Source organism: Bufo gargarizans, chromosome 3 (assembly GCF_014858855.1).
Source record: "Bufo gargarizans isolate SCDJY-AF-19 chromosome 3, ASM1485885v1, whole genome shotgun sequence".
In the NCBI taxonomy this organism is placed as follows: domain Eukaryota; kingdom Metazoa; phylum Chordata; class Amphibia; order Anura; family Bufonidae; genus Bufo; species Bufo gargarizans.
Window position 1 is genome coordinate 286,298,266 of NC_058082.1, and position 72,089 is coordinate 286,370,354.

Genomic DNA, 72,089 nt, shown 5'->3' on the forward strand with positions numbered 1-72,089 from the left:
CTGAAATTGTCACTTTGCCAACCTTTGCTGCAACTAGCATTTTGATTAGTTAAACCGTGCTACATCTGTACTTACTCATACTGGACAGTCTACATTAGTGATGGCAAACATTTTAGAGACTGAGTACCCAAACTGCAACCCAAAACCCGCTTATTTATCGCAAAGTGCCAACATAGCACCGGGGGTCATTATACTGTATGGGGGGCACTTGGGGTCATTATATGTGTAAGGGGCCCTCACACAGTTTAATGACCCCCCCAGTGGCCCCCTTACATACCTGGAGTGCAGGACTGCATACCTCCCAGCTTTTGAAAAACACAAAGAGGGACAACACGTGTGGCAATGTTTTCATACTAGGCCACGCCTCGAGCTCTGCCCAAAAAATAATTATGCACACCCAGTCCCACCCAGTCCCCTTAATGCTTCCACATAATAATTCTTGCCCCTTTGTGACAGCACACAGAAGTAATATCCAGATTGTGCACCCTTCACATTAGCTATGGCCAGATATGTGCCCCATCACAATAGTTATGCCCAGATGTGCCCCCTTCTCAGAAGTTATGCCAGATTATGTGCCCCCTTACAGTAGTTATGCCAGGGGAGGTGAGCTGCAGTTGGTGAATGAAATGACCATCGCCTACTCTGCGCTCCAGCAATCAGCGCTTCCGTCTGTATTGATGGAAGTGCTCATAGCAGCTGGCCCTGTACGCGTGCCCAAAGAGAGGGCTCTCTGGCACACGTGCCATAGGTTCGCCACCACTGGTCTACATAGTACATATAGAAAATAAACAGGCATCTCACACACATAGCTCATATGCTGTATTCCCATATAAGAACATGCAGTTATTTAAAGGGAAAATTTCTACCTACAGTGTGAAACTGACTGAGCTGTTGCATGTTCAGTGTTTGGCAGCTGAAGGCATCTGTGTTGGTCCCGTGTTCATATGTGCCTGCATTGCTTAGAAAAATGAAGTGTTAATATATGCAACCTCTCCACTTTAATTGCCAGGGCCAGGCAGTGAAAACGTCATATTGTCTGGCCCTGTCAATCAAAGTGGAGAGGGCGCAACAATTGCAGAGAGACCAGAGCCTCTAGGTGTAATGGCAACACCCTCGTTGCACCTAGAGGCTCAATTGCATGTACTAAAACATAATTTTTCTCAACAATGCAGGCACATATGAGCATGGGAACATGGGATTACAAGCCTTCAGCTTCCAAGCGTACATGCAACAGATCAGCCAGTTTAACAGGTACAAATCTGCTGACAGATGCCCTTGAAAGATTGGTGTAGTATATTAGACAACAGGGAAGCCACAGAGAATTAGATTTATGTATTGTTTCCTAGTGCCACCTTTTGTAAGAAACTCTGATAATGGACTAAAATTTACCTTTAATTTGTGGAAAGAGATAGCTGGAGCTGCTTGCCTTGATGATGTTCTAGGTTCACTGCTGTAAAAAACGATTAATTAAACAGCGCAACATTGATAAAGAGAGTGAAAAGAAACTGCCCTCTCCACCATGGCTGCAACACCTATAAAAGCATTGTCTTACTAAGATAACCCTTTTGGGCATATGGACATCATAGAGGTGGGTCTCTTGAACACGATCCCTCTTCATGAGTCAGAGGAGAGATCCAGTATTCGAGGTTCTCACTCTGGTGGTCCCTGCTCATCTTTTTATAATATAGAAGGTCATTCATTCGAATGGCTGCCACGAGATTGTTCTGCAGTGGCTGCTACAGAGAAAGTGTGCTTGGTAACAAAATGTCTTCTCCGCAACATTAGAAGCTCATAACTGGGCATTTCAAAGGCCAGAAACACAATACCATCAAATGATTGCCAAGATGGGGGTCATTATGGTGAGACAACTGCTTTTAATATCAATAAATGAATGCTTCCCATAATGTATTGTCACTGACAATGACTATTGGTAATGAGCTTTAGCCCACTTTCCACATAGAACTGCCATATGAAACTGCTCTATCAGATCTCCCTACTGTCTGGGATATGGTGATCTAAGAGTTTGGGTCCTATCTGGCTTGTCACTTTCTCTATTTTGCCATGTCCTGAATTCCCCAGCAACTGGAGGATTTTTGAACATGGAAATCGTATCTACATTAAGTCTAGTAATGTGATTTAGATTGTTACCATTACCTGATATCTGCAGAATGGCAACATACGTATCTGGTATTTATTTTTCTCATTGCATCAAATTAGGGAGGGGTTTAGTCAATTAATTCTGAGAGCATCAGATTGTTTGTACTCAGCTGGTGCCCTTAAGGCTTGGGCAGCATCCTGGGCATTGGTTCATTGGAAAATGTTCCTGTAGGGTCTATGACCAGTCTGCCTCTGCACTAGGGGCAGCCTGGCTCACCATGAGTGCACTTGAGCTGATATTAAGGATACTGCAGTTTAAACAGGGAGAGCAGGTGAGACTTGATTGCACTGTGCCTTACAATAGGGACGTCACGGATATAATTAGAGATGAGCGAATCGAAGCTGACGAAGTGGAATTCGATTCGAATTTCAGGAAAAATTTGATTCGTACCAAAGCCAAATTTCCTCGCGCTATGTGGTAACGAATCACATTTTTCCTAAAATGGCTGAGGACACGGAGGAAGGAAATCTGGGAAGGCGGGATCACCCATAATGCCATGCATGCAGCCAATCAGCAGCCAGCCAGCCCTGTGATATCACAGCCCTATAAATAGCGTCAGACATCTTAGATTCTGCCGTTTACCAGTATACTGAGTGCAGGGAGAGACATCTGCAGGTGCTAGGGACAGTGTTAGAAAAAACGTAATTGTGCTAAAAATCGATTTACAAGTGCAGGGCAAGATTATTCAAGGTGTAGGGAAAGGATAGGGCGAATCATTCCACAGCATTTATGTTGAACAGGGTTCAGTAGGGGAGGTTACAGCCTGGGTAATAGGAACAATTCTATTACACCTTGCTGCACTGACAGCGGATCCAAATTGACATTATACAGCTCTGTAATTCCAGCAAACCATTCTTATTAGGGTGCAAATGCTGTTTGAACAGGGTTTATTACAAGGAAATATTTCTATGTCTTATTTGCCCTTGTGCGGTGCAGTTATATGTTCTAAAGCATTTTTTAGCTTGTATTAGTGTGAAGTGCTAAAATCAGCCGTTGTGTGGTGAAGTGCTAAATTTACAGCCCTTTTTGTCATGTATTAGTGGCAAAATTAAAATATATTTGCCGTTCAGCGTTGCACTTATATGTTAAAAAGCCTTGTGTAGTGTAAACATGGAAAAAAATTAGGGCCTAATTTCCATTCAGTGGTGCAGTTATATATTCTAAAGCCCTTTTTGCCCTGTATTAGTGGAAAAAGAAAAAACATATTTGCTGGTCAGCGGTGCAGTTATCTGTTCTAAAGCCTTTTGTGGCGTGTATTAGTGGAAAAAGAAAAAAGTATATTTGCCGGCCAGCGGTGCAGTTATACTGTATATTCTAGAGCTTTTTGTGGCGTGTATTTGTGGTAAAAAAAGGGGCTTATTAGCCGTTGTGTGTTAAAGTGAGAAACTTACAGAGTTTTTTTGGGTGTTTTAATTTCCTTTTTATTTATTTATTTGAACAGTATGTCAGACAGAGAAGTGACAGGCCCTGTACAGTGGAGTGGCAGAGGAATAAGTGTTTCAGGCGCAGGCACAGGTCGCAGCAGAGTAAGGGGGCGTGGCAGCAGGTTCGCAGCGAGAGGCCTGAGCTCCCAGTGTCATCTAGCGGTCGTGTCTTGACCAGCAACCCAGCGGTTCTTGAATGGTTGACTCGGTCATCCACTTCATCCCAAGTGACATCAGACACCCCCAGCCAAGAGTCGGTGGGTTCGTCTGACACAACCCTTAGTTGGCATGGCCCGGGAGCAGGCCCTGTGCCCTCACCTGTCCTCAACCTGCCTCTGTCCTTTTCTGTTGCCTCAGCCAGAGAAGTATTATATGCTGTGGGCTCAGCCCCACTATACAGCGAGGATGAGCTACTAGAGGACAGTCAGCAGCTACTGGCCAGCCAAGATGTGGAGGAGACATCCGCCGCTTCGATCACTAGGCGGGCAAGTCGTGATAAGGTGAGTGGCGTGGCAGCTGGTGTTGTGAGCGGTCAGGCTCCTGACCCAGAGACCATTGAGGAGGACATCAGTGACGTGCAGACAGTACTCGATGATGATGATGTAGCTGATCGCACTTGGGAGCCGGGTGACGAAGGGGCTTCATCATTGGGAGAGGAGGGTGGCTACTTGCCCGTGAGGCAGCGGCGGAACCAGCAAGTTGCTAGCATGGCCGGGACTCAGCAGGGTGGCAGCAGTGGGAGTTCGGTAGCCAAACATGCCTGGGGTAGACCACCCGCTTCGCAGGAGCATACCTGCCTGGAAAGTAGTGGTGCATGGGTTTACGGAAGCAGCGGCGGTAGCAGTCGCTCGGTGCTTAGTGTTGGGGGTAAAATCACCTACTCGGCGGTGTGGCATTTTTTTTTGTTAAGCCGCCAGAGGAGGTGAACATGGCAATATGTAGAATCTGTGGGCAGAAGGTGAAGCGTGGCCAGGGTGCCAATGTTGACACCACAGCCCTGCGTCAACATATGCATCCCCACAATAAAGTGGCCTGAGAGAACCGTGGCTCTGATGTGGTGGTCCACCCTGCCGCAGCAACCGCTGAATCACCCAGTGGCACGCATCCGATTTCAGGCAGTTAGGGCTCCACCACCTCAGCCGAAGGGAGCTGTCTGTCCTTCCCATCATCTGCTGGTCCTGATGCTCCTGCTCCTCCTTCTACTCCTCCTCGTCAGTCATTCCATCAACAATCTATCGCCAAAGCGATTGTCAAGAGACAACAGCATGCGTGCACTCATCCAACGGCGCAGAAGCTGAACTTGCTCCTGTCCAAGTTGCTGGTGCTGCAGTCCCTCCCTTTCCAAATGGTGGACTAGGCACCTTTCAGAGAACTGATGGCTTGTGCCGAGCTTAGGTGGAGAGTACCAGCCCTGCACACATGCGGTATGTAGAACAGAAGGTGGGCCAGTCCTTGAGCCTGTTGGTGTCTGCCAAAGTGCACGGCAGTGCTGAAGTGTGGAGCTGTAACTACGGTCAGGGACAATACATGTCCTTTACGGCCCACTGGGTGAATGCGGTTCCTGCACAGCCACACCAGCAACTTGGCCAGGTGACGCCGCTTCCGCCTCCACGTTGTCAGGCCGTTGGTCCTGCGACAATGTCCACTTCTGCCTCCTCGTCCTCCACCGTGTCCTCAGTCTCCACTGCAGGGACAAGTCACAGGGCCTCTCCAGCATACCACATTTGCAGGGCACTGCTGTGTCACGCTGTTCTGCACCTAGTTTGCCTGGGCAAACTGAGTCACACAGGGGAGAAACTGCTCTGTGTCCTTAATCAAGAAATCGAATCCTGGCTTTCTCTGCGACAACTGAAAATCGTAACTATGGTGACTAACAATGGGAAGAACATGGTGTCGGCGCTGCATCAAGGAGGGCTGAGCCATGGGTCCTGCATGACACACATGTTCAATCTGGTTGTCAAGCGGTTCCTGAAGTCTTCCACCCATCTGCAAGACATCCTAAAAAAGGCCAGGAAACTTTGCATGCACTTCAGCCACTCATACACCGCAAAGCACACCCTCCTTGAGCTGCAGCGGCAGAATGGCATCCCCCAACATAGGTTGATATGCAACATTTCCACCCATTGTAATTCCACCCTCTATATGTTGGACTGACTGTACGAACAGAGAAAGGCCATAAACTATTTCTTGATGATCCAAGCAGACAGGAGTACTCCCCTGTGTAACTTTAATATCAGCCAGGCCCTTTGAGGAGGCCATGTTTTTTTGTCAGTCGCCAGGACTACAGGATGAACAATGTAATTCCACTGCTTCATGTCCTGAAACAGATGCTGGTAAATCTGGCTGGTCAGGGGACTGGAGACATGGTGCCTAGATCTCACGGCCACATGAGCCCTGTGGGGGCTGAACTGGAGAAGGAGGAGAAGGACATTGGAGCACAAGCAATGTGTAGCGAAATGGGTGGTTTTCACACACAGGAGAGGAGGAGCAGGAGCAGCCATAGGAGCTACAGGGCCATGAGGAAGAGGAGGCAGAGGACCAAGACATACAGTGGCATTATGCAGTGGAGATGGAGGCAGGGTGTCCCTCTGAGTCATTTGAACAAATGGCCCGATGCATGCTTACTTGCTTGCGTAGTGACAGCCTAATTGTCACCATTCGGCAGAGGGAGGACTTCTGGTTCTCCACCTTGTTGGACCCTCGCTACCGGTCAAAAATGGGTTCCTTTTTTTACACCCTCTGAGAGGGAGGACAAACTGAACTACTACAGAGACATCCTATGTAGTCAGTTGGCCGCTGCCTATCTGCACCATCGTCCATCCTCTTGCAGGTATGACCGGTGGGGCCCTCTGCGCTTATGTTCCACTGCCATGGCTGCTAGGGAGGGGTGGGGTGGCAGGAGCAGTACCAGCTCCATCACCAGCAGCCTGAGTATAGAGTCGATGATGAGCAGCTTTCTTCACCCGCATAGTGAAGAAACTACTCACCAGCAGCAGCTAGACCTGGAGCAGGACCTGAACCAGCAGGTGGTGGCATACTTGGACAGCATCCTGCCACCGCACATTGAAGATCTGCTGGACTACTGGGCAGCCAAACTGGATTTGTGGCCGCAACTATCAGAGTTTGCCCTGGAAAAGCTGTCCAGAGGGGCCAGTAGTGTGGCATCAGATTGGGTGTTTAGTGTGGTGGGGGCTATAGTTACCACAAGAAGAACTCGCCTGTCCACGAGGCGAATGTAAAGAGACTGACCTTTGTCAAGATGATTCAGGCATGGATGAGCCAGGATTTTCACCCACCAATGCCTGATGCATCAGACTAGATCATCCATGGTGCCACACCGACACTTTGACAAAAGAGACCAGTTTCTTTTGGCTACCTGCCTCAGTTTTTATTCTGATGCGGTCACCCGCCTGATGCCACACATCTGATGCCAAGTACTCCATCTTTCACCCACCATCTTCAGCGGGTACTGGTATTGCCACCCACCTCCACACTATGTCACCTTGCCACTCTGTGGCCTCCTGATGCTGATGCCACCTCCACACTCTGTCATCTTGCCACTCTGTGGTCTCCTCATGCTGCTGCTACCTCCACACTATGTGACCTTGCCACTCTGTGGTCTTTCTGATGCTGCTTCCACTTCCACACTATGTCACCTTGCCACTATGTGGTCTCCTGATGCTGCTGCCACCTCCACACTATGTCACCTTGCCACTCTGTGGTCTCCTGATGCTGCTGCCACCTCAACACTCTGTCATTGTGCCACTTTGTGGCCTTTTCATGCTGCTGCCATCTCCACACTAAGTCACCTTGTCACTCTGTGGTCTCCTCATGCTGCTGCCACCTCCACACTATGTCACCGTGTAATTCTGTGGTCTCCTCATGCTGCTGCCACCTCCACACTATGTCACCTTGCCATTCTGTGGTCTCCTCATGCTGCTGCCACCTCCACACTGTCATTGTGCCACTCTGTGGCCTCCTCCTGATGCTGCTGCTGCCGCCACCTCCACACTGTCATTGTGCCACTCTGTGGCTTCGTCCTGATGCTGTCGCCACCTCCATACTCTGTCATTGGGCCACTCTGTGGCCTCCTCATGCTGCTTCCACCTCACCACTATGTAATAAGGCCACTCTGTGGACTTCTCATGCTGTTCCCACCCTCCCGACTTCATAACTGGGCCACTATTTTGCCTTTCGGCCTGTCTGACATCATCATTTATTTGACCCTTCTTCTGATCTGTCAGAAGGAAGGAAAAATGAGATGCACAACGGATCCTGTCTGTATAGCAGCTGTAAGGCCTTTATGGTCCCATCAGAATTGGCTTGTGATTTGGTAGCTAAAAGCAGGAGTTGGTACCAAACACAGAAGACATGCAAATATTCCATTCACGTGTTATCTCTGTTTTGGATCCACTCCTGTTTTTTTTGGCATGAGCAATATGGATGGATTACTGACCAAATGCTGACCGAGTGAAGGCGGATGCTCCACAGACAGGATTAGTTTTTAATCATTGACGTCAACTAGTGATGAGCGGCAGGGGAATAATTTGAATTCGCGATATTTCGCGAATATTTGGTAGAATATTCGTTGGTAATTATTTGCGAATTTGAGATTATTTTCTTGATCGTGAAAAATTGGCAATGTAATATTCACATAATGCACGTGAAATACAGGCGTGGGTCATTATAGCTACATTTTTCAAGCTGCTAGAAGTTTCTGAGAGAAAATGCTTGGCACGGCAGAACATTACAATAGCTTTATATGCAGATAGAGTGCTCCAATATATTTGCGATTGCGAAATCGGCACTAATGATGCAAATATTTTGGCGCAATACCTGCACCTTCACATTTTATCAGGTCTGACTACTTATTAGTGATTGGTGCACTAAGTATTGTTGTGAAATTGTGACATCACAGCACTATGTATATATGTATGTAGCATACATACATACAGCACTATGTATGTAGCATGTATGTATGGACAGCAGAACCTGCTGCACTATATCACTATCTAACCTACACTGACTATCTCCCACTAACTATCTGTATTATATATATAAGCTAACTAACTAACTAACTATCTAATGTAATGACACAGGAAAGCAGAGAGCACAGCAATAACACTGCTGTCTTTCTCAGATCTGCAAAATACTGCATACAAGGGCTGCTAGGCAGTTTCTTATATATGGTAAGGGGTAGGCAACTTCCCTATTGGTTGCTAGGGATGTTGCTAAGCAAAGATATTGCAGCCTTCTAATTGGCCCACAAGCAAGAAGGGAGGTTACTGATTTAAAAAAAAATCTAGAATATTTGAAATTACGAATATATATCACTATATTATAAATATTCGTGAATTCTCGAAGTGCCGATATTCACGATTAATATTCGCTATTCGACACGTCAACACAAACTTACTGTTGGCACCCTCTCCACTCTGTCGGGGGGGCTCTACTTGTATAAGCGTTTAATAGAACAGGTTCTGTAGACATCTATGTGACATCAGCTGTCGAGGGTGTAAAATGAGGGTGCTTTTTCTTGGCGCTAAGATCGACCTGTAAGGCTGAGTTCATACTTGAGTTATTTAGTCAGTTTTGGCCCTGTGACTGCCCAAATATGTAAAGTATGCAGTTTCTAAAAGCGACTACTGTCACCTACATGTCATATGGACTCACAGTATTAGTTCACTACCAAAGCAGACTCCGTATGCGTGTTACTGCAAGGCACAGTGTTCTACACCACTATAAAGGCTAACTGCAGCCAGGAAATAGCCATTTTCTAACGCGATTCGCTGTGAATATATTCGTATCGAACTGAATTCTTTGCAACTAAAATTCGGTAAACCAGCTAATCGAATTTTTGAAAAATTTGCTCATCTCTAGATATAACAATTCACAGGGTAATTAACCGACATTAAAACTTAACATTTAATGTATGCATTGTTAAAAATATGAGCCCAAAGTTGAAAGTATCAATAAAATACAAAAGATTCAGCCTTCCCGCATAAGATGTAACTTACAGTCAACCAAGTATACATGGGAGAATGCCGACTGTGACAAAAATATCACAATACACGATATGGCACAAGAAAACAACTAGAGAGCACCGGGGTATATTGGAATAGAAAAGAGGTATTGGAGAGACAAGGTACTGGGTCTATAACCCTATATCTCCTTCTCAAACCCCTCTCACTCAATATCCCTATCTTCCCCTACTCCAGACATGACAGTGATTGCCCAGCTTCATCAAGGTATATGAGGAAAGGGAAATGAGGAAAATATAAACAGCTATAACAAAGATGTCCCAACATGTTACCTTGGCTTGCGCCAAATCATCAAAGGACCAATATACCAAGTTATGTTACAAGGTTAAAGTCAGTGATATTATGATCAATATAGAACAATGATCAATTGCTTAACAAAACTTCTTAGCTGTCCAATGAGTTCCAAAGTGTAGGTCATTCAGTACAGGTCCTGCGTATGGCAGTCCATGAAAATGGCCTTACACGTGTGGCAGCAGCAATTTGAGCGCCGGACATGGTCGCTTTTAAATAGCGCGCCGGTCCGCTCCTTATCCGCCCCCTTATGTCACATAACTAAATTCAAGCACAGGTAAAGAATAAATCAAATGTAGCACTAAACGACTCAAGTGGCTCAAATGCTGCACAAAAATGTAGACATACAAAATACGTGCAGCATTATACAAGATTCTGAAGGACACATATTCCAAAGTTTACTCTACCTACATATGCACTAGCAGATGTATAGAAATGCATTAATAGGTGCATATTTTATTCTAGGGCCCATGGTGCAAAAGATGTAAAAAAGAAAGAGGAGGGGGTGGGAGGGGGGCACCCCGGTGTATATCCCAGATGAAAGGGACTCGAAGGGGGGATGGATTAAATGAAACAGCCAAATAACAGATGCTCATTCAGTCCCCTGGGATGAACTGTTTTTAATAAAAAAATCTACCAAGTTTCACTTTGGAGTATTTTTCTATCCCAGTCTCCCCCTCTCTTGAGTGGCTGCACAACCTCGATACCCATAAATATGAGTTTAGAAAAATCTCCACCATGTGCCATTTCAATATGTTCAGCCAAAGGGGTGTCTTTTCTATGTCTGAGATCACTCAGGTGTTCACCAACTCTCCTCCACAGTTCCCTAGTGGTCTTCCCAATATATTCAAGACCACAGCCACAGGTGGCCTTGTAGACAACCCCCATGGTTTTGCAATTTATAAAATGTCTAATGGTGTATTCCTTATGGGTAACCCTACTGGTAAAAAGACATCCCTGAGTAATATAAGTACAGGCTATGCAGCCACTGCAACGATAGCAGCTAATAGGTGGTTGTAGCCAAGTATTACTTTTTGATGTTGGTGCTTCGCTGAAGTGGCTATGAACCAATAGGTCCCGCAAGCTGCGCCCCCTGCGGTATGTAACTTGAGGCCTGTCTGAGATGACCTTACTAATGTCCGGATCTAACTGTAACATACCCCAATATTTGTTTAAAACCGCTCTCACTTCTTTTGCTGCTGTATCAAAAGTGCCTATCAAGCGAATTTGGTTGTTCGCAATAGTTTTAGTTTTGGGGTGCAGTAGTGCCATCCTATTAGTTTCACGGGCTCTCTTGAATGTTGTCTTTAGTATGGGGTTAGGGTATCCTTTTTCCAAGAACCTATTCCGTAAGTCATCAGCTTGTTCCTTGAAGTCCCTAAATGTGGAACCATTTCTTCTCATTCTGAGGTATTGTTCAGCCTGAATACCCTGTTTTAGAGAAGAGGGATGATGACTTGCCCAATCCAGGAGTGAATTAGTCGCTGTTGGTTTGCAAAATGTTTTTGTTTTAATCTCTCCTCCTGGCACACCTTGTAACATCACTTGGTATATTGGTCCCCCAATGATTTGGCGCAAGCCAAGGAAACGCGTCGGGACATCTTTGTTACAGCTGTTTATATTCTTCTTCTTTCACTTTCCTGATATACCTTGAAGATGCTGGGCAATCACTGTCCTGTCTGTAGGTATATTGAGTGAGAGGGGTTTGAGGAAGGAGATATAGGGTTATAGACCCAGTACCTTGTCTCTCCAATACCTCTTTTCTATTCTAATATACCCCGGTGCTCTCTAGTTGTTTTCTTTTGCCATATCGTGTATTGTGATATTTTTGTCACAGTCGGCATTCTCCCATGTATACCTGGTTGACTGTAGGTTGCATCTTATGTGGTAAGGCTGAATCTTAGGTATTTATTGATACTTTCAACTTTGGGCTCATATTTTTAACAATGTATACATTAAATGTTAAGTTTTAATGTCGGTTACTTACCCTATGTGAATTGTCCTGTTAAGTTTGGTCACCGATGCAATTATAAGGCTTAGACTATAGCGATTTAGTCGTGTGATACTATATCTCTAGATCTAATTGATGGCACGAGACTAGCTGTGGGTCAGGGGAGGACTGACAACTCATGGGGCCCCCAGGCAATAGAAGATTATGTGGCCCCTGTGGCCCCGCCCACACTCAAGCCACACCCACACACAGCCCCACCCACATATCATGCTGCGCCGGCTCCAGGCTCATGTGGGTTCTTGGGCGATAAAGTCTCAGTGGGCCCCCCTATGCATTGATAACTCTCTGAGTACAGATAATATAGTAGATGTCTCCTGCAGTCCTATGTAACAACACAGATGACACAGTGATGGCTATCTGAGTACAGAAAATTAAGTAGTGTTACCTGCAGTCCTATGTAAAACCACAGATAACACTAGTGCTGATAATGTGGCAGTGTTACCTGCAGTCCTGTGTAAAAACACAGAAAACACTAGTCCTGATAATGTGGTAGTGTTAACTGCAGTCCTATGTAAAAACACAGATAACACTAGTCCTGATAATGTGGTAGTGTGACCTGCAGTCCTATGTAAAAACACAGATAACACTAGTCCTGATAATGTGGTAGTGTTACCTGCAGTCCTATGTAAAACCACAGATAAAACTAGTGCTGATAATGTGGTAGTGTTAACTGAAATCCTATGTAAAACCACAGATAACACTAGTCTAGATCATGTGGTAGTGTTACCTTCATTCTTAGTCTGCCTCCCTGTGTCTCTCCCACGGACCCCATGCTGGCGGCGGTGCTTCCCCTTCCATCTTCTTCTTCTCGCTCCACACAGAACGTCCTGTTGCAGCTGCATCAAGACATAGTAACACTGTGGGCATGGGGATGGTGACAGACACAAGGGAGAGACAGACACACACACACAGGGACAGACACACACACAAGGACAGACACACACACAGTGAGAGACACACACACACACACACACAGGAACAGACACACAGCTAGGCCTCACCACACTCCAGCCAGGCTCCTCTCTGTTCAGGAACACACAGGGTCACTAGTGGGGGGGAGCAGGGTTACTAGTGGGGTGACAGGAGGAGGGGGTTGCCGCTTACGCTGCCGTCCGGCCAGGCCTGCCTGCTAGTGCTGCGCTACTTGGATAGTATTAGTGGAGTGACTCCTGACTTGTGAGTAGTACATTACAGTTAGTAGACCCTGCAGGAGGAGCCTCTGAGTCTCACGGGGCCCCCTAGTGGCGGCGGGCCCTCGGTCCATGCCTGAGTGCCCGAATGGTCAGTCCGCCCCTTCTGTGGGTACTGTTGCTGAAATTGAAATCATTGTGGCATACTAAGCAATGTTTTGGCTTAAACAGAAGCTGTTTTTAAGCCTGAGAAAAATTTCTGTATAAGCTGAAATGTCACTTGGTGTATGGTGATTGCTGCTAGAATCAATAAGCTTCATGACATATTAACATTCAAGTTGACTTTATATTCCATTAGGCCAACCATGGCTGACTGGTTACTTTGGTTGATTCTGGAAACAATTGGTGTTTGTGGCGCTAGGGTGATATTGGATGCGCTTTAGGTTTCTGAGGGCAATATGGCTGACACTAAAGGTATTGTGGCTGATTCTGGGGCTTCTAGGCTATTGCTGTTGTTACTGTAGCTGGGGATTCCCTTGTTATACTAGCAGTGTGACTGGCACTGGCAGCATTCCGGTTGTCATTGTTATGGTGGCACTGGGGCTCACTCTGTGAGCTTTAAGCCTATCCTTGTTATTGGAGAATTATGGCTGCCAAAATTGTGGTTGTCATCCTTATGGTTGAACTGACTGTGGGGGCACTGTGATGACTCTTGGGCTAGCATGAGTGGTGCTGGGGGCACCTGATTAACCTCATTTGGAGTTTTTTTCTGAGGGTAGGTGAGTGGCACTGGGTGTATTGTGGTTGTCTGACTCAGTGGTCACTCTGGTCATTATTGTTCCTCTTGACTATCTAATAAACTTGAATACTGGGAATGTATAGTAGAGTGTTTTTGGTGATCATTTTTGTACTACACTATGCTTTAACTGTAAAATTAGGTGCATATGATTGTCCATGGATAAAGGTGCAGTAATTTGACAACTCAAAACCCAATGATTCTTAGGAGCATGTGATTTGTATTAAACATATCTCGCAATGACATCATGGAACATGCATACATTTTCCTGGTTCATACTACGAGTAAATCTTTTTACAGTCAGTGTGCAATTTTACAAGGATATGATGTGGTATTTATTGGTGGAAGCAAGGCATATTCAGAAGGAGGAGTGAAAAGGAGGAGTTCACCTATTTTGCAATGTGCCCTCTCCTGTATAAAAAGTCTTAGCTGAGATGTGACAGTGTAAGGTGCTGAATAATCCGGACTCAAGGCATCACTTTATGCAGAAATGACGTTCTCATATTTACTCCTCTCCTTCACCCTGCATCTTATCACATCTTATGCAGCAGAAGGTAAGCCAGGTCTCCTCTCTTTTTTCCCTACCACCTTGAAGCTCCCTGATAAACTGCTTTGTAGGCTGTTCACTATACACAAAATAAGGACAAAAGGGCAAATCCAAGCTTATTACAAGACTCATATATCATTTATCAGTGTAACCTTTTCGCAGGAAGGCTGCAGTGAAAATGCTGAATGACAGGATTTGTACTGCAGAACTTATAACAAAATTCGACTATTGAATCACAAAAAAATGTAATTGTGACATATTATATCTCTATCAATTATACTGTATAATAGCTGAAGCTAATCTAAACTACTGCTAAAAGTTTGGGGACCTTAGATGTAATGTCACCTCATCTACTTGTCTGTTAATCCTGTAATCTGACAGTAAGTGGTAATTATTCTATTCCATACACCATAGATTACATTACTGTAACATTATTATTAAACTGTTTATATTATACAAAAATCCTATGAATTTCTGTACTATAAAAAAAGAGAGACTCCCTACTCCTACCAGAACTACCATGTTTTTTTTACAATTTGCATGGAAATGCTTTCTACATTGTTAGGAATTAGAGAAGTAGTAGATCGTTTTTTGCATTGTATACTGTACATAAAGTAAGATCTACCCTATATTATATTGTTTCATTTGTATTTTCATTGCCATCATATTAATACATGATTGCAATGTCATGGCAATGCTCTTACATATAGATCAGATTTGTCAATGTCAAAATTCTTTAAGTCATTGAATTGTTCTGTTTACTGCCTTGAATCATTGCTTATCCAAGTCGTCTTTTCTGAAGACTTGTAAGCTATACAGAATTGATACCTGTCGTTGCTGTTACGCTCACCTGTTTGTTATTAGGAGGGAACATTTAACAGAAGTGCTCATGAGGTTAAATAATTAACCTAATCTGTTTAATATGTCTGTAACATAGATGTGTCATGACCAGTAGTCAAGCTTTTTATGAAGTCTGGCCACACGCATGCTCAGCTTGACGCAAGTTTTGGGGACATTGAACCAGACTGTCCAATATCAAACTTGTTTCATTCAAAAGTATCACCCTGTTTTATTACTGTCTGGATTTGCTGTGTTTCTACTGGAATTGTAGTTAATGTTTGGCCAAATAAGTCATAGTGCCTAATAATATTGTCAGATTCATTCTAATACAAGAAAAACAAAACATTACAGTATATAATAATGCTAGGCTTAGGTTGAAGAATTCCTTGAAGGTCCCAAAATATGCCATAAATAATAAAATACCAATATACAGATTCTGTCTCCCAGTTTTTTCTCTTTGTGGATGGGGGGTTTACCTGGCTGGATACATTCCTACTGAACCTTATGACCATACAGCTGAAGTATAGCCTTGAAAGTGCCAATTTATCTGTGAAAATGTCTAGTTTGCTATGTGTAACTTGAAACACCAGGGTCCTAACTATAGAATTTTCAACCAAGTAGGAAACTTCACTTACAATTCACTAGCTGTTATTTACACATGATACCTGATATTAAAATATACATAAAGTATAATTAAAATGGCATCATGACGTGTGTAATATTGTAAATGTGTATATGTCTGGATAGTGTGGCTATTGCTTTCTAGTAGAGCTGTCTAGATACAATACCTGGCATTTCTAGGATTAATTGTAGGTTTCAAATCCCCTTGGCTAGGGAAATGTGGTAATATGCAATAGCTCTAGTTGCTGTTCCTTGTTTATTACAATGTTATGCAATGTTTTATCTATGGATACTATGAAACTTTGCAATATCACATACCATCACACATTACGTGTTGACTACACACTTGGCTTTAGTGGTGTACATACACAGAATTGTATTAATCTATCTATCTATCTATCTCTATCTAGCTATCTATCTATCTTCTGTCTATCATCTATTTATCAATCAATCAATATCTTATCTCATATCTATATCTATCTCATATATCTATGAATTGTATTAATCTATCTATCTATCTCTCTCTCTCTCTCATATCTATCTATCTATCTATCTATCTCTCTCATATCTATCCTATCTATCTATCTATCTATCTATCTATCTATCTATCTATCTCTATCTCTCTCATATCTATCTATCTAGCTATCTATCTATCTCTCTCTCTCTCTCATATCTATCTATCTTCTATCTATCATCTATCAATTAATATCTTATCTCATATCTATATCTATCTATCTCATATTTATCTATCTACTCAATCCATTTTGGTGTTATTAAGTGAAGGGGTAGCAGTTGAATAGTAGTAGTGAAATATAACCACTTGGAGAAAGGTGGCCAATCAAACAGAATAAGTCAAATTAGATCAAATGACATAAATCCCCAGGATAACAAAGCACATGACCAGCTAAGAATAGCAAAATGCTGCCTTGTTCGCTTCAGGTGCTGTTTTTTTTTTGCCCACAGGAGCAGATCCTTTCAAAATATTTAATTCTGAATACAAAAGGAAGAAGTATTGTCCTGGCTAACCCCAGGAAAGCTTCCAGCACATGATGCCAAAATCCTGAACACTTAAGATGAATGCACTTACGACTGATACTCTCCATAATTAGACAGATGACAAACAGACAAAATATGGGAAGCATATAAAGATTTATTAGCACAATTTATGTACAGTGATATGCAGTAATACTAGATCTAGAATGCCATTTTATAAGAGGGAATAGCTAATGAGTGGATTACCAGGAGTAATTTTTTACAAGGCACTAACAACATAAAAAATAAGGTATAACTAAACAACTCCCTATCTGACAATCAGTGCAACACTTAAGAGTAGAGTTGAGCGAACACCTGGATGTTCGGGTTCGAGAAGTTCGGCCGAACATCCCGGAAATGTTCGGGTTCGGGATCCGAACCCGATCCGAACTTCGTCCCGAACCCGAACCCCATTGAAGTCAATGGGGACCCGAACTTTTCGGCACTAAAAAGGCTGTAAAACAGCCCAGGAAAGAGCTAGAGGGCTGCAAAAGGCAGCAACATGTAGGTAAATCCCCTGCAAACAAATGTGGATAGGGAAATGAATTAAAATAAAAATTAAATAAATAAAAATTAACCAAAATCAATTGGAGAGAGGTTCCATAGCAGAGAATCTGGCTTCCCGTCACCCACCACTGGAACAGTCCATTCTCAGATATTTAGGCCCCGGCACCCAGGCAGAGGAGAGAGGTCCCGTAACAGAGAATCTGTCTTCATGTCAGCAGAGAATTAGTCTGCATGTCATAGCAGAGAATGAGGCTTCACGTCAGCCACCACTGCAACAGTCCATTGGCATATATTTAGGCCCAGCACCCAGGCAGAGGAGGGAGGTCCCGTAACAGAGAATCTGTCTTCATGTCAGCAGAGAATTAGTCTGCATGTCATAGCAGAGAATGAGGCTTCACGTCAGCCACCACTGCAACAGTCCATTGGCATATATTTAGGCCCAGCACACACACAGGCAGAGGAGAGAGGTCCCGTAACAGAGAATCTGGCTTCATGTCAGCAGAGAATCAGTCTGCATGTCATAGCAGAGAATGAGGCTTCACGTCAGCCACCACTGCAACAGTCCATTGGCATATATTTAGGCCCAGCACACACACAGGCAGAGGAGAGAGGTCCCGTAACAGAGAATCTGGCTTCATGTCAGCAGAGAATCAGTCTGCATGTCATAGCAGAGAATGAGGCTTCACGTCAGCCACCACTGCAACAGTCCATTGGCATATATTTAGGCCCAGCACCCAGGCAGAGGAGGGAGGTCCCGTAACAGAGAATCTGTCTTCATGTCAGCAGAGAATTAGTCTGCATGTCATAGCAGAGAATGAGGCTTCACGTCAGCCACCACTGCAACAGTCCATTGGCATATATTTAGGCCCAGCACACACACAGGCAGAGGAGAGAGGTCCCGTAACAGAGAATCTGGCTTCATGTCAGCAGAGAATCAGTCTGCATGTCATAGCAGAGAATGAGGCTTCACGTCAGCCACCACTGCAACAGTCCATTGGCATATATTTAGGCCCAGCACACACACAGGCAGAGGAGAGAGGTCCCGTAACAGAGAATCTGGCTTCATGTCAGCAGAGAATCAGTCTGCATGTCATAGCAGAGAATGAGGCTTCACGTCAGCCACCACTGCAACAGTCCATTGGCATATATTTAGGCCCAGCACCCAGGCAGAGGAGGGAGGTCCCGTAACAGAGAATCTGTCTTCATGTCAGCAGAGAATTAGTCTGCATGTCATAGCAGAGAATGAGGCTTCACGTCAGCCACCACTGCAACAGTCCATTGGCATATATTTAGGCCCAGCACCCAGGCAGAGGAGGGAGGTCCCGTAACAGAGAATCTGTCTTCATGTCAGCAGAGAATTAGTCTGCATGTCATAGCAGAGAATGAGGCTTCACGTCAGCCACCACTGGAACAGTCCATTCTCAGATATTTAGGCCCCGGCACCCAGGCAGAGGAGAGAGGTCCCGTAACAGAGAATCTGTCTTCATGTCAGCAGAGAATTAGTCTGCATGTCATAGCAGAGAATGAGGCTTCACGTCAGCCACCACTGCAACAGTCCATTGGCATATATTTAGGCCCAGCACCCAGGCAGAGGAGAGAGGTCCCGTAACAGACAATCTGGCTTCATGTCAGCAGAGAATCAGTCTTCATATCATAGCAGAGAATCAGGCTTCACGTCACCCACCACTGTAAGAGTCAATTTTCATAAATTTAGGCCCAGAACCCAGGCAGAGGAGAAAGGTCCCGTAACAGACAATCTGGCTTCATGTCAGCAGAGAATCAGTCTTCATATCATAGCAGAGAATCAGGCTTCACGTCACCCACCACTGTAAGAGTCAATTTTCATAAATTTAGGCCCAGAACCCAGGCAGAGGAGAAAGGTCCCGTAACAGACAATCTGGCTTCATGTCAGCAGAGAATCAGTCTTCATATCATAGCAGAGAATCAGGCTTCACGTCACCCACCACTGTAAGAGTCAATTTTCATAAATTTAGGCCCAGAACCCAGGCAGAGGAGAAAGGTCCCGTAACAGACAATCTGGCTTCATGTCAGCAGAGAATCAGTCTTCATATCATAGCAGAGAATCAGGCTTCACGTCACCCACCACTGTAAGAGTCAATTTTCATAAATTTAGGCCCAGAACCCAGGCAGAGGAGAAAGGTCCCGTAACAGACAATCTGGCTTCATGTCAGCAGAGAATCAGTCTTCATATCATAGCAGAGAATCAGGCTTCACGTCACCCACCACTGTAAGAGTCAATTTTCATAAATTTAGGCCCAGAACCCAGGCAGAGGAGAAAGGTCCCGTAACAGACAATCTGGCTTCATGTCAGCAGAGAATCAGTCTTCATATCATAGCAGAGAATCAGGCTTCACGTCACCCACCACTGTAAGAGTCAATTTTCATAAATTTAGGCCCAGAACCCAGGTAGAGGAGAAAGGTCCCGTAACAGACAATCTGGCTTCATGACAGCAGAGAATCAGTCTGCATGTCATAGCAGAGAATCAGGCTTCACGTCAGCCACCACTGCAACAGTCCATTGTCATAAATTTAGGCCCAGCACCCAGGCAGAGGAGAGAGGTCCCGTAACAGACAATCTGGCTTCATGTCAGCAGAGAATTAGTCTGCATGTCATAGCAGAGAATCAGGCTTCATGTCAGCCACCACTGCAACAGTCCATTGGCATATATTTAGGCCTAGCACACAGGCAGAGGAGAGGTTCATTCAACTTTGGGTAGCATCGCAATATAATGGTAAAATGAAAATAAAAATAGGATTGAATGAGGAAGTGCCCTGGAGTCCAATAATATATGGTTATGGGGAGGTAGTTAATGTCTAATCTGGACAAGGGACGGACAGGTCCTGTGGGATCCATGCCTGGTTCATTTTTATGAACGTCAGCTTGTCCACATTGGCTGTAGACAGGCGGCTGCGTTTGTCTGTAATGACGCCCCCTGCCGTGCTGAATACACGTTCAGACAAAACGCTGGCTGCCGGGCAGGCCAGCACCTCCAAGGCATAAAAGGCTAGCTCTGGCCACGTGGACAATTTAGAGACCCAGAAGTTGAATGGGGCCGAACCATCAGTCAGTACGTGGAGGGGTGTGCACACGTACTGTTCCACCATGTTAGTAAAATGTTGCCTCCTGCTAACACGTTGCGTATCAGGTGGTGGTGCAGTTAGCTGTGGCGTGTTGACAAAAGTTTTCCACATCTCTGCCATGCTAACCCTGCCCTCAGAGGAGCTGGCCGTGACACAGCTGCCTTGGCGACCTCTTGCTCCTCCTCTGCCTTGGCCTTGGGCTTCCACTTGTTCCCCTGTGACATTTGGGAATGCTCTCAGTAGCGCGTCTACCAACGTGCGCTTGTACTCGCGCATCTTCCTATCACGCTCCAGTGCAGGAAGTAAGGTGGGCACATTGTCTTTGTAGCGTGGATCCAGCAGGGTGGCAACCCAGTAGTCCGCACAGGTTAAAATGTGGGCAACTCTGCTGTCGTTGCGCAGGCACTGCAGCATGTAGTCGCTCATGTGTGCCAGGCTGCCCAGGGGTAAGGACAAGCTGTCCTCTGTGGGAGGCGTATCGTCATCGTCCTGCCTTTCCCCCCAGCCACGCACCAGTGATGGACCCGAGCTGCGTTGGGTGCCACCCCGCTGTGACCATGCTTCATCCTCATCCTCCTCCACCTCCTCCTCATCCTCGTCCTCCTCGTCCTCCAGTAGTGGGCCCTGGCTGGCCACATTTGTACCTGGCCTCTGCTGTTGCAAAAAACCTCCCTCTGAGTCACTTCGAAGAGACTGGCCTGAAAGTGCTAAAAATGACCCCTCTTCCTCATCCTCCTCCTCCTCCTCCTGGGCCACCTCCTGTTCCATCATCGCCCTAAGTGTTTTCTCAAGGAGACATAGAAGTGGTATTGTAACGCTGATAACGGTGTCATCGCCACTGGCCATGTTGGTGGAGTACTCGAAACAGCGCAACAGGGCACACAGGTCTCGCATGGAGGCCCAGTCATTGGTGGTGAAGTGGTGCTGTTCTGTAGTGCGACTGACCCGTGCGTGCTGCAGCTGAAACTCCACTATGGCCTGCTGCTGCTCGCACAGTCTGTCCAGCATGTGCAAGGTGGAGTTCCACCTGGTGGGCACGTCGCATATGAGGCGGTGAGCGGGAAGGCCGAAGTTACGCTGTAGCGCAGACAGGCGAGCAGCAGCAGGATGTGAACGCCGGAAGCGCGAACAGACGGCCCGCACTTTATGCAGCAGCTCTGACATGTCGGGGTAGTTGTGAATGAACTTCTGCACCACCAAATTCAGCACATGCGCCAAGCAAGGGATGTGCGTCAAATTGGCTAGTCCCAGAGCTGCAACGAGATTTCGCCCATTATCACACACCACCAGGCCGGGCTTGAGGCTCACCGGCAGCAACCACTCGTCGGTCTGTTGTTCTATACCCCGCCACAACTCCTGTGCGGTGTGGGGCCTGTCCCCCAAACATATGAGTTTCAGAATGGCCTGCTGACGTTTACCCCGGGCTGTGCTGAAGTTGGTGGTGAAGGTGTGTGGCTGACTGGATGAGCAGGTGGAAGAAGAGGAGGAGGAAGCCGAGAAGGAGGAGGTGGCAACAGGAGGCAAAGAATGTTGCCCTGCGATCCTTGGCGGCGGAAGGACGTGCGCCAAACAGCTCTCCGCCTGGGGCCCAGCTGCCACTACATTTACCCAGTGTGCAGTTAGGGAGATATAGCGTCCCTGGCCGTGCTTACTGGTCCACGTATCTGTGGTTAGGTGGACCTTGCTACAGATGGCGTTGCGCAGTGCACACTTGATTTTATCGGATACTTGGTTGTGCAGGGAAGGCACGGCTCTCTTGGAGAAGTAGTGCCGGCTGGGAACAACATACTGTGGGACAGCAAGCGACATGAGCTGTTTGAAGCTGTCTGTGTCCACCAGCCTAAATGACAGCATTTCATAGGCCAGTAGTTTAGAAATGCTGGCATTCAGGGCCAGGGATCGAGGGTGGCTAGGTGGGAATTTACGCTTTCTATCAAATGTTTGTGAGATGGAGAGCTGAACGCTGGCGTGTGACATGGTTGAGACGCTTGGTGACGGAGGTGGTGGTGGTGGTGTTGGTGGTACATCCCCTGTTTGCTGGGCGGCAGGTGCCAACGTTCCTCCAGAGGCGGAGGAAGAGGCCGAGGCGGCAGCAGCAGAATAGGCCGAGGCGGCAGCAGCAGAAGAGGTAGCAGGGGGAGCCTGAGTGACTTCCTTGGTTTTAAGGTGTTTACTCCACTGCAGTTCATGCTTTGCATGCAGGTGCCTGGTCATGCAGGTTGTGCTCAGGTTCAGAACGTTAATGCCTCGCTTCAGGCTCTGATGGCACAGCGTGCAAACCACTCGGGTCTTGTCGTCAGCACATTGTTTGAAGAAGTGCCATGCCAGGGAACTCCTTGAAGCTGCCTTTGGGGTGCTCGGTCCCAGATGGCGGCGGTCAGTAGCAGGCGGAGTCTCTTGGCGGCGGGTGTTCTGCTTTTGCCCACTGCTCCCTCTTTTGCTACGCTGTTGGCTCGGTCTCACCACTGCCTCTTCCTCCGAACTGTGAAAGTCAGTGGCACGACCTTCATTCCATGTGGGGTCTAGGACCTCATCGTCCCCTGCATCGTCTTCCACCCAGTCTTGATCCCTGACCTCCTGTTCAGTCTGCACACTGCAGAAAGACGCAGCAGTTGGCACCTGTGTTTCGTCATCATCAGAGACATGCTGAGGTGGTATTCCCATGTCCTCATCATCAGGAAACATAAGTGGTTGTGCGTCAGTGCATTCTATGTCTTTCACCGCTGGGGAAGGGCTAGGTGGATGCCCTTGGGAAACCCTGCCAGCGGAGTCTTCAAACAGCATAAGAGACTGCTGCATAACTTGAGGCTGAGACAGTTTCCCTGGTATGCATGGGGGTGATGTGACAGACTGATGGGGTTGGTTTTCAGGCGCCATCTGTGCGCTTTCTGCAGAAGACTGGGTGGGAGATAATGTGAACGTGCTGGATCCACTGTCGGCCACCCAATTGACTAATGCCTGTACCTGCTCAGGCCTTACCATCCTTAGAACGGCATTGGGCCCCACCATATATCGCTGTAAATTCTGGCGGCTACTGGGACCTGAAGTAGTTGGTACACTAGGACGTGTGGATGTGGCAGAACGGCCACGTCCTCTCCCAGCACCAGAGGGTCCACTAACACCACCACGACCATGTCCACGTCCGCGTCCCTTACTAGATGTTTTTCTCATTGTTATGGTTCACCACAACAACAAATATATTATTTGGCCCAATGTATTGTATTCAAATTCAGCGGGATATAAATTTGAGGCCTAGTATTTAGGCGCTGGGTGACCGGTATGGATTTAGTGACAGAATTAGACTTGGAAATGCACAGAAGCGTGTGTGTGTGAAGTTATTCTGAATGACCCAATGTGCACCTTGAATATTATATACCCTTTTAGGGATAGATTTCAAATAGCTCTGATATAGCAGAAACCACTAAATTATGAAATTGCTAAATTGGGAATTGTACTTCAACCCAGAACAAAAAATGTGCTTTGACGGACACTAAATATCTTGCCCAGCAACAACAGTACAACGGTGGGTAACGAGAGATTTAGAGGGAATTAAATTTGAGGCCTAGTATTTAGGCGCTGGGTCACCGGTATGGATTTAGTGACAGAATTAGACTTGGAAATACACAGTAGCGGGTGTGTGTGAAGTTATTCTGAATGACCCTATGTGCACCTTCAATATTATATACCCTTTTAGGGATAGATTTCAAATAGCTCTGATATAGCAGAAACCACTAAATTATGAAATTGCTAAATTGGGAATTGTACTTCAACCCAGAACAAAAAATGTGCTTTGACGGACACTAAATATCTTGCCCAGCAACAACAGTACAGCGGTGGGTAACGAGAGATTTAGAGGGAATTAAATTTGAGGCCTAGTATTTAGGCGCTGGGTCACCGGTATGGATTTAGTGACAGAATTAGACTTGGAAATGCACAGAAGCGTGTGTGTGAAGTTATTCTGAATGACCCAATGTGCACCTTCAATATTATATACCCTTTTTGGGATAGATTTCAAATAGCTCTGATATAGCAGGAACCACTAAATTATGAAATTGCTAAATTGGGAATTGTACTTCAACCCAGAACAAAAAATGTGCTTTGACGGGCACTAAATAACTTTCCCAGCTACAACAGGACAACGGTAACGAGAGATTTAGAGGGATTTAAATTTGAGGCCTAGTATTTAGGCGCTGGGTGACAGGTATGGGTTTAGTGACAGAATTAGACTTGGAAATACACAGTAGCGGGTGTGTGTGAAGTTATTCTGAATGACCCTATGTGCACCTTCAATATTATATACCCTTTTAGGGATAGATTTCAAATAGCTCTGATATAGCAGAAACCACTAAATTATGAAATTGCTAAATTGGGAATTGTACTTCAACCCAGAACAAAAAATGTGCTTTGACGGACACTAAATATCTTGCCCAGCAACAACAGTACACCGGTGGGTAACGAGAGATTTAGAGGGAATTAAATTTGAGGCCTAGTATTTAGGCGCTGGGTCACCGGTATGGATTTAGTGACAGAATTAGACTTGGAAATACACAGTAGCGGGTGTGTGTGAAGTTATTCTGAATGACCCTATGTGCACCTTCAATATTATATACCCTTTTTGGGATAGATTTCAAATAGCTCTGATATAGCAGGAACCACTAAATTATGAAATTGCTAAATTGGGAATTGTATTTCAACCCAGAACAAAAAATGTGCTTTGACGGGCACTAAATAACTTTCCCAGCTACAACAGGACAACGGTAACGAGAGATTTAGAGGGATTTAAATTTGAGGCCTAGTATTTAGGCGCTGGGTGACAGGTATGGGTTTAGTGACAGAATTAGACTTGGAAATACACAGTAGCGGGTGTGTGTGAAGTTATTCTGAATGACCCTATGTGCACCTTCAATATTATATACCCTTTTTGGGATAGATTTCAAATAGCTCTGATATAGCAGAAACCACTAAATTATGAAATTGCTAAATTGGGAATTGTACTTCAACCCAGAACAAAAAATGTGCTTTGACGGACACTAAATATCTTGCCCAGCAACAACAGTACAGCGGTGGGTAACGAGAGATTTAGAGGGAATTAAATTTGAGGCCTAGTATTTAGGCGCTGGGTCACCGGTATGGATTTAGTGACAGAATTAGACTTGGAAATACACAGTAGCGGGTGTGTGTGAAGTTACTCTGAATGACCCTATGTGCACCTTCAATATTATATACCCTTTTTGGGATAGATTTCAAAGAGCTCTGATATAGCAGGAACCACTAAATTATGAAATTGCTAAATTGGGAATTGTATTTCAACCCAGAACAAGAAATGTGCTTGAACGGACACTAAATAACTCGCCCAGCTACAGCACTAGGGACAGATTTAGCTGGATATAAATTTGAGGCCTAGTATTTAGGCGCTGGGTGACCGGTATGGATTTAGTGACAGAATTAGACTGGGATATGGCCAAAAAATGAACAGACTATTGCTGGTTAAATGCACTTGGTGTGACAGCTTCACCCTGATGTAGGCTTTAGCCAAAAAACAACCACACCATTGAGGGTTAAATGCACTTGGTGACAGGCGCAGCTTGCCCCTGATTTTGTATATGGCCAAAAAATGAACAGACTATTGCTGGTTAAATGCACTTGGTGTGACAGCTTCACCCTGATGTAGGCTTTAGCCAAAAAACAACCACACCATTGAGGGTTAAATGCACTTGGTGACAGGCGCAGCTTGCCCCTGATTTTGTATATGGCCAAAAAATGAACAGACTATTGCTGGTTAAATGCACTTGGTGTGACAGCTTCACCCTGATGTAGGCTTTAGCCAAAAAACAACCACACCATTGAGGGTTAAATGCACTTGGTGACAGGCGCAGCTTGCCCCTGATTTTGTATATGGCCAAAAAATGAACAGACTATTGCTGGTTAAATGCACTTGGTGTCACAGCTTCACCCTGATGTAGGCTTTAGCCAAAAAACAACCACACCATTGAGGGTTAAATGCACTTGGTCGCAGCTTGTGCTGGCGCACCACAAGACACAAAATGGCCGCCGATCACCCCAGAAAAATGAGACTGACAAACGGTCTGTGCAGCCTAAAAACAGTGAGCAATTGAGGATCAGCAGCTCAATGATCCACAGCTGCAGATCGATCAGTTAATCAAGTCCTTTGGAGGAGTTAATCTGCCTAATCTCGCCCTACTGTCGCAGCCGCAACCTCTCCCTACGCTAATCAGAGCAGAGTGACGGGCGGCGCTATGTGACTCCAGCTTAAATAGAGGCTGGGTCACATGGTGCTCTGGCCAATCACAGCCATGCCAATAGTAGGCATGGCTGTGATGGCCTCTTGGGGCAAGTAGTATGACGCTTGTTGATTGGCTGCTTTGCAGCCTTTCAAAAAGCGCCAAGAAAGCGTCACAAAAGCGCGAAGAAAGCGACGAACACCGAACCCGAACCCGGACTTTTACGAAAATGTCCGGGTTCGGGTCCGTGTCACGGACACCCCAAAATTCGGTACGAACCCGAACTATACAGTTCGAGTTCGCTCATCCCTACTTAAGAGGGTAACACACATAAAAGGTGTATCAGCTGAACATCTAATGTGAGTGGTGGTCTCCCAACTATGGCTGATTTAGAGGGAGAAAAGGATCGGGCATGATCTGCCTTTCTCTTCTCTCCCTATTCACTAGATGGGCATGCTTGGCCAAGAATTCAGCCAACAGTTATTGCATGTGTATGGACAACTTTACACTATGCAACTGTGTATGAGGAGATACAAATATCTAAAAGCACACTAGCCATTTCAGGCGGCTTTTCAAAATAAGCTGTCATGTGTGCATATAAATATTAACATTATGTCTGGCCATTGTATGACTTTACATTTCTCATGAGCAACAGCATAGTGGAAATGATTTAGGAGTACCGAGCAGTGTACCTGTGAATCCAGCACTAGGCATGACAGAGCTGCAGTAGCATCAGTGTGTGTATTTATGCTTCTGTCTACCTCAAGCAGCTCACTTCTCCTCCTTGTCCCTTTCCTCGATAGATGTCTATTGACAACATGCAACCTGATCTCTCAATGAGCTGATAGTCTGTCTTATGTCTCTCTGTGAATGGTGGCAGTAAATTGTGGGTTATTCATCAATGCAAGAGGCAATGGGGCTGTAAAAGAAGAAGTAATTCATAACTGGAGAAAGAGGAATTTTCTTAACAAAATATATGATACAGTTCTTTAGGATAAGAATGGACAGTCCAGCTGCCACACCTAGTTTAAAAATGTCTGATATGCAGTGGTTAATGTCTTCACAATTGTGTGGCTAGAAATGAGGTATTACCATAGCATGCAGCCATTGACTACTGTATGGGGATGGGGATTTGGCTATGCTTAGCAGACAGTTAGTCTGTTAGCCTTATTATTCACTTTGACAAACAAATGAAGTGCACTTTTCTCATATAGGGCACTCAAAGCACAGGCATGGCTGTGTAGCTGGGGCAACTCCCTGGGGAGTCAGCGACTGCCATATAGGCGCTCATTCCCACACACATCAGAATCAATTTCTGGAAAAAAATCCAATTTATATATTTTTTGTAGTATGGGAGGAAACCAGAGTACCCAGAGGAAACCCATGCAAACATGAAACTCCATGCAGATGTTGTCCTTGGTGAGGGTTGAACCCATGACCCCAGCGCTGCAAGACACCAATGCTACCCACTGAGGCGTCATGTTGTTCTTGTGCTATTGATTTATGCAAAGTTTGTTAAAAGTACAATGAACGTTTAAGTCTATGAAGCAATAGTTTCTGCACATGCACATTTTCCTGTGTGTTGAGAAATGTTTGTATTATTTTTCACATAAAAGATGAGTATGATGACTATTTATCATCCATGTACCCACGAGATATATGAGTTTCTAATGTCTTTAGGTCATGACTCATGAAAGGTTCATGATTGGCAATCTCAGACAATTTTGGACCTGTCTAATATGCTGCCTATTTCTAACAGATCAGCTCAGTATAATCAGCAGTTATGGTCACCTGGTACATTGAATGCAGCACCCTACTCTAAATCACCTTAAAAACAAGTGTGCTATATGTCTATAGGGATTATAATGATTTTACATAATACATGTCATGCTCATGTTTCTTTGCTAGAAAAGCTTCTGGTTGAAGATAGGTGTTAGTATATAGATGTAGATCCTAGTTGTGTTTTGGATCAAACTTTGTAGAGATGTAGTTTATGAAAAGAGCTGACGAATCATAGAGATTAATATCCACATTAAATACTCTATAGTTCAGTATACATGATAAATATGCAATGCATAAGTGAATACTAAAGGCTTTAAAAGAACCCATAAATAAGTAACCTTTTGGAGAGATTGACTACCGAAAGTCAATAGGTATTCTACAATGAACTTGTCTCTCCTATTCCAGTGTTTGGTTTGTGTGCGCTTTATACAATAAGCTTTGTTATCTGTAGTAAATTAGCAATTTTACCCCAAGGTAAGAGAACCACAAGAAAAGATATGGACGGCTTATCTGGAGCAAACCTGTCATACTGTATCTAATCTCTAGTCATCGAATCACTATTAATAAAAATAGCACAAGGTTAGCTTGCCTTAATGCTAATAACTACATGAAAAGAGGTTGTAAACTGCACAGAGTACAAATTCCAGTATAAAACACTCGCACTTTTCTGAAGTGCTCTTTTGTACAGTTGTAAAAAATCTCCATTATTTCATGCCAGTTAAAGCTTTATATAGATTTAAATTCTTTTGTTAGCATTTTAAATAAGCTCAATTACCAGGGTCACATCTTAAAGGGACACTGACAGGGCCAATAAGCATATTGAGGTATATATATGGCACTACAGGTCTTATAATGGGTATTACAATCATATAAGTATCCCCCCTGTCCACATTATACATACAGTAAACTTTAAGTTTTATAACCTGCTCCAACGGTCTGCAATCTGCCCAAGGGGCGGCGTTTCACCTCTCTTGCGCCCAGCCAGCCTCCCCAACTGCCGATTTGAAGCGCCGCCCAGCTCATGAATATTCAGTTTGCTGGGCGGCTTCTGCGGTCCCCGCTCTGAAGCGCTGAACAGTGCCCTGCGCATGCGCCGGATCTTGTGAAGTCGGGGACAGTAAGCGCCGCCCAGCGCAGTGAATATTAATGAGCTGGGCGGCGCTTACAGAAGCCGCCCAGCAAACTGAATATTCATGAGCTGGGCGGCGCTTCAAATCGGCAGTTGGGGAGGCTGGCTGGGCGCAAGAGAAGTGAAACGCCGCCCCTTGGGCAGATTGCAGACCGTTGGAGCAGGTTATAAAACTTAAAGTTTACTGTATGTATAATGTGGACAGGGGGGATACTTATATGATTGTAATACCCATTATAAGACCTGTAGTGCCATATATATACCTCAATATGCTTATTGGCCCTGTCAGTGTCCCTTAAAATACTTAAATTTTCACACACTTTTGATATGTCGGAGACATATCAAAAGTTGTTAACGGTGTTATCTGAGTGCTTAGTGCATATCTTTCTCTCTCTCCTTGTGCACCAGTTGAGTGGCCCTTGTTTCTGTTTTTCATTGTAATTTCTAAATGAATGCTTAGAAACATCAGCTTGAATCAGACTGCAGAACAATATCTGTTTTCATGATAAAAGTCCGTGCTACTTTGGAAGAAAGAAATCTTCTCTTCTGTGTCAAAGTGCTTGAAAATGTTCCAGGATATAGTGTTACAAGCTCAACTTTTTGTAAGTAGCCTATTTTAGACTGCGAGAAACTGGAAATAGATGAGCATTTTCCTGCTGCTTTCTGTAAGCTTAAACAAATAACATCCACATACTGATCGTGCAAGATTGGCATGCACTTAAGTTGAATATTTCAAGAAATAGGCCAAGTGTTTAAAGGAGCATTTGCATTACTCAGATGAGCTGAGATATTATTGGGAAGGGAAGGAAGGAAGTTCCTACTTGATAACTGCCTGCTCATCAGTGGAGGTGAAGAACTGCATGTACGTGAAGCAATCGCATCCACTCTATGGATATGAGCAATAGCAATGGCCATCGCTTGTCCTCATACAGATTATTTCTGGGCAGCAGAGTACTGTTCACACAGCACAATCTGCCATCCAGAAATGATTATTGAGGTGTCCACATAAAAGATGAATGAGGAACGAGCATCTTGGTCTTTTATCAGTTTATATGCAGCACCTTTACATGGGCAGATTAGGTGGAATGAGCACTCATACTAATTTTTATTCCTGATAATCTGCCTGAAAATAGGGCAGCGTAAACCTGCCATTATACCGATGATCTATCTTCAGGATAAGTAATCAGAATGCGATTGGTGGAAGTCCGACTCCCAGGACTGTGACGGAGTTCCGATTCCCGATCAGCTTTTTGAAGTGGCCGTGGAGCTTCAGTGAGCACCATGGCTTCCTCTCAGCTTAACAAGCATACTGCCATCCATTGGATAGTGGTTGTGCTTGGTATTGTAGCTCAGCCACCTTCACTTGAATGGAACTGAACTGCACCTAGGCCACGTGACCGATGAACATGACATCACTGGCTTAGGAAAAGGCCACAGTGCTCATGGAGTGCTACAGTCTTTTAAAACAGCTGTATAGGGGGTGCTGGGAGCCATATCCTCACCAATCAGATACTAATGACCTATCCTTTGTATTGGTCATCAATATGAAACACGTGGACAAACCCTTTAAAGAGGACCTTTCAACGGTCCTGACATTACCATATAAATACCTGCATATTGATGATATGTGATATTGCTTATGTTTTTTTCTGTTGACTGCTTCATTCCCCATCTCTGCCCCGTTATGGTTTCCCACCCTGTATTTAAATCCATACCATCGGTACAGGGAGGAGGAGTCGGCGGTGTTTCTCACAGGGTGTCTCCTTCTCCCCGGTTGTGAGCTGGCCAATTGCAGTGGAGAGCATCACAGCCAGGGAGAAGGTGAGCTTTGTTTTCTCTCTGGCTGTGTAGTGCTATGCTGCGAGAGGGAGATTCCCCCAGAGAAACACAGGAGTCTCCTACTCCCTGTACCGATGGTATGGATTAGAATACAGGGCGGGAAACCAGAACACAAAAAAAAAGAAGTGTTATCGCATCTCATCAATATTCCCTACACTGCCAGGTATTTATATGGTAATGTCAGGACCGGTGAAAGGTTCTCTTTAAGATAGAAAGTTCTGCATTAAAAACTTAGAAAGTGATTTTATGATCTGTCCTATACTCCCAGTTTAGCATTTAATTGAAAGACTCCAGTTCTCTTGATTGGTAAGAGGCTCTTTGAGACTGCTAAGGATCAGAAATAAATCACTAATAAAGTATTACCTTTCCGGTATACCTACCAGATGCCTCATACCTCCTGCAGTGTGATCACATTCTCCTCTGTAGTGTGGCACATTCTACACACTCCCCACCTTGTGTGAGATTCTTCTCCCCTTCTCTGAGGCCGCCCTCTCACCAAAGTCAGCTGTAATGTCTCTTCAGTCCCCTCTTTCTCTCTACTGCCAATGAGATAGTTCTTCTCAGTTACTGAAGCCTACTGTGTGACATCTGTGAGATGATGCAGCTGTCGAATCAATGACTAGAAATAACTAGAACCTGTGAGGAGCTTCTAGTGAACCTGACTACAAAGAGACCGTCAGGATCTACTCATTCACCAAATCACGTTGTTCACCAGCAGCAAATATCCCCAGCAGTGAAACAGCACTAACAAGAAATTACATTAGAGTCAAAACTTACATCCAACTTGTCCAAAGGTGAACTTGCTCTTCAAGGTTTCTTTCACATCTTCATTTGGTAAATCTGGTAGTCTATCGAAGTTACTAGCTGGACAACGCCAAATTCCCATTCATTATAATGCGATACAGAAGTATTTATTTGGCAGAAACCCAGCATTTATGCCAGATTCCTGGATTCTTAATCAATATAAGGGGATAGCTGGATCTGGTTATGACAGATATGTTAACTCTGGTAGCCTGCTCCTCTGCCAGATCAATCAAGCGTATATATTTATTTCCTTAATTTTACTTATTTCGGTACTAATTTAATAATTGTCTACTGTTCCATGTGTATTGTTCCATGCTGCATGCAAATAAGACATAGGGAAAAATCATCTGGTTGTATGTTACTATACGTGCATTTAAAAGCATTATAGATAACCTGGCTTTGAATTTTAACTCTCTTTCAGAATGGTGCTATGAAATCCAGAAATCCGAAACCTGCAAAGGTAAAAGTCTATGATGAATGATGTGGGTGCCAGGCCAAGGTCATAAACAAAGTATAACATCAACTAGCCTAGTATCTAAGAAATAAAAGTTAATATTAAAGCCAACATTGTAATAGTTGTGATTCATCTCTCTAATGTAATCTTCTTTAATCATATCCAAATACATGTAAGGCTATCCTGTATATGAAGTTGATATCATATATCCAAAAAGGATATTTTAACCTTAGAACCTTACAGTTTAGTATATAACCATCATGGCACCTGAAGTTTAAGACCACCACAAATGTTTGCTAAAATGTTAGCAAATTTTTTCGCTGCAGTATTTGAATTAAAGCCATGTGTGATAAAGTGAGAGAACATATAAAGAGCAGATATCACCTCCATCCATCTCTTTTTCATAATTCACTGGCTTTGGCTTTGAAAACTGCATCTAAAAATCTGAACATGTAATAAACCAACCCTTAATGTGTTTCATACCATTATGCAGCAAACTTTAGTTTGCTATATCTTTAATTAAGTCTTTAATGAAGCAGGACTTCAGTATGCAGTAATTTATTTTGAAAGACATAACTTTTGGATTATCCTATAGTTGTATAAATGCTTGTTTTTACAGGATAAGTTGTATTTTTAATTGTACAATTTTGGGACTATATTGTATTTCATTACTTTATTTTTAGGAGGGTTGGGAAAACCGCAATTCCACCATAGTTTTTTGAGTTTTGTATTTACAGCCATCACATGTGATACAATTGACATAACTTTATTCTGCATATCAATCGGACAAAAGTGTCTTTTTTTACTTGAGGATTAATTTTGTTTAACTTTTTTTTTTTACAGCCGTCACACATCCATTTTAAGAACAGTAGTCTATGGGGTTATTCACATGGAAGTTTTTTGGGTGGCCAGTGAATAAGGGACATCAGAAAACGAAACATGTTTTATCATGTCCGTTTTCACTGAACAACAGCCCCCATACAATTGAATGGGACTGTTTTTAGCATCCGTTTATCAGAAAGACCTCAGTGAAAAAACATCAGTGCAAGTAGCCTTGATTTTTTTTTACATTTTTTTATCCCACTATGGGGCTACCATTACCATGTGATCATTCGATTGCTTGTATAATACACTGCAATATTTCTGCATTGTGGTGCATACAGCCTAATAGGCACACCCCTATGTGCCCCCATCTACTATAAAAGCCCATTGGCACCCTAAACACTCACAATATGCGGCAAACATTGACCACAGCCTCTAAGGGATTAAAGGGATTATCCATGTGAACAAGTCGCATAAGGACAAACCAGGACACTCACATGTTAAATATAATGCAGATCCACAGATTGATCAAACAGATCAATAATGAATAAAATGTATTCTGCTATTTCTTATCCTCATAAAAAGTGTTGATTCATCTTCGCAGACAAGGTTAGCTATATGTTTCAACCCATTGTAATGGTCTTAGTCATGTCTTAAAATAACATTAACCAGTGGCGTGCCTAGGATATTTGGCACCCGGGGCAGGTCCTTTCTCTGGCACCCCCGCAATACTTAAAAAAAATTGTACCCCCTCACAGTAGTATTGCCCTCATTGTACATCCTTCACAGTAGTTTTGTACAAATGTGTGCCCCCTCACAGTAGTTATGCCCACATTGTGTTCTCTCACAGTAGTTATGCCCACATTGTGCCCCCCTCACAGTAGGTATGCCCTCTCTGTGCCCCTTTAACAGTTGTAATTCCCTCTTTGTGCCCCCTTCACAGTAATAATCCCCATTGTGTCCCCTTCACAGTAATAAACCCCATTGTGCCTCCTTCATAGTAATAACCCCGATTGTGCCCCCTTCATAGTAATAATCCCCATTGTGTCCCCTTCATAGTAATAATCCCCACTGTGCCCCCTTTATAGCAATAATGCCCATTGTGCACCCTTAATAGTAGTCCACTGTGCTAATCTGTGCCCCCTCCATAGTAGAAATCCCCATTGTTCCCCCTTCACAGTAATAATGCCCACTGTGCCCCTTCACTGTAGTAATGCCCTCTGGCTCTCTGCCCCCTCCATAGTAGAAATGCCCATTGTGCCCCCTTCACATTAGTAATGCCCTGTGTGCCTCCTCCATAGAAGTAATGCCGTCTGTGCCCCCTCCATAGTTATAAAGTCCTCTGTGCCCCCTCCATAGTAATAAAGTCCTCTGTGCCCCCTCCATACTAATAAAGACCTCTGTGCTCCCTCCATAGTAATAAAGTCCTCTGTGCCCCCTCCATACTAATAAAGACCTCTGTGCTCCCTCCATAGTATTAAAGTCCTCTGTGCCCCCTCCATGCTAATAAAGTCCTCTGTGCCCCCTCCATAGTAATAAAGTCCTCTGTGTCCCCTCCATAGTATTAAAGTCCTCTGTGCCCCCTCCATGCTAATAAAGTCCTCTGTGCCCCCTCCATAGTAATAAAGTCCTCTGTGTCCCCTCCATAGTAATAAAGTCCTCTGTGCCCCCTCCATGCTAATAAAGTCCTCTGTGCTCCCTCAACAAAAAACAACAACACAGTACCTACTCACCTTGTCCCTCTCCTGAAGCTCACATTCCTCTCTTCCCTGCAGGCACAGATCGCTCTGCAGCACTGTGTGGGCGGAGCTTATGCAGATTTCAGGACTGCAGGCTCCGCCCACACAGGCCGGCAGCTCAATCTGTGCCTGCAGGCTGAATGGTGGAGCAGGGAGAAGTCTTCCTGCTTCATCATTCAGAGCGCCGTCGACCTGAAGGAGGACTGGAGCGCTGGGAGCTGAGCGGTAAGTGACAGGACACAGCTTCCAGTAATAATGCACTCTGTGCCACCTTCACAGTAATAATGCCCTCTGTGCCCCTTCACTGTAGTAATGCCCTCTGGCTCTCTGCCCCCTCCATAGTAGAAATGCCCATTGTGCCCCCTTCACATTAGTAATGCCCTGTGTGCCTCCTCCATAGAAGTAATGCCGTCTGTGCCCCCTCCATAGTTATAAAGTCCTCTGTGCCCCCTCCATAGTAATAAAGTCCTCTGTGCCCCCTCCATACTAATAAAGACCTCTGTGCTCCCTCCATAGTAATAAAGTCCTCTGTGCCCCCTCCATACTAATAAAGACCTCTGTGCTCCCTCCATAGTATTAAAGTCCTCTGTGCCCCCTCCATGCTAATAAAGTCCTCTGTGCCCCCTCCATAGTAATAAAGTCCTCTGTGTCCCCTCCATAGTATTAAAGTCCTCTGTGCCCCCTCCATGCTAATAAAGTCCTCTGTGCCCCCTCCATAGTAATAAAGTCCTCTGTGTCCCCTCCATAGTAATAAAGTCCTCTGTGCCCCCTCCATGCTAATAAAGTCCTCTGTGCTCCCTCAACAAAAAACAACAACACAGTACCTACTCACCTTGTCCCTCTCCTGAAGCTCACATTCCTCTCTTCCCTGCAGGCACAGATCGCTCTGCAGCACTGTGTGGGCGGAGCTTATGCAGATTTCAGGACTGCAGGCTCCGCCCACACAGGCCGGCAGCTCAATCTGTGCCTGCAGGCTGAATGGTGGAGCAGGGAGAAGTCTTCCTGCTTCATCATTCAGAGCGCCGTCGACCTGAAGGAGGACTGGAGCGCTGGGAGCTGAGCGGTAAGTGACAGGACACAGCTTCCAGTGCTCCAGCAATGAGCGCTTCCATCTCTATTGATGGAAGCGCTCATTGCTTCTGGCACCCCCCTGAGAGCCGGCACCCGGGGCAGACCGCCCCCCACGCCCCCCCCCCCCCCCAGTGCGCCTCTGACATCAACAATCATCTTCTTTAAAATGGCCTTTGCTGCCAGTTTAAACTGCATAATCAACACGTGCTAGATTCATGTATAAAATACAGAATTAAAGGGGTATTCCAGTTGTTTGATATTATCCCCTATCAACAGGATGGGGGATAACTATTAGATCTGTGGGGTCCTACCACTGGGACACCCACTGATCATGAGATCGGGGACCCTGTACTCTCTGCACTCCCCTATGGGAGTTCCGTTGATAGCCGAGTACAGTGCTTGGTCATCTCTGGAATTCCCATAAAAATGAATGGAGCAGCCACACACACGCCCAATCATTCAGGGGGTTCGGGGTCCCCGTTCTAGTGATCAGTGGAGGTCCCAGCGGTTATTCCAGAACCTGTGGGCAGGCGATAACTTCAAACAACTGGAATATCCTTTTATGGTGGGAGAGAGGCATATTGAAAACTAAAAAAGGCCACAAATATCAACCATATTAAAGTGCTCCATCGGCGCAGGCGCAGTGGAGATGTCTGAGCAGGGAAGCGGTCGGACATTCACTGCGCATGCGCCGAATACAGCCGCGCACGTATGATGCATTCTGAAGCAGATGGGCGGGCTGGAGGGAGGCGCTGGGCGGCGGCATCTTGAGAAGGTGGACCGATCCTCTAGGTGCTAATGACGCCCCCATAGCACCTAGAGGGTCATTTACATATCAATATAAGTTCTTTTTTTAGGTAAACGGCTGCCCCAAAAGCTATTATAGCAGGATAGTTTGGCAGAGCAGACACTAGCGGATCGCTAGTGTCTGACACCTAATTATGTGAAATCAAAGTGGTAGAAACCCTTTAAAGCACCAGAAACGCTGTGGTTCTAAAACTTTATTATCCCCTGTGGAAGCAAAACGCGCGTCCGGGTCAGAACCACACTGGTAGGTATTACTTATCTCACTATGTACTCCTTGATGAACTCTGTATGTGACGTACCGCACTAGGCACTTTATTGTTATACATTTATTGCAGAAATTGGACTTTCCCCTTGTATGTACTTAGGTTTATTTATGTGATAAGGCTGCACTCTGCAGTTTTAGGTATTGTCCTGATTCTTTTCTTATGATGTTAAGGGCTTACTCAAATTGCAGTCCGCACTGCACGGGCACTGTCCATGGGGCAGCCACATAGGCATTGCAGACCCATTCACTTGAATGGGTCCACGATCCGTACGTTCCACAAAAAGATAGAGCAAGTTCTATCTTTTTGCGGTGCGGAGGCCCGGAATGGAACCCCAGAAAGCACTCCGTAGTGCTTCCGTAGTGTTCCGTTCTGCACCGTTCCACATCTTCGGATTTGCGGACCCATTGAAGTGAATCGGTCCGCATCCGTGATGTGGAATGCACACGGAACGGCGCCTGTGTATTGCGGATCCGCAAATGCGGTCCGCAATGCGGCAACGGGCAGCACACGTTCGTGTGAATGGGCCCTAAGATAAGTACTATTTATCAAGGGGTCGGGTTCGTTTGTATGTGACATATCAATTGTGGTTCTTCTTTCTTTCCTGTATATGCATGCCGCAGCTACAGTTTATTTTATTTTATCTAATATGTGATGAATACATTTATTTATTTAGATCATTTATATGCAGTGTCTGAAAAGTGCATCATGATCATGAGTCATTTTGGATTATGACTCTAAATACCCGTTCTCCAGCAGGTCTCAACTATCGTAAAGGTTTAACGTTCCATTATTAATATTATTTCCCAGTATGTTGGTGCATGTGGTCAGTGTAATAATATGGTTCATATTTGTGGCCTTTTTTTAGCTTTCATTATGCCTCTCTCTCGTCTTAATTCTGTACTATGTTCTACACATAGTAATGGCTCATGCACAGAAATAATTCTGTGTCCATTCCATTTTATTTTGCGGCCCATATGCGGAACCATTCACTTCAGTGAGGCCGCATTACGGACAAGTATAGGAGCCGGCCATAAAAATGTCGAATGCATACGGCCGATATCCATGTTTTGCGAATCTGCAATTTGCAGACCGCAAAACATCCATGAGCCCTAAGGCAATCCTGTTATACCTCACTTTTTTCGTGGGAAGCCCATGCTGTGGACCGCATATTGCAGTCCGCAGTGCACGGGCACTGTTCGTGGGGCAGCCCCATGGGGATCGTGGACCCATTCACTTGAATGGGTCCGCGATCCTTCCGTTCTGCAAAAAGATGGAGCATGGAACGGAACCCCGGGAAGCACTTTGTATTGCTTCCGTAGTGTTCCGTTCCGCATCTCCGGATTTGCGGACCCATTGAAGTGAATGGGTCCTCATCCGTGATGCGGAATGCACATGGAACGGTGCCCGTGTATTGCGGATCCGCAAATGCGGTCCGCAATTCGGCAATGGGGAGCACACATTCGTGTGAACGAGCCCTAATGCTGCTAAAACGATGTGTTTTTTTTTGGTGTCTCGGTGCTGTGTTAGGCTACTTTCACACTAGCGTTCGTCGGTCCGCTCGTGAGCTCCGTTTGAAGGAGCTCACGAGCGGACCCGAACGCAGCCGTCCAGCCCTGATGCAGTCTGAATGGAGCGGATCCGCTCAGACTGCATCAGTCTGGCGGCGTTCAGCCTCCGCTCCGCTCGCCTCCGCACGGACAGGCGGACAGCTGAACGCTGCTTGCAGCGTTCGGGTGTCCGCCTGGCCGTGCGGAGGCGTGCGGATCCGTTCAGACTTACAATGTAAGTCAATGGGAACGGATCCGCTTGAAGATGTCACCATATGGCTCAATCTTCAAGCGGATCCGTCCCCCATTGACTTTACATTGAAAGTCTGAACGGATCCGCGCAGGCTACTTGCGCACTTGCGAATTTTTTTAAAGTTATTAATGCAGACGGATCCGTACTGAACGGAGCCTCCGTCTGCATTAATATGAGCGGATCCGTTCAGAACGGATCCGCCCGAACGCTAGTGTGAAAGTAGCCTACCTGTGCAATCATATGCTCTCTTAGGCCTCATGCACACAACAGTGTTTTTTCACTGTCAGTGATTTTGCTTCAGTGGTCCGTGTCCGATTTTGCTTCAGTTATGTTTCCTTGTGTCTTCCTTTTTTTTTTGTCTAACAGGGGGAAAAAAGGAAGGTTAATGAAAAGTGTAATTTTATTGCACCAAGGTCTTGTAGAAAAAAACGGACACGGACGACATACCAGTTGTGCATCCGTTTTTTTTGACGGACCCATTGACTTGAATGGGTCTGTCCTCCATTTTCCACTGACAAGAATAGGACAGGTTATATTTATTTGACGGACTGGAATCACGGATCACGGACGCGGAGAAAAAACGGAGGACTATCAGTTTTTTTCACAGCTCCATAGAAATGAATGGGACCTCCGCTAAACTATGAAAAATGACGGAACGGACGCGGATGCACACAACGGTCGTGTGCATGAGGCCTAACTCTGTGCAGTAAAGTGGATGTTTTTTAAAATAATTATAATTTTAGATTGGTGGAATTAATATAATTTTGTATCTCTTATCACCAGGGCCGAAGGAATGGAAGGATGTATCTGCAAATTGTGGACAAAAAAAGCAGTCTCCAATTAATGTTATTACACATGATGCTAAGTTTGATTCAAAACTGGAACCCTTCAAATTCGAAGGATATGATCAGGGAAAGACCTTAACATTAAAAAACAATGGCCATTCAGGTAAGTTTAGTCCAAAAGACAAAAATCATTCCCTATGCATTCTTTTCATTTGCCGCATAGTGGATTAACTCTTCACAAGATGCATCACATGCAAATTATGGATTAAACAGTAAGGCTACATGCACACGACGTATGTGTTTTGCGGTCCGCAAATTGCGAATCCGCAAAAAAAACGGATGATGTTCCGCATGGCATCCGTTTTTTTTTTTGCGAATCCGTTTTTTGTTGCGGATCCATTGTAATAATGCCTATCCTTGTCCGCAAACTAGAAAAAAATAGGACATGCACTATTTTTTTGCGGAGCAACGGAATGGACATGCTGATGCAGACAGCACACAGTGTGCTGTCCGCGTTTTATGTGGACCCATTGAAATAAATGGGTCCGCATCCTATCCGCAAAAAAACGGATCGGACACGGAAACAAAATACGGTCGTGTGCATGAGGCCTAAAGTGAAAGTTTGAGCTTTTGTATCTGTATCAGCAATTAAATCTTCTGGTCAGTGTAAATCTGGTTATATGCATTAGATGTATTTCTGCCGAACCTGCGAATCACTTTGAAAGGCTACATGCACACAAACTTATTTTGTTTCCGTGTCCATTCAGTTTTTTTGCGGATAGGATGCAGACCCATTCATTTCAATGGGTCCACAAATAATGCGGACAGCACACCGTGTGCAATCCGCATCAGTATGTCCGTTCCGTAGCCCCGGCAAAAAAATAGAACATGTCCTATTCTTGTCCGTTTTAGGCATTGTTAGCATGGATCCACAAAAAAACGGATGGCATACGGATGTCATCAGTTTTTTTTTTGCGGACCGCAAAACACATACGGTCGTGTGCATGTAGCCTTATCATGGAAATTCGGTAAGCTGCCTCCAAAAGATCTGGCAGCTGTTTTCTTTCTGAATTTAAATTATGATGTATTAGGCTACATGCACACCACTATGTGTTTTGCGATCCGCAAAAAAAACGGATGACGTCCTTATGCCATCCTTTATTTTTTTTTTTTGTGGGTCCATTCTAACAATGCCTAAAATGGACAAGAATAGGACATGTTCTATTTTTTTTTGCAGGGCTACGGAACGGACATACTGATGCAGATAGCACACGTTGTGCTGTCCGCATATTTTGCGGACCCATTGAAATGAATGGGTCCGCATCCTATCTGCAAAAAAACGGAACGGACTTTTACACTTTGTTTTCCACTGTACAGAATTGTATCCCTTTAGGCTACATGCAGATGACCGTTGTTTTGGTCCGCATCTGAGCCGCAGTTTTTGCGGCTTGGATGCGGACCCATTCACTTCAATGGGGCCGCAAAAGATGCGGATAGCACACGGGGCCGTTGCTGCGTTCCGTGGTCCGCCCAAAAAATATAGGCAGTTATATTATTCGCTGTCCGTGCCGTTCCGCAGACCACAAAACACACAACCGTCATGTGCATGTAGCCTTAAACTGATCCAGCAAGTTAATTTCTGCCACCCTATGCAAGCAGCAAAGAATACAGGGAGAAAAGCAGACCTGTGTGATATATAGATTAATATGATTTGGAGAATGATTTCTGAGTAAAATCCTGGCAGAATTCCGTGGCAAGACATAAAAGGGAAGACTTATCAAATTGGTGTAAAGTAGAACTGGCTTAGTTGCCCATAGCGACCAATAAGATTCCACTTTTCATTTTTTACAGCTCCTTTGGACAATGAAAGGTGGGATCTGATTGGTTGCTATGGGCAACTAAGCCAGTTCTACTTTACACCAGTTTGATAAATGACCCCATAGCATCCTGATTATCTTGCCCAAACATAGTGATTGACAGCTTTAGGCCTCCTGCACACGAACGTATGCGCCCCGTTGCCGTATTGCGGATCCGCAATACACGGGCGCTGTCCTGTGGCCATTCTGCATCACGGATGCGGACCCATTCACTTCAATGGGTCCGCAAATCCGGCGATGCTGAGTGGTGCGGAACGGAAGCATGGAATGTAACCCTACAGGAGCACTGCGGAGTGCTTCCGTGGGGTTTCGTCCCGTACTTCCGTTCTGCAAAAAGATAGAAAATGTCCTATCTTTTTGCGGAAAGGGCAGATCGTGGACCCATTAAAGTGAATGGGTCCGCGATCCGCTGCAGCTGCCCCACGGACAGTGTTCGTGCATTGCGGTCCGCATTTTGCGGCCCGCAGCACGGCCACGGGGCGCACGCATTCCTGTGCAGGAGGCCTTATGTGTAGACACACTGATACAGGGAGAAATTTCAATCAGTGTGGACAGGGTAGTCAGGACTCTCACTGTCTCTTCTAGTCTTGTCAGGGTTTACTCTACTTTTTACTTAGATATCCTGTTTCAATTCATGTAAACCTATATATCCTATCCTATATCACAGAGCTCAGCTTCTTGTCCTCTGTCTAAGGCTACATGCACATGACCGTATGTGTTTTGCGGTCCGCAAATTGCGGATCCTCACGTATGCCATCGGTTTTCTTTTTGCAGATCCATTGTAACAATGCCTAAAACTGACAAAATTAGGACATGTTCTATTTTTTGGGCGGGGCTACAGAACGGACATATTGAAATGAATGGGTCCGCATCCTATCTGCAAAAAAAACTGAACGGACGCGGAAACAAACAATGTTCGTGTGCATGTATACGGTTTTTAGATAGGGCAGTAGAAATCACCTGGCATGGTTCCAGTAAAGGGGTTGTGTCACTTCAGCAAATGTCATTTATTATGTACAGGATGTTAATATTGCTTCCTTTGCTGGCTCCATTCATTTATCTATCACATTATACACTACTCGTTTCCATGGTTACGACCACCATGTAATCCAGCCGTAGTGGTCCTGCTTGCACACTATAGGGAAAAGCACCAGCCTATGTGAGCTCTCACAGTCCCGGCCACAAGAGAGGCCAGTGCTTTTTCATAGAGTATACAAGCACGACCACCACTGTTGGATTGCAGAGTGGTCATAACCATGGAAACGAGCAGTGTATAATGTGACGGAAAAATGAATCCAGACAGCAAAAGAGGCAATATGGACAATAATAATATATTAGTAAGTGGCTTGTATTAACTTTCTCTACATGATAAATGCCACTTGAAGAGGTGAGACAGCCCCTTTAAGTACAAGTTTGGACATTGATTTTTAAACCATACCTATTTAGCTAAATCTATATCATTACTAGTTGGCAGTATACGGGCAGTAAGACTTTTACACTTTGTTTTCCACTGTGCAGATTTGTATTCCTTTAGTAGTGAATCCCCATTGTTAATAAATATAAAAAAGCAATACTTAACTAGTCCCGTTCCTCTGATGAACGGAGAACATCATGCTCTCCCCAGCTGCAAGCATGATGCAGTGTCATCCAGCTTCTCAGCTTAGCAGGAGAGCGCACAGGCCGGGGATGATCCCTGGCTTGTGCTCTCTCCTAATCAGCCCAGCAGTTACAATGATGTCACTGTTTCATGCTTGTTCCTAAGGAGAACACTACTCCAAATGCGTGGTAGCGTGCTTAGGGACCGGTTCACTCTACTTTGTGTGTCTTGATAGCTTTTTCATCGGCAAGAAAAAAGTTTCATTCTGTGTGCAAATTAGCGGTCATATGCCCCTAGGATTCACCAGGATTGCTCTGGGTCTCACTTGGAAAGCCTGCTCAACACCTCCCTTTTGATCGATTGACACTGAAAGTCTTGTTGAATGTCTCTCACATCCCAAAAAGCATACCGCACATACATCAGGCACGAACGGTGCATGCACAGGATTTTAAACAGGATACAAGTGACATCCTATGAATCTGATGGTCACACAATCAAGGGGTTTCATGGGGTGGGGTTACCAAGCCAGACTTGGATCATTTCCCGAGATTGAAACCATGCTAATGACACTTGCCACCTAATATGTATACAGAATAAGGCCTCTTTTACACAACCGTTTTTTTTTTTTCCGTTTACAGGCCGTTTTTTGCATTCCGTAAACGGTCCGTATATGGAACCATTCATTTCAATGGTTCCGCAAAAAAATACGGAATGTACTCCGTATGCATTCTGTTTCCGCATTTCCGTTTTTCCGTTCCGTTGAAAGATAGAACATGTCCTATTATTGCCCGCAAATCACGTTCCGTGGCTCCATTCAACTCAATGGGTCCGCAAAAAAAACGGAACACATATGGAAATGCATCCGTATGTCTTCCGTATCCGTTCCGTTTTTCTGAACCATCTATTGAAAATGTTATGCCCAGCCCAATTTTTTCTATGTAATTACTATATACTGTACATGGCATACGGAAAAACGGAACGGAAAAACGGAAAGGAAACGGAAACACAATGGAACTCAAAAACGGAACAACGGATCCGTGAAAAACGGACCGCAAAAAACAATAAAAGCCATACGTTCATGTGAACTAGGCCTAAAGAAGAGGCTATGAAGTGAACACAAGGGTATGTGTGAACATGTTGCTAAGTGCTGTACCATACATTGGGAGAGAGTGATAGCTATTTCCTATTTTAATTTTTTACGTTGATTGTGCATAATGTTTTCTTATGCAAGACTAAACTGGGCTGTAGATGTGTACATTATGGGGGAGTCTGTCTAATCTCTAGATTGTATGTACCGTGTATACTATACACTTTTAGTATAGAATGAAACTATACTATGATTTTAATTGTTCACTGTATGCATTCAAATGGTAACGTGGTCCTAATATTTTGTTCTTAGCTCAACTAGGACTAGATAGTGCAATGAAAATTTCTGGAGGAGGCCTTTCTGGTACATATACTGCTACACAGCTCCATTTTCATTGGGGCAGCAAAGACAAGCCTGGATCAGAACACACTCTAAATGGAAAACAATATCCAATAGAGGTAAAACGTCAATATAAAAGATGAAATATCTGTAGAAAAAGATTAAGGGGGCAGAGCAGTGGCATGCATGGAAAAGAGGGGGCCCCATGACTAAGGGCAAACTGGGCGGCCACCTAGATGTCTCCAATTGCCACTCTGTGTTATATCCTCCACTGTATTCTTCATTATTCTGCACAGGTTCTCCCACCGAATAGTAAAGGGAATAGGTCCAACCAGGACTAGACCCTCTCCCTTAGAGCCCTTTTGCAGCTGTATTGCCTGTTTCTACATTATATATATATATACATCATAATGCAATGTAAATAGTTGTTACCAGTATTTTGCACATGTGCTCCCTTGTCTATATATCACCCTCTTGTCTGCCTTCTCTTGGGAACTGGTATTTTAACCTGTCCTTTTATAGGTAAGCATAGCCTCTTTCTTTCATTGATATCCAATTATATATCTGTCTAACACAGCTTCATATAGTACATCAGCAAGCAGCACGGTCAGATCCCAGTGGAGGGAGCACGGCAACTGGAGGTCTTGCAGTTCTTGGATTTTTCTTTACAGTAAGTGAATATAATTATTATACCATACTTCCTGATTTTAGATGTGTAAAGCTATGACGATACAAGGAGAATATACATGACCGCTGCAGCCAAACACTGTCCTCGGCGGTCTACAGCTGAGGACAGTTATTGGCTTCAGCTGTGAGGTCCCGAGTCCAGACATGTCACTGTGCATGTCACAGTAGTTGGTATATAGATATGTATGTGTGTATGTGTATAATATACATGGCCATATATGGCCCGCTCACGGACCGTATGTCTCGGAGGCCATACGGTCATGTGCATGAGCCCTTAGATGTAAGTATATGGATGTGTTCTCCAGGGACAGCACACGGATTCATTGACTATAATGTGTTTGTTGACACATCAGTGGTTTTCCACTAACTGTGGATCAGTAGAAAAATGATGGAAGCATTCACTATTTAGGTCTGTGATAAAGACCAAGCATGCCCATTGAAGTCTATGGGTCTGTGAAAGCCACTGACAGAACACAGATGGCATCAGTATTCTGTCAGTGGTTTTCACTAACCATTGGTAGGAGATTCTATAGAAATCAATTTTTCAGCTTAGTAGTGCAAGTGGAATACTGTTGAAAAAACGGACACATGGACCCTTCATAGATGAAACACTAGTCATCTTCTCACGGACCGGGACATATAAATAAGGCCATAGGCCTCTTGGACATTAACTTTTTTTTCCCATTTCCATTCCGTTTTTGTGGATTCTGTTTGCGGTCCGTATACGGAACCATTCATTTCAATGGTTACGCAAAAAAAATAAAAAATTGAATGTACTCCGCATGCAGTCCGTTTCTGTATTTCAGTATTCCCGTTCCGCTGAAAGATAGAACTTGTTATTGCCCACAAATAACAATCCATGGCTCTATTCAAGTCAATGGGTCCGCAAAAGATATGGAATGCATACGGAACACACCCGTGTGTCATCCGTTTTTTGCGGATCCATGCCCACTTTGCCCATGTGTATACTGTTAAAATACATTACTATACATTACATTAATGATAAAAAATGTTATGTTTCCATTTTCGATCCGCAAACAACGGATCGCATATGGAAACCATACAGAGATTTTTTTGCGGAACTACGGAACAGAAACGGAAACAAAAAACTGAACAACGGATCCGTGACAAACGGACCGCAAAATAATGAAAAAGCCATACAGTCGTGTGCAAGAGGCCTTAGGATGTGTTCACACTTGCATTGGATGCGCCGTAAGTAGGCTGTGTCATAGACAGCCCAACATGCAGTGCTATTCTTTTATCAAAGCAATGCCTAAAGCCTCATTCACACGTCAGTGTTTTGGTCAGTGATTGTGAACCAAAACCAGGAGTGGAGCCTCCACAGACATAAGGTAGAAGGGAAAGATCTGCTCCTGTTCTGTGTTTAGAGCCGCGCCTGGTTTTGGCTCACAATCACTGACCAAACACTGATGTGTGAATGAGGCATACTACTGGGGTATGTTGTTTACTGCATCTTGTTTCCTGTTTATGATGGAGACCATGTGAACAGAGCCTTATGTGGCAGAGATGCCTTTAGGTCCCAGCCAGGACCCGGGGGTGACTACCTCTGCACCCACTATACCTACGCTTCTGGTTATAGTAGTGAATTGAGTAGAGTGTTAGGGGAATGGAGCAATGTCCGTCTGCATTTGTTTGCTGCAATATAATACACATTCATTTGTTATTTGTCATTCCCTTTGCAGGAGGGTAAAGACAATGAACATTACAGCAACTTAATTGGGGGCCTCAGCAAGATCGTGAACTTAGGTATTGTAGAATTACCACTATACATACAGTATTTCTATCTTACTGCCTACTTATTTCAGTGAACATATGTTGAATAAAAAACAAGCTTAATGATTTCACTGTAGCATTGCATAAAAGAGGATAGACGTCTATTTCCCCTGTGCATAATCATTGCAAAAACGTCTAATCATTAGCTGCTTGGGTAATATCCTTTACTTTTACTTCTTGTCTTTTGCTATTCTTTCTCTCTCAGGAAGGATAGGTTGCTTTTTATTAGGATATGTACCATGCCCCATGCAAGCTGGTTGGTTCTGTTAAATCTACTTGCATGCATACTGATATGATAAATTTGAGGCTGAAGAAGCCATTTAGTTTTAATTAGAAATTGGAGAGCATATTCTGTGACCCCCTTAGGCCTCTTTCACATGAGCATGACGGATTAGGTCCGGATGCGTTCAGGGTACGTTCAGTGAAACTCATTTTGCAAGCAAGTTCAGTCAATTCTGTCTGCGATTGCATTTAGTTGTTCAGTTTTTCCCGTGCGGGTGCAATGCTTTTTGATGTGTTTTTTGATGCAGATGAAGGTTTACAAACAACATCTCTTAGCAACCATCAGTGAAAAACTTATTACATCCGCACTTGCTTCCGGATGCAATGCGTTTTTCACTGAAGCCCATGCACTTGTATGGGACCAGAGCTGCGTGAAAAACGCAGAATATAGAACATGCTGCGTTTTTCACACAACGCAGAACTGATGCATGAAAAAAAAACTCATGTACACAGACCCATTGAAATAAATGGGTCAGGATTCAGTGTGGTTGCTATGCGTTCACGTCACGCATTGCACCCGCACGGCGGAAAACTCACTTGTGTGAAGGCCTTAGAGTACGACCACACAGCACGGCCAGCTGTCTTTTATTGAACGAATGAAGACTACACTGAATAGCCGGTCTTCATTGTTAATGGCCACCCGACACCTTCCATTAACAATGGAGACTATACAGTGCAGTCTTCATTAGTTAAATAAAAGGTAGCTAAAACTATTGTCTTGCGGCACTTACTATCTCCTTTCCAGATGTGCTTTTCTTTACTTGCTGCTTGGTTTCCGTCTTGAATTTTTTTTGATTCCTTATGCAAATGAGGCAGTAAGGTGCCCAGAGGGGCGTTATTTTTGTTCAAAGGTACCCAGGAATGCCCAGGCCCGCCCTCGAGCAGAGCTTCTTCTCCTTCAGCAGAGGAAGAAACCGGCGCTGGGCTCGGCGCATGCCCAGTAAAACATTTGAGACTGATGCCCTCAGTTCTGAACACTGCCGGTGCCTCCGCTCTTCCGGTTCAACTGAGGGCATCAGCCTCAAATGTTTTACTTGGCATGCTCCGAGCCTAGTGACGGTTTCTTCCTCTGCTGGAAGAGAAGAAGCGGGCGAGATTTGTCAGCTACGCTGAAAGCAAGGCTGGGTGGGGTTATCAGCAGTCAGTTATATAGTGGGGGGGGGGGGCGGGCAATGGCACTGCTGGGGGCGTAGAGTGTGAGCCGAGGAGAGGCGTGCTTGGGCTCTGCTGGAGGGCGGGCCTGGGCACTCAATGGCGGCATTTCTGGGCACATTTGAGCAAAAATAACGTCTCTCTTTGCACCTTACTGGCTCATTTGCATAAGGAATAGTGGATTTTTTCAAGACAGAAACCAAGCAGCAAGGAAAGAAAAGCACATATGGAAAGGAGGTAGTAAGTGCTACAAGACAATAGTTTTAGTTTAATGGTGATGATTCTGGTGACAGATTTCCTTTAAGTGCAGTACTACATAACTAGTGCCACTGACTCCGGATTACTAAATTATAGATGGATACTCTCCCTTCAAACCGATGCAGGAATTCATTGTGAGGACTCATGAGCATGCACACATAATGAAGAGGATTTTAGGATGAGTCCTCTTAATATATTCCAGCACCAGTATGCAGACACACATCATTGGGACAGGGTGGAGATATAACTTAGTAATCGGAAATCAGGGGTAGCCGTACTAGTCATGTAGTACTCAATAGTGTTCGGGAGAGGTGACAGAATCCTGTTTAAATTACAAATATTTTTGCAGGTAAAGGTGCCTTCATATGTGTCACTGTGCTTTGCATAAGTAGGTAGGCATTAGTTTTACTTTGCACCTCTATGACGGTGTAGCTCCATTCATAGATGTCTAGAGCACCTCTTGTAAGCTGAGCACTCCCTACTTTGATTACATCAAAGTACCAAATTGGTCCAAATGGGAAAAAAAGCATAGAGAAGACGTACATGAGGTAAGCAATTGCATGAGCATACCTGTTAAAAATTACAGTAAATCTTTAAAGGTACAGGCAAGAGTTTTTGGAGCTTCCAAGTCAGGAAGTGGAGATCACATGAATATTGCAATTTTTTGTACCCCAGTGACAGATTTCATAAAATCTCACTCCATTTTTATAACAAAATGATACAACTTTTTGCATTTTAGATAGTACAACTACTATTTCTGATGTAAAGCTCAAAGACTTGATTCCAGCAGAAGAGGAACTGAAACTTTTTTACAGATATGAAGGCTCACTTACTACTCCTTTATGTAACGAGACTGTCACTTGGACAGTGTTTCCTGCACCAATTGAGCTTGGAAAAAGTCAGGTAAAATGTTTTACAATTTTCAGCAAATAATTTCCATAAAATTTGTACATAAATGTCAGTAATATTTAGATTCTACTATTTGCCAGATGTGTGCTGGTGTTAAAACTCTGAAGTTGGAACCATATTTTCTGTGAGTGCCTCCTGATCACTCCCTACTGGTCCATATGCTTCTCAACCTATGAGAGACCTGTTTTATTTCTGTATTCCTCTAGATCTGCTCACATACTTGCTAAACATACCTCCAAAGAATTTCAGCAAATCCGGTGCCAGCTGGCTTCTCCATATCGTCACCACAGATAAATGTCTCATATCCCTCTTTTGGAAACAACCTGCCCCTCCCTCAGTGATAGATCATGCATGCATTAAGGATATACATTCTATGGAACATCTAAGGGTACTTTCACACTAACGTTTTTGTTTTCCGGTATTGAGTTCCCTCACAGGATCTCAATACCGGAAAAAACTGATCAGTTTTATCTTAATGCATTCTGAATGGAGAGCAATCCGTTCAGTATGCATCAAGATGTCTTCAGTTCAGTCCCTTTTACGTTTTTTGGACTGAGAAAATACCGCAGCATGCTGCAGTTTTCTCCCCGGCCAAAAATACTGAACACTTGCCAGAATGCCGGATCCGGCATTAATTTACATTGAAGTGCATTAGTGCCGAATCCGGTATTACGTGTTCTGGCAAAACGGATCCAGATTTTCAGTCTGCGCATGCGCAGACCTTTAGAAGTGCCCCAAAAAATTTATACTGGATCAGTTTTTCCGGATGACACCGGAGAGACGGATCTGGTATTGCAATGCATTTGTCAGACGAATCCGCATCCGGATCCGTCTTGACAAATGCCATCAGTTTGCCTCCGGATTGCCCCCCACCTCACGTGAGCCATGTAACCCATGGTAGATATATCACCTCTGTGGCCAGTCATTGGCTGCAGGGGCCACGTGATCTGCATCAAACAAAGTTTACGCACAGAGACTGGAGAGAGGCAGCTGTTGCAAGGGGCCAAAGAAGTTGGAACCCAGCGGAGCGGCTTGGAAACGTAAGTATACGTCCCTCCACAAGATGAACAACCCAGTAATGCTTCTGTTGCCTATTTGCATCTTCTGGCACAGTTTTTGTTGTTGATTTTACTACAGACCTACACACACTATATATAGTTTTCTTTTTTAGTCTTTAATAAAAACAGAGAGGGTCATTTCTGAAGCTATTTCTGCCAGTATTGTGACATTAAAAAGTAGCAAATTATGGCATATGCCATATTTGCATCATAACGTGCAACTTTTTTAGCATCTCAACATTTTTCTAAAGTGGTGAAACAGGGGAGCCTTCCACAGCCAACTATATCTTATGCCAGAAACTGGTTATAGCTGGAATTATAGCCCAAGTCTACCGGATGCCAGAGTTGTGCCTAATTTATTAAGAGGCGTATCTTACTCCAGGGCACAGGAGATCAAGACTGGTGTATGGGAATGCCAGTCTTGATAAATGGCCCCCACAGTTCAAAAGAAAATCTGATACCTGTAGCTCAGGCAGTAACGTTGATCATTACCAATGAAAGGTGTCGTGTGGTTGAAAGAGCTTCATCTTAGATTGCAGGTTCCCCTGCCAGGAGGTCACTGTGGGTATCTCACTAGTGAGAGAAAGTTTTTCAAGAAGGAGAGACAAGGTATGGCAAGGGAAGCAAAAGGAGCAAGGGTGCACAGATTGGCTTGGGCCTGCCCATGGTGCACTGAATTGCTCATTTGCATTAAAAGTTCTCTTTCCCCATGAATGAAGCAACAGATCATTAAGTGAAAGGTATCATTACATTCAGCTGAGCTAGCCCTACATGGCACTCTGGGTTTAACAGTGAGTTTTCTGAACTGTATGTATGTACAAATAAATTGAACTTCAATTATTACATATGGATGATGATTTTTTTATATATATTTTTTTAAGTATACAATATCTACGTTAAGGTCAGGCTGTGAACATTTTCAAACCAACATGGATGAATCTATGATATTTGCAACTTCTAATCTATACCCATAGTAATACATATTCATTACATATTACATTTTGTGCATATAAATCTAATACCCCAACATAAATTTTATAGTGCACATAAGACAAGCTAATTTTTTTTTCTTTTTTTCTTCTTCTACAGATTGAGGCTTTCTATACAAACCTAAAGTACAGTGATGACAAACTCATGACAGACAATTTCAGGCCTATTCAAAAGCTGAATGAAAGAACTATCTATACTTCTGGCGTTGATGCGATCTTACCTTACAGTAGATATTTGCTGATCTCATTGCTTGTGTTTTATTTAACATCAGTATCCTAAAGGGGGTCAGCCTCCACCTTAAACTCATGTTGAGTTGGTACATAGTAATACTCTAAGGTTTTCCCACTGCATATACCATTTAGCTCCTTCCTCCCTTTGCCAAGGCTTAGTAAGAAGCACACATCTCAGGCACAAATTTATTAATAAGACGTCTCCAAATTCCACATTGTATTATAACCATGTATACAATCACAATGTAATTAATACAGGTTATGTAAAATAAACCTAAAACAATTAATATATAGTATATATGAGTGCATAGAATATATGAATATGTTGTAAGTTATTTTTTACATTTTAGACTAAGACTATAAACATAGTTAAAGGGGTTGTCTGATATTTTCATATTGATGGCCTATCCTTAGGACACAAATATCAGATCAGCCGTTTGTAGAGGCCATAGAGGTCCTTTTCATAGGCCAATGAGTGGCATTCATTGGTCACAAGGCCTATGCACCTATCTAAGTGAATGGGAGTGAGCTGCAATGCCAGGCACAACCATTATACAATGGATGGCACTGTGCTTGGTAAGCTGCGAGGAGGCCTCATCAAACATCGGATCAGCAAGGGTACCAGGAGTCGGACCACACTGATCTGATATTGATGACCCATCCTTAGGATAGGTCATCAATATCAAACACCTAGAAAACCCCTTTAATTATCCAATATACACTGGAATAAAATCCGTAGTTATAAAAATATGCAATGTTTTCTATTTTGAAGGGTATAAATATTAAACACATAAAATAAATCTCAGGTCGATATACCGTACTGTAGTTTTTTTCATACCTTAATAGTAATGATGCCAACTGTTACCTAGTATATGAATATTTACTTTGGACAACAAACTATTTGTCCCACTGAAGATTGTAAGCTCAGACGAGCGAAGAAACTGTGACTATATATAAATGATATGTATGCACTAAGGTCTGATACGTATAAAATGTGTTACTGTTCACTGGAATCATCTGCATCTTGTAACCACTTGTTCTGCATTTCTTTTACTAAATGTGCACTATTGCTCTAAAGGGACTTGCGTGTAAAATGAAATGCTGTCAGAACCTCATCTACTTGGTGCATTTATTATTCTTTTGTACTATGATCTTTAATGGAAAATGCTGATGTTATTATATACATAAATTATGGATTCTGTGAAAATTGCAATAAATAAAAACATCTTCGGGAAGAAATCAAAGTTGTATTGGGTGCTGTTCTTATGACGTCATTTCTATGTAAAATTAAGGATTGTCTTGAAATAGTAACTAAAAGCTCTTTAGATAGCTTTCCATTGGGCAAGATGTTCTTGCACAAATTTTTATAAGACCATCCATAGAAATCTATGGGCTCATACTACCGTAATACATACAATGCTGTATGAAGGCACCAAAGAGCTCTCACACAGAGTGCCTGTGTCTCCATAATGAGGCTTCATGCACACAGTCATGTCTATATTTCAGTCTGCAAACCACGGATACCTTCCATGTGCATCTCCCATTTTTTTACTCCCATCAATATGTCTATGTCTCATCCACAATGCAGGCCAAACAGGACATGTTCTGGACATGATTTGCGGAGCAGCCAAATGGATCTGCAAAGCATACGGATGCAGACCTCCCAAGTGTCCCTCTTTTTGACTCTAGTCCCTCTGTCCCTTTTTGCTACTTAAATATGCCTCTTTTTGATCTGAGGTATAGATTTGCATTGTTACATTTGCAATATTGACCCAGAAGTTGTTTGTCTGGTTCCTATCTGTATATTAGACCCCGTCTGGTTTATTATTTCATTATTTGATACAAATTTGATTACAAAATTTCTATATTCTGACTTTTGCTTTAAACTATTAAAGTGTAAAAATATGCAGGAAAAATGGACTTTCACAATGAACCATAAGTTTTCCCTCTTTGACCATCCAAAATGTTGGGAGGTATGCGGATGTGTTCATGTCCCCATAGAAATGAATGGGTCAGTATGCTATCCACAAAAAACAGATGAAAAATATGTTTGTGTGCATGAAGCCCAAAAACTGTAGGAACATCATTTGCCGGCATATAGGCTCAATGGTCCCAGGTCTGTGGTGCACATGAGGCCAAATACTACATGAATACAATAGAAAAATATGTGGAATACCAAAATAGCAAAATGAAATATTTTTGTAATGCTAAATATTTGTTTTCCTCTAGTTTACATGATATTCAGCTACCACTGTGAAAAGTCACATAGATCATTGTGCTCATAAAGGGTTAAAAGTGAATGCAAAATGCTTTGTCTGGCAACACAGATTTAACCCTAGATGACAGGGTTCTCTTCCAAAAGGGCTTTGTTCAGAGGATTGTATACCATCTGCCTTGACCATTTAAAAGGGTTTCCCAGGATTTTTTAACCGATGACCTATTCCGAGGATAGGGCATCAGTATCTGATCGGCCGGGGTCCGAAACCGCCGCTGCCTTCTTGCAGCTTACCAAGCACAACACCGTACATTGTATAGCAGTTGTGATTAGTATCACGCTCAGCCCCATTCACTTCTATGGGGCTGAGCTGCTTGTAGGCCACGTGACACATGAACGTGTCATCACTCGGCCTAGAAAAAGCAGAGAGAAGGCCACAGTGCACAAAAGAGTGCTGCTGTCTTCTTAAACAGCTGATCGAGGGGGGTCCCGGGTGTCGGACCCCCACCGATCAGATACTGATAACCTGTACAGAAGATAGGTTATCAGTATAAAATTCTTGAAAAACCCTTTTAAGGCCTATGAAAACTCTTGCCCTGGTCCTACATTTAGGTCCAGAGCTGCATTTTCACTTCTGCAAGCTTATGAAGTTTGCATACTTTCTTCTGGTGATTTCTGTTGATGTCATTGATCCAGGGAGGTATTCTCATTGCCTGATTGGAGTCGGGAAGGAATTTTTTTTCCCTAAAAATGAGGAAAATTGGCTTCTACCAGACTGAACTGGATTTACATGTCTTTTTTCAGCCTTATAAACTGTTACTGTATACAAGTTCAAGAAAGTATAAACTTTACACCAAGCACTGTATAATAATCCAGATAGCAAGAATGGCTCCTGTTGTATTAAAGGAGCTTAGCTAAGGTTTTAGAAATTTGTGGTCAACACACTTGTCAGATGTTTCTAATGACATTGACAACCATCAGTACTGTGAATGCAGCTCAGGACTATATAACTTAGGCTACTTTCACACTAGCCTTTCGGTTTTCCGGTATTAAAATCCCTCATAGGGTCTCAATACCGAAAAAATACACTTCCGTTTTGTCCCAATTCATTGTCAATGGGGACAAAAAGTAACTGAACAGAACGGAATGCTCCAAAAAGCATACCGTTCTGTTTGGATGCGTTCCCCTACCAGAGAGCAAACCGCTTTTCATTATGTCATGGGATGCGGAGCAAGATGGATCCATCATGACCCGAAATGCAAGTCAATGGAGATGGATCAGTTTAACTCTGACACAATAGAAAACGGATCTGTCCCCTATTGACTTTCAATGGAGTTCATGACGGATCTGTCTTGGGTATGTTAAAGATAATACAACCAGATCCATTCATAACGGATGCAGATGGTGTATTATCAGTAACGTAAGCGTTTTTGCTGAACCCTGCAGGATCCAGCAAAAACGCTAGTGTGAAAGTAGAGTAAAGGCAGTTGTCTAGGGGAAATAATAAAAATAGGTTTCCCTGGCACCCTAAGACTGAATTCACACGAGCGCATTCCAGACGTGTCATGGTCTGAGTGTGGGTATGGCATCAAACTCACAACACCATAGGCATCTGTGAAGCTAGGAGTTAAACCTGCGGTGGGGCCATACACTGATGCAGGAGGTGGACTACAGGTAGAGTACTAGACAAGGTGCTACTGATTTCAATAGGATTCTAACACAAGCTAAACTACAATCCTAATGTGGGGCTTAATTATTAATGTGTATGACCATTTCAGACACACTTACTGCTCAAGCAGACAGTGGACTGGGTCATCATAAACTAGCTGGGGCATGCTGTGAAGAGGATAGGAGTGGTAGTAGTGGCACAGATAGGAATAGTAGTAGTTCACGGTAGCTGTCCTCACTCTGCAGTGAACGGAGGGCGCACCCTTTCTTTGCTTGAGGAACACGCTGGGCCTTTTGAGGATGTCCACATGGTGGTAGTTGCAGTGCCCTTGAAGGGAACGTTTGGCAGGGTGCGGGACAGGAGGATAGGTGCAGGACTGGATAATAGCAGCAGTGCAATGGTGGTGCAAGGCAATAATCAGGCCATTGTAGGGATAGCAAATCCTGGTTCTTTACTGAGGTAGGTTAGGCAGTTTATAAACAAAGACACTGGTGGCATTCAGCCTCTCCAGAGTAAATCCACAATCTTTCCAAGGCTGAATATAGAATAGCAAACTGCAAGATGTCTGCCACTGAGTCTTTTAACTCCAAACAACTTTCCAAGTCGACCAAACGGGTGCACAATTACAATATGTATTACAGTTCCTACAGCAGGGCGTAGATGATCAAACGGATAGCTAATAATCTGTGATACAAGCATGGTGCGTGCCAAAGCAATATACCTTTTCTGCTAGCAGTAAGGCCTGTTGCCATAAACGCGTGATTTCATTTACTGTCTGTCCTTTGCACCAGTCTTTTATATTGGCCTCCACATCTGTATATTCAGAGGATGGTAACTTTTCAGACCCAGTAAGAAGGCGGATTATATATAGTATATATTTAAGATATATTTATATATAATAATAAATCTGTAGACTCAAAATGGTGGCTCACCTCAGGCAGAGTATATTTATATATAATAATGTCTTAGAAATGTGGCAATCCAGGTAGGAGGGATTTGATCGTGGCTTTGAAATTGACATATATTTGTATATTTTGAATGTCGCCTACATTCAGTATGGAGCAAACTAATAGGAAAATTGCAAAGGTTAAGAATGCTGATGAGTTGGTGAGATGCAGATACAGAATGGCAACAGGTTAACAATTTTGTAGGTAATGCTGATAAAGTAAAAGAGTTTGTCTTCAAAAAAGGCCACAAGGGCATTGTTGTTTTCTGTCTGTTGGATTGAATCCTATTCAAGAGAAGAGTAGGATGTTAGAGGAAAGAGTGCAAGAGTTGAAAGATAAAGTGGAAATGTTGAAAATCAGTGTATGTCATGCTTCTACAATTAATAAGGGACATCAGAAAACTGCACTAGAGAATGAGCGGTTACAAAAAGAGAATGAAGGATTGTTAAACAGATTAAGGGCTCTTTCACACGAGCGGATCCGGCAATCCGGACACAAACTGATGGCATTTGTTAGACGGATCCGGGTGCGGATCTGTCTGACTAATGCAGTGAAATACCGGATCCGTCTCTCCGGTGTCATCCGGAAAAAACGGATCTGGTATGATTTTTTTGCATTTTTAAAGGTCTGCGCATGCTGCGGTGATTTCTCAGTCAAAAAAACGTAATAGGGACTGAACTGATGCATCCTGAACGGATTGCTCTCCATTCAGAAAGCATTAGGATAAAACTGATCAGTTTTTCCGGTATTGAGCTACTGTGACAGAACTCAATACCGGAAAACAAAAACGCTAGTGTGAAAGTATCCTTAGTCGGGTGATCATTCTGAATATCATAGGGAAATACAGTCTTAAAGAGCAGTTGAACATGATGTGTGCTGTGGTTGTTGCGTTAATTGCTCCAGATATAACTGAGAACGCTGAAGATGAGTTGTCTAGGGGAGAGTTGAGCAGGCTAGTGATCTGTTTAATGATTGTAATAAAGATTATGATGTTCCTCCTGTAGCGCCAATATCTGTGCATGTAAAAACTGGAAGGGATGGTGAAGAGCTATTTAAAACTTAGATAGAAACTATGCTTTAAAGTGCTGATGTACTACTATGTTAGAGTTCTCACATCAGCACTGGAAAGCATGGTTTCTAAGTTTTACATAGCTCGTCACCACTTTGATAAATACCCATAGCTCTTCACCAATTTGATAAATGACCCTATATATTACTATATAAATAGGGTCATTTATAAAACTGGTGCAAAGTAGAACTGGCTTAGTTGCCCATAGCAACCAATCAGATTCCATTTTTCACAGCTCCTTTGGAAAATGAAAGGTGAAATCTGATTTATTGCTATAGGCAACTAAGCCAGTTCTACTTTATACCAGTTTGATAAATCTCCCCAAAAAGTTTTTAAGCAAGCTCTTATTAAACAGTCTATCCTAGAGATTAGTAGATTAATAGGGCTAATTGTAAGTCCTGCAAATACTTATGGGAAAGTAATGGACTGTTTAAAAAGAGCAGAGCTTAGGGTGAGAGAACAGCAGAAAGGTGCTAGAAGGCATGTTGCTTCTATAGAGGGGCCTTCTCCACAAAGACCTGGTGTAAGGAGAACTACTGATACCAAAGTATCTTAGCATAGTAAAGAAGAATGCTTTAAAGGGGTTGTTTTATAGGTGCGGGTCCCACTGCTTTCCGTGACCAGGGCCGTCTTTACCAAGGGGAAAAAGAGGCAGCTGCCCCAGGCCCAGTTGCTCCTGGGGGGCCCAAGGCAGCTGCCTCTTGAGCCCTGCTAGCCACTGCCCCGGGTCTCAGGCTGTCAGCTACACAGGGGGTGCTGCTATGCCATTCCTGCCGGCACTGAGTCCAGGCATCGTACTCTGTTAGAGCTGTGAATGTGATCTAGGACCTTAGATGACATCATCACCATGTGACTAGTAACCTAGCAATATTACTGGTCACATGGCTATGAGGTCATCACAGGTCCTAGCAGGAGTGTTGCAGAAGTTAACTGTGGAGCTTTTGTGTGTGAAGATTACATCAGAAAAAGGTGACAGGGGCTGTTATGCTAATATACTGTAAACTACTGTATAGTGGGGTGCTGTATACTGTGTGGGGGCCTGTATACTGTGGAGGCTGTATACTGTGTGGGACTGTATACTGTGGGGGGCCTGTATACTGTGGGGGGGGGGGCCTGTATACTGTGTGGGACTGTATACTGTGTGGGACTGTATACTGTGGGGGCCTGTATACTGTGGGGGGCCTGTATACTATGGGGGGCCTGTATACTGTATACTGTGGGTGGTGTATAGTGTGGAGTGCTATACTGCTGTACTGTATAGTGTGGGGGGCTGTATAGTGTGGGGGGCTGTATCGTGTATAGTTTGGGGTGCTGTATAAGGTGAGATGCTATACTGCTCTACTGTATACTGTGAGGTGTTGTATACTGTGGGGTGCTGTATACTGTGGGCTGCTATACTGCTCTACTATATACTGTGGGGTACTGTATAGTGTGGGGTGCTATACTGCATACTGTGTGGTGCTGTATACTATAGGGTGCTATACTGCATACTGTGGGGTGCTGGGGTGCACTGTAACGCTAGGGTGAGCCGAGCCCTGGTCTCCTTCCTGCAGAGCGGTGCCCACTTCCAACCTGAGCCCAGAGCACTGATCCTGAGCCACTGGAGTCTTCAGAACTGGAAGTATTTACAGTCATTCACTGTACTCTACCAGATGTGTGGATTTTTTTGTGTGTGTGTTGTGGTGGAAGGCGTAATTGCCTGCTAAGGTGTGGAAGGCGGGATCCAGGGGGCCCAAGTAAATTTTTGCCCAGGGTCCAATCAATATTAAAGACGGCCCTGTCCGTGACGCCTGTAGTACGGTTCAAGCATGATAGATGGAATCATTCTGTGATTTTGGTTGCTGTTGATGGAAGCCCACTGCAATCAATGTTGACACAGGAGCTTCTGTATCCATCATGCACACCTTACATCCACAAAGTCATTCTTTGTCTATTGGACACCAAATGGCTTTAGAGTCTTTTTAAGGTTCTCATGCTAAAGCATATAAAGCAAATCCTGCTAAATTGATAATTGAACTGCACATGTATGGGTGCCTGGCAGGAGATGTTGTAGTGCAATGGCCACTGTATGGTGTGGTAGGAGTCAGGAAACCAGGCCAGTGGTAGAGGAATACATTTTTCTTTTTACTTGAGTGCAAAAAAGGAGTTACAGTGCATCCAACAAATTATCTGTACATAGTACAAAACCTTTTCCCAGATGACGAGGTATGGAGGCTTGCAAAGTGGCAAATAATGACACACTTGGTATGCTATCCTGCTTCTCTTATATGGAGATGTTAATTACTACATACCTTTCCACTCCTGACACACCAAGAAGCAGCGGAGAGAGTCATACACCTCTCTAGTTATTAGAGGGAGAAGCAGTTCCGTTACTATCATCCGATTTCCACAGGGCCTATATTTTGAAAAACTTAGGGTAAGACCTGTGTGACCAGCTCATCATTTCTTCAAACCTGCATATCTGGTTAACCTTATCAATCCACTGTGCAGGAGTCGGTGGGAGCAATTGTCGCCAGTGCAGTGGTATAAGACTTTTTGCTGCTGCAGTGAGATGAGAGATTAAATTGGTCTTTGACAGCGTATAATCTGTCTCTGGTTTCGCCAGGAACACCATAACTGGAGTCAAAGTGAGCTGCGACCCGCGTACCTTCTTTATACTTTGTTCTATCTGAGACCAAAAGGGTTGTATCAGGGGAAAAGTCCACCAGATATGCAGATAGGTACCTTCATGAGCTGAACATCTCCAACATGTGTTATCCAAAGCTAAATTGTGCCTCAGCAGAAAGTCGGGGGTTCTATACCAGCGACATAGCAATTTGTAATGGTTCTCTCGTAAGTGTACACAGGTGGAGAATGCATGAGAATGTGTCAAAATAGACTTGGTATCTGCAAATGATAGGGATGTGCCTAATTCCTTTTCCCAAGCTTGGAGATACAGTGGCTTGTCCTTAGTGTGGGGTGAGACAAAGGAGCGTACTAAAAAGGCCATAGTCCTCGCTGATCATGTTGTAACTAACAGAGCTCATTCGAATTCGGTGAGCTCTCTAGACCAGCTATGAAAGCGCGTTGCTAAAGAGCTGTTCCTCTTAAGGTGAGCATAATTAAGAAAGTTGAGAGAGAAAGGCTGGACTACCTCCTGAATGTCTGATTGTTTGGGCATGGTGCCTTTAGGCAATAGTTGAGCGAAAGGGAACCTATTGAGTAGCTGCCACATTGTCTCGTATGGCTGCACAGGTTTTCCAATAACTATAGGGAGCAGGCATTAACGGAGAAGGGGTAGGTGATAGCTCTGGTCCAATTGCCTGCCACACTTCACAAATCCCTTGTATCATTGGGTCAAAGTCTGATTTTTACTGCGTTGTGGACGGAAGCCAGAGATCCCTAAGGAAATTATCTCCCAGGGATGTTTGTGCTATAGTCTTGATTTCCTAGGTCTCCTGCCTGCCTACATAGCATAAGAATGCTTGCTTCAATGTCTTAAAGAAAGTTGCAGGTAATCTGATAGGTTTCATCTGCATACGATATAATACCTTTGGGAGAATGTAGCTTTTTATCAGATTGATTCTGCCCATCCAGGAGATCATGGGTAGATCATAGGCCTTCAAGAACCCTGAAACCTCAGTTTACAATAGGGTGAAATTAAGGTCATACAGCTAGAGAGATGACTTGGAACTCTTACCCCTAGAAATTTAATGGAGCCAGAGCACCACATAAAGGGTGTGGATGATTTAATATCCTGTACCTCTGAATGTGTTAGGGTGATGTTCATCACTTTGGATTTGTTAGCATTCATTTTAAAAATCGACAGGCAGCCAAGGTGGTTCAAGAGTCTAGCTACTGCCAGAAAACCAGAATGTGGATTAGTAATCACAAATAACAATCATGAGAAAAAGCCAGAAATTTTCATTCAGATCTCCCGCATCTATATCCCTTGATATCTGGCACTTGTCGAATAGCTTGTAAGAGAGCTTCCGCTACCAGTATAAATAAAGTAGGGGAGAGCGGCAGCCCTGATGAGTACCATTTTTGACCTCAAAGGTAAGGAACAATGTTCCATTTATTTTGAGTCTGTCGTGAGGTTTAGCATACAGGGTAAAGACCGCATTTAAAAACTGTGTCGGGAAATGGAACTTCAGTATGGTCTTATTCATAAAAGACCAATCCACCCGGTCAAACGCCTTCTCAGCGTTGACTCCCAGCAATGCCAGCGGGGTCTTGGTTTTATGAGCCATATGAACAATGTGGAACAGCTTCCTGGGACAAATCCAGCTGGGATTGTTCTCACCAATAACGGGATGTATGCTTTCATTCTAAAGGCCAACAATTTCACCCAGAATTTCAGATCTTGATTCAGGAGTGAGATTGGCCGATAGCTGCCACATAGCTGGGGATCTTTTCCTTCTTTTGTGATCAGGGTTAGGGTACTTTCACACTAGCGTTTTTCTTTTCCAGCATAGAGTTCCGTCCTAGGGGCTCTATACCGGAAAAGAACTGATCAGTTATATCCCCATGCATTCTGAATGGAGAGCAATCCGTTCAGGATGCATCAGGATGTTTTCAGTTCAGTCTTTTTGACTGTTCAGGAAGGAGATAATACCGCAGCATGCTACGGTTTTATCTCCGGCCCAAAAAACCGAAAAAACTTGCCTGATGCCGGATCCAGCATTTTTTTCATAGGAATGTATTAGTGCCGGATCCGTCATTCAAAATATGGCAATGCCGGATCCGTCCTTACGGTCTGCGCAGACAGGTAAAAAAAATTTAAAAAATATATAACGGATCCGTTTCTCTGGATCAGTCTACAAATGCTTTCCGTTGTCAGGCAGATTGCCGAACCTGGCAGACAGTTCTGGCAACAGAACTGCTTGCCGGATCCCTCTGCCGCAAGTGTGAAAGTACCCTTACATAAGCCTTGTGTTTGCCTGTGAATATGAGCCCCATTTAACAGATCATTACACAGTGTGGTCAAGTGTGGATAAAGTTGGTCGGAGAAAGTTCTATAATAGTGTAGTGAGAGGCCATTCCTCCAGTGATACCGGCCCCACTAGTTCTTTAGCAGCTTGATGGTCTATTGTAGGCAAATTCAAGGTAGCCAAAAAGGACTTTATAGACTGATCTCTAGAGGAAATGGATGTTTGGTGGTCTGACTGCTGTAGGTTGTATAATCCTGCGTAGATGGTTTGAAAGGCTTTAGCGATGTCAGGTGTTGCATTTGCCATTTGACCTTGAGCATTTTTAACTGCTAATATATGAGATAGCGATTTATTTTTCTTAATCATAGATTATATCAGACAGCCTCCTTTATTACCATGTGCATATATCAGCTATTGAAAATATAGATAGCGCTTGGACGATCTGAGGTTAAGTTGGTTTTTAAGATGTTCTCTGACATGTCTTAACTCTACGTGAGCTTCTGATGCTCTAGATCTTTTATGGATGTGTTTAATGGATGCTATCTTTTTAAATGTGTCATCAATGTGTTTTTTCGGCTAATTTCTTATATCTAGAGCTCAACTCTATGAAAACCCTTCTAATATAATATAATCCTTGTGAGTCTCCCATATGGTGGGAAAACTAACCTCAGTGGTCTTAGTATTCATAAAAAAGTATTCTATATGTGAAGTGACTTCTTGTTTCACCTGTGTTTATTTTTTTAAAGTGACTCATTGAGTCTCCAATTCCATGACCAAGGGGTTAGCGCATTCAGTGTGATCATGGTCCAACAGGGAGCGTGATCAGATACAGTAAAAGACCCTATGTTTGATTTCTTTGTGGCCCCTAGCAGAGTTCTAGAGAGCAGGAGGTAGTCCACTCTTTGGTAGCTGTCATTAGGTGCTGAATAAAAGGTGTAGTCCTTAGTGGATGGGTGGTGAGTTCTCCAAACATCCACCAGGTCCAACTCCTGGAGTTTGGCCTGCAGTTTGCTAGGGCTCTTTGTGCCACTTGGGATCTGGCTGTGTTCCCTCTAAGCTGCGCGGGTGCGCGGCTACATAGCTATTATGGTGCCCCGCTCACAAGTTTTTAATGTCCGCTCCGCGCTCACCCTGCTGGTAAAATGACCACACTTATTTCTCCTGCATCCTACTCCTACAGCACGTTCTGTGTGCGGCTCAGTGAGGCGCCGCCTACCCCATATTGACACGCTACTGCTTCCTCCTCCTTCTTTTTCCTACCGGAAGAGGAGGACTGAGCACGCAGCAGCAGGGAGAAGTAACATGGAGGCAGTGGTGCCATCTGAGAGACTAGAGTGAGTCTCTAATGAGCGTATTGTTTTTCTTCTCCCTTCAGCTCAGGGTAAATGTATGAGGAGATGAAGTGTCAGGCTGTCAGCTCAGCATCAGCAATAAGAGTTAGAATGCACTCAGCAGCAATACACTGGCCGCATTGTTTCTCCCTGCTAGCACTAGAATGATGGCCTCCTCATTGTATAAAGGTGATATGCGGTATGATGGTATAACCAGGGAATCTCTGCTCCTGTACATAATTATATATGTATAGCTGCTATTAGTTATACATATTGTAGTTATATAGACCATGATGCTGGTATAACCTAGGTATTATACAGGAGACTCCAACTCACCTAGGTTATACCATCATGCGTCATATCACTATATACAAGAAGATGTATAACTTATACCAGTTGTACATATATAATTATATACAGGAGATACTCAGGTTATACCAGCATGGTCCATATCACTATATACAAGAGGATGTATGACTTATACCAGCTGTATATATATAATTATATACAGGACATACTCAGGTTATACCAACATGGCCCATATCACTATATACAAGAGGATGTATAACTTATACCAGCTGCATATATATAATTATATACAGGAGATACTCAGGTTATACCAACATGGTCCATATCACTATATACAAGAAGATGTATAACTTATACCAGCTGTACATATATAATTATATTTATGGGAGATGCCCAGGTTATACCAGCATTGTCCATATCACTATATACAAGAAGATGTATAACTTGCTGTACATATATAATTATATACAGGAGATACCCAGGTTATACCAGCATGCTTCATATCACTATATGCACAAAGATGTATAACTTATACCCTTATATGAGCTGTACATATATAATTATATACAGGAGATGCCCGGGTTATACCAGCATGGTCCATATCACTATATACAAATTAAGTATAACTTATACCAGCTGTGTATATATACATACATATATATATATATATATATATATATATATATATATATATATTTATACAGTACAGACCAAAAGTTTGGACACACTTTCTCATTCAAAGAGTTTTCTTTATTTTCATGACTATGAAAATTGTAGATTCACACTGAAGGCATCAAAACTATGAATTAACACATGTGAAATTATATACATAACAAAAAAGTGTGAAACAACTGAAAATATGTCATATTCTAGGTTCTTCAAAGTAGCCACCTTTTGCTTTGATTACTGCTTTGCACACTCTTGGCATTCTCTTGATGAGCTTCAAGAGGTAGTCACCTGAAATGGTCTTCCAACAGTCTTGAAGGAGTTCCCAGAGATGCTTAGCACTTGTTGGCCCTTTTGCCTTCACTCTGCGGTCCAGCTCACCCCAAACCATCTCGATTGGGTTCAGGTCCGGTGACTGTGGAGGCCAGGTCACCTTCATGATCAAAGAGCCCTTACACAGCCTGGAGGTGTGTTTGGGGTCATTGTCCTGTTGAAAAATAAATGATGGTCCAACTAAACGCAAACCAGATGGAATAGCATGCCGCTGCAAGATGCTGTGGTAGCCATGCTGGTTCAATATGCCTTCAATTTTGAATAAATCCCCAACAGTGTCACTAGCAAAGCACCCCCACACCATCACACCTCCTCCTCCATGCTTCACGGTGGGAACCAGGCATGTAGAGTCCATCCGTTCACCTTTTCTGCGTCGCACAAAGACACGGTGGTTGGAACCAAAGATCTCAAATTTGGACTCATTAGACCAAAGCACAGATTTCCACTGGTCTAATGTCCATTCCTTGTGTTCTTTAGCCCAAACAAGTCTCTTCTGCTTGTTGCCTGTCCTTAGCAGTGGTTTCCTAGCAGATATTCTACCATGAAGGCCTGATTCACACAGTCTCCTCTTAACAGTTGGTCTAGAGATGTGTCTGCTGCTAGAACTCTGTGTGGCATTGACCTGGTCTCTAATCTGTGCTGCTGTTAACCTGCGATTTCTGAGGCTGGTGACTCGGATGAACTTATCCTCCGCAGCAGAGGTGACTCTTGGTCTTCCTTTCCTGGGGTGGTCCGCATGTGAGCCAGTTTCTTTGTAGCGCTTGATGGTTTTTGTGACTGCACTTGGGGACACTTTCAAAGTTTTCCCAATTTTTCAGACTGACTGACCTTCATTTCTTAAAGTAATGATGGCCACTCGTTTTTCTTTACTTGCTGCTTTTTTCTTGCCATAATACAAATTCTAGTCTATTCAGTAGGACTATCAGCTGTGTATCCACCTGACTTCTCCACAATGCAACTGATGGTCCCAACCCCATTTATAAGGCAAGAAATCCCACTTATTAAACCTGACAGGGCACACCTGTGAAGTGAAAACCATTTCAGGTGACTACCTCTTGAAGCTCATCAAGAGAATGCCAAGAGTGTGCAAAGCAGTAATCAAAGCAAAAGGTGGCTACTTTGAAGAACCTAGAATATGACATATTTTCAGTTGTTTCACACTTTTTTGTTATGTATATAATTCCACATGTGTTAATTCATAGTTTTGATGCCTTCAGTGTGAATCTACAATTTTCATAGTCATGAAAATAAAGAAAACTCTTTGTGTGTCCAAACTTTTGGTCTGTACTGTTTATGATTATATACAACGATTATCTCTTGTTTGATTGTCCTATCGCCCACTTTTGACTAAGCATTATCCATCTCTAAGCCGACCCCGCTCAGCAGCTTCCAAGGCTTAGAGGGGACACTGCTGTTGAGGAGGGTTAAGAACCGTACAATCTCTTTCTAACATTACAATCTCTTTCTATATGACAGTCTTTCTATATGATGGCCCTTTTTTCTGCAGCTGAGGAGGCAACTAAAAGATGGAACTATGCATGTGTGTCAACACCAGAGAACAGAAAAATAATAGGAAGAAAAACAAACAGCAGGTGGCGCTATACAGATACATTTTATTGAATAAATTAGTGGCTATAGTAAATTTTTCATTACATGTCGTTACAAAAGTATTTATATCCAGGTGCTGGTTTGAAAACTACAGAATATTTTTTTGTGGGACAACCCCTTTACACCATTTGTCTAGAAATGCTACTCCAGTCTTTTATGCTACCCCCTTCCCCCACTGGAGCGACTTTGTGACTTTTATTGAACTTTTAAAAAAAAGAACACTAATTGTGATGAAAAGAACAGTAATTGTAATAAACTACTTATCATAGTAAACCTCATCACTTTTCCACACACTTTACAAAAGTAGAAGAGCAGCATAATATGCCATAAAGTCATAAATGTTGGCACAAAACTGGAATTGAGTCATAATTTGTGATAATTCAATGCCAGAAAATGGCAAGGACCTTTGATACATTACCCCCTTAATCTCTGACCCAGTGGCATCAGATGTGCTGGAATTGTTAAGAAGGACACACCTCTTAATAATTGTGGCACATGCCTCTTGATAATGTTGGCACATATTGGGCAGTCTGATGATCCGTCATTAAGGGCACACCAACTACCATCAGGGAGAGAGGAAAGGGTGTGCCCTCTATTTACTGTGCATGGCCCTTAGAGAACCAGGGTGAGGAATTCCACCATGAACTGTGATTACTACTACCACCATCATAGCCACTACCACATAGCCATCCTCATCTACTCCTTGAAGTGGCTGCACTATTACTAAAGATAAAGGATGATAACATATAGCATAGAAATTAAAGGATTGGAGATAAGTATCCAATCACTGAGGGTCCAACCACTGGAACCGCCTTTGATCACAACAATGGAGGTCCCGAAGTGTTCCATAAGAATGTAGTGGTGGTGTGCATGCATGTGCAGGCAAACAATGAAGAGGCCGCAGTGCTCGCATGTGCGCCACAGCTACTTTAAAAAGTTGATCGTTAGGGGTGCTGTTGTTTGGACCCCAACCAATATGATATTTATGGACCATCCATGAACAGTTTCAACCCAGAAAATGAAAGTTAAAAATATGGGAAGGCTCACCCCTTGCCAACAGGGAAAAGGTGCTCCAAACTAATATTGATGCACCATTAATAATGAATTAAGGAAAATCGTATAAAAAGTAGTTGGGCACTCATACAGTCGGAAGCACATGGAAAGAACATAGGAATCCCATAATATTTATTTTATTAATCTAAAAAAATTATAAATACTAACAAGGAATCTAAACTGCAGACAATCACATCTAAAACTTAGATAAAAATAAAAAACATGCATAGATAAAAATCAAAGATGATAAGAAGATTGAGTGGCGTCTCCTAATTCACTGCTTTAAAGTACCATGTGACAATTTGTAAGCAAGTAGTTACTAACATATAGACACTCTGGCATAAAGTGCCATTAATTAATCTATATAACGATCTATAAGCAAAATGCTCCAGCATATAAAAGCTTCTGCATATAGAAGTTCTCAATACAGTTTGTAAGGATTCCTGCTTATTAGAATTCCCAATACAGTCCATATCCAATCCAGTGACATTGGTTATCTGTACTACTCAATACAACATATACATTTGTGGCGTCCCACGTGTATGATGGAGGTAAGTTTTATTACTGTTTTTATTAATAAGAAATAAATGATAACAGATATGTACTTATCTGAAGATATCCGATCTGGTGATTTATCACTCAGTGGTAGGATCTGTATGCACCGTATAGTAGTCAATTGTTCGGCGTCTTTTGCACCACGAATCTTCGCCGAAGAGCGAGCACCCGGCGTCCCATGTGTTGTAATCTTCACTGATAGTTAGCGCAGGTGTCGTAGGATCGGCGTCTCACGTGCTCAAGATCTTCCACAGATACGGCGATAATATAATAAAGTCCCGAAATGGTCTCTTCCTGGATCCTGTAAGTTCTTATCTTAAGAATATAGCCTTAATATCAAATCATTCATAATTGCATGAAGCGCTTCATTTTTCTTTGGAGATAGACTTACGCACTGTACTCCTATTCTCTCTTAGTATTGTCCTTATTTGTTGTGCAAATAATGGCGAAAACACCAGACGCGTTTTGGAGTGTAGCATTACTCCTTCATCAGTGGGTATATTTGCACAAAATGAATTCCAAATTTATATCCTTCATTGTCAAGTTCATAGGGAAAGCTGGACTGGATTTGGGAACATGGAGATAATTCTTAAAGAGACATTTTTATTCTCAAAATGAAAATGCTACTTTAATGCGGTTCTAATGTGTTTTTTTTATAAGTATTAATGTGTTTTCTAGTATATCATGTTTAGACATCTTATAGATCAAGATCTTCCACAGATACAGCGATATCAGGGATATAGTAATAATAAAGTTATAATAAAGTCCCGAAATGGTCTCTTCCTAGATCCTGTAAGTTCTTATCTTAAGAATATAGCCTTAAGATCAAATCATTCATAATTGCATGAAGCGCTTCATTTTTTTTCGGAGATAGAGTTACGCACTGTACTCATATTCTCTCTTTGTATTGTCCTTATTCGTTGTGCAAATAATGGCGAAAACACCAGACGCGTTTTGGAGTGTAGTATTACTCCTTCATCAGTGGGTATATTTGCACAAAATTAATTGTTGTGCAAATAATGGCGAAAACACCAGACGCGTTTTGGAGTGTAGTATTACTCCTTCATCAGTGGGTATATTTGCACAAAATTAATTCCAAATTTATATCCTTCATTGTCAAGTTCATAGGGAAAGCTGGACTGGATTTGGGAACATGGAGATAATTCTTAAAGAGATATTTTTATTCTCAAAATGACAATGCTACTTTAATGCGGTTCTAATGCGTTTTTTAAGTATTAATGCGTTTTCTAGTATGTCATGTTTAGACAACTTATAGATCATTGTCAATGTGTTTTTAAATCGTAAAAATATTGCCTTTTATAAAAAAAACAATTAAAATGTAAACATAAAAAGAAGAAACGTAAAAACATTTCTATCACTATATATGGGATACAACTGTAAAGTAGCGTACATGTATATATATATATATATATATAGGATACATTAGTATTCCCTATATTTTGTTTCTTTTCATTTTGTGGATCACTATAAATGATATATTCATATCAGCTGTGGATTCCATAATAATGTGGATGGTGGGAGCCCTCCACTAAGGGGGACCACGCTGATACTGAACAGTCATCGTTCCCCGTCAATAGGGGGCACCTATCATGGGAATCAGAGAAAGCCGTTGGCGTTCAATCCATCAGGTAGGAGGCTGCCAAATTCGAAAATCCATCTGGATTATTCTCTTGACATTCTGGCAACATGGTCGCCCCCTTCCGGTGTCGTTCTATTTGTTCGAATGCAGCAAAGGTAAGTCCTTTTGGGTCTTTGTTGTGCATTAATTTAAAATGTCTAGATAGGGAATGTTTCTCATAACCATTTTAAATTTTTGTGATATGTTTAGCTATTCTGACTCTCAGGGGCCTTTTAGTCCTCGCAATATATTGTTTAGAACACAGACATTGGATGGTAGTTTACGCTCGAGGAATTGCATGTTAAGAAATGTTAACATTAAACGAAAAAGAGTTCTGTGTTGAGTGAATGCTAGTTGTTTTCTTTGAAACCCACTCATGTTTAGCCACTTATGAAGTGATCTGTCATTCTTTCTGGGGTATTTAATAAACAGAGCTATCTTCAATCCAAGATTTGCAGCCTCTGTGTAAACAATTTGTGGTAGATTGGATATTGATGGTCCTATCACTTTATCTTTTTGGATAAAATGTCAATTTTTTTTATTATATATTCAATCTTTTTATGTTGTGCATTATAGGGCAGAATTATTCGAGGTGTCTCTTCCTGATTCTTTTTAATTGTCTTTGTACCAGTCACACAAAAAAAGATTAAAAAAGTAATTTTTTTATCTTAAATTGATCCATTATTTGTATGGCTTCTTACTCACTAATGTGCCTTTATTTCCATCCACAGGCAGCATTCTGGTGCACGTCTAAGGCCCGGCCTAGATCAGCCAGTCTTGGGTGGGGCTCAGAGCTCTCTGCCTCCTCCCATTGTATGCATGGTCACATGCTGGAGGTTACTGGGAGATTGCTTTGAGTCGGACCTTGCGCTCCTGTAATTCGCCCACTGGCTCCTGGTATTGCCCATTAGGATGTACATACAAATTCTCCAACATTTTAATAATTTGTGTTGTATCTTTAATATAGGAGTTTGTTTTCTTCACTGCTGGTTGAATTTGTTTCTCAATATATTGAGACAGGTTTGCTGTCAAAGATATCGACCTCCATCTCTAGTAATATGTAAATCCCAAAATTCTGTGCATTGTTTGTCAACACTTGACGAAAAAAGCAAATTACACTGATTAGTGTTTATTTCATCCAAAAATATTGACAATTCAGCTCTTCCACTTGTCCAGATGAAAATAACATCATTGATGTATCTTTGCCAGAGCACCAGGTCTGTCCCCAGCCTTGACGCAATATGGTGCTGTTCCCAATGTGCCATGAATAGGTTGGCATAGCTGGGGGCAAACCTGGTACTCATGGCAGTCCCATAAATTTGAAGATAATATTCTCTCTCAAAATAAAATTAATTGTGGGTCAATATGAAATCCACACCATCCACCAGAAACTGAATTTGTTCATCACCCAAGTCTCCACTCAATTCCAATTGGGATTTCATCACTAACTTTCCTTGATTATGATCAATAATCATGTAGAGT

At 43.3% G+C, this 72,089-nt stretch overlaps 1 protein-coding gene across 1 annotated transcript; it reads left to right on the forward strand.

Annotated features, from left to right (window-relative positions):
* Positions 1-2,375: 2,375 nt before the first annotated feature.
* Positions 2,376-52,349, forward strand: CA4 (carbonic anhydrase 4). Its single transcript, XM_044285614.1, has 9 exons — positions 2,376-2,429; positions 30,114-30,255; positions 38,321-38,377; positions 40,039-40,203; positions 44,914-45,059; positions 45,518-45,610; positions 47,331-47,394; positions 49,853-50,016; positions 52,170-52,349. The coding sequence occupies exons 1-9, from the start codon at positions 2,376-2,378 to the stop codon at positions 52,347-52,349; spliced, it is 1,065 nt and encodes a 354-aa protein (XP_044141549.1).
* The last annotated feature ends 19,740 nt before the right edge of the window (positions 52,350-72,089 follow it).

Bases quoted from the DNA above. Each gene is read 5' to 3' on its own strand.
- CA4 (XM_044285614.1), top strand. From the start codon at position 2,376: ATGAGTGCACTTGAGCTGATATTAAGGATACTGCAGTTTAAACAGGGA. The intron at 38,378-40,038 runs GCTCATGCACAG...TCTTATCACCAG, and splicing joins ATGTTCTACACATAGTAATG to GGCCGAAGGAATGGAAGGAT. The intron at 40,204-44,913 runs GTAAGTTTAGTC...TTTTGTTCTTAG, and splicing joins AAAAAACAATGGCCATTCAG to CTCAACTAGGACTAGATAGT.